Source organism: Mauremys reevesii, linkage group 19 (assembly GCF_016161935.1).
Source record: "Mauremys reevesii isolate NIE-2019 linkage group 19, ASM1616193v1, whole genome shotgun sequence".
Classification (NCBI taxonomy): Eukaryota; Metazoa; Chordata; order Testudines; family Geoemydidae; genus Mauremys; species Mauremys reevesii.
The window spans coordinates 21,134,349-21,192,312 of NC_052641.1; the positions used below are offsets into that span (position 1 = coordinate 21,134,349).

Here is a 57,964-nt window from a genome sequence, read left to right on the forward strand (position 1 = left end):
TGGTCATTTGTCCTGTCTGCTCTTGTCAGCTCGATCAACCCGGACAAATGTCCCTTTGTCACGAAAGTGGAGTGCGGAGGAACAGGGGGTGGGGGTGGCAGCCCCGCTGAGTGGGGGAGGCAGAGCTCGGGTGGGGGGCAGACAGGGAGCGGGGCCCCTCAGCCTAGCCCCACACAGCGTCCGGTTTTCCCGGGGGGGGGGGGGCACTGTGATGCATTCTGCAGAGTGAGGAACCGGCTGGGCAGCACATGATCCTTTCCTGCAAGGGAGCAAATCCCAGCGCTAACTTCGGGCTGCCTGAGAGCGGCTCCTGCTCCGTGCCCTCGCCTGGCCCCGCTGGGCGGCCGGTAGCCACAGCCGGGTCCCAGCCCCTCCCGGCAGCGGCGGCAGCAGCAGCAGCAGCAGGAGGCGTTTCCGTGTCCACTGCAAACCCCCCTCCCAGCCGGCCCCGCCGCCGCCGGCCCCAGCAGCTCTGGGCTGAGGCTGGACAGGTGGAGGGACGGGCTGGCGGCCCCGGCCGTGGCCCTGGACCAGGAGGGGCCTGCGGGATGAAGATGGACTGGCTACCCCAGCGCTGCCAGCTGCCGGCTGCCCAGGGCTGCTCCCGTCCGGGATGCTTCACTTTGCTGCTGGTAAGACTGAGCCCTTCGTTGCACCAGGCTGTGACCCCTGCAGGGTGCAGATCCTGTGCGGGACAGTGCCCGGGGCAAAGCGATTCCCCCTTGAATGGTCGTTTCCGCTGGTCCCTGGGGCACGCAGCTGCCCCGCATGGCAGGCAAGGAGAGCGGGGGAGCTGCTTCGGGGAAGGTGAATGTGTGGGCAAAAGCGGCATCTCATCTGAACACCCTCCCCACCCCCGTTCAACTCCCCGCCTGCTGCAGAGCAGAGAGTAAAGGAGGCAGTGTATTCCTTCCCGTTTTGTTGGGTAACTTCACAACAGGTTCACTTTTCCGGGACACTACTTGCACACCGCTGAGTGCATTTCCCAGCAAACTTCTCCCTGTCTGTTGGAAAGCTGCAAAGATGCACTTAGCAGAATACAAAATTCTCTGTCTTGGGACAATGCAGATCCCAAGACAACTTAGGCTTTCAGCGTTTAGAAAAAAGACCCATGCACATGCCAGTCTTTATATAGACCAATTCCTGATGCCCAGACATCTAATCCGGTGGGTGATTACGGAGATGCAGATGTAAAGATTGGAGGGCGGGGAAGAGGGACTTTCAAAAAATTGATCTGAGAGAAGAAACACACATATGAAAAATATTCCCCTGTGGACATTTTCAGACTTCGCGTTTGATCGGAAGGCAATTTAAAAAAGTTTCTTTCACTAGTATTGAGGAAACCTTGCTCAACTCAAGGCTGCCAGGATGGTTTCGTTTAGTGATGCATCAGCACTAGAGTTGTTTATCAAAAACATTGAATATGGGGATTTCAAACCCGGATCCAAAACCAGTCCTAGATTTTGTTTTGCAACACCTAAGTGGTGAGATTTTGCAAAATTGCAAATGTCCTGGATTTGACCATCACTTTCCAGCCTCACATTTTTCAGTGATTGTATGGCATGTTGGTGTAGCCCCATTGGTCCCAGGATATTAGAGAGATAAGGTGGGGGAGGTAATATTTATTGGACCAACTTGAGAGGGACAAGTTTTTGAGCTACACAAACCTGAAGAAGAGCTCTGTGTAGCCCAAAAGCTGGTCTCTCACCAACAGAAGTTGATCCAATAATAGATATTGCCTCACCCCCTTGTCTCTTTAATATCCTGGGACCAACCCAGCACCACAAAATTGCATATTTTTCAGTGATCTCACAGAAGTTAGGATCCCACAATGGTGATTTTTGAATCTAAGTCACTTTAAATATTGACAGCTCTGGGTGTATCCAGATTAACAACCCAGAAATCCAAAATTTTCAATCCAATTTGGCCTTCACTTCTTGGACAAATCTGAGGAAACAACAATTGCATTGTTGCATCAGATTTCTCACTTCTTGTCAGGGAAGAAACAGGAGGGTTGTAAATATTGTATTACTCTTTATTTACAAATGTTGCTTGCTGGTACAGCCTCAAGGGATGCACATATAACTTTCATGAAGGTTCATGATTGCCATGCTGAACAGAAGGGAGCGTATATATCTCCCCTAATAAGGAGAATAGAAGCACTGCTCTACTCTGGCAAATACCCATGCCAGAATTGTCTCTGTTTTGAGTTAAATGTAAATTGTCAATGTTCCTTTAACCTTAGCGTGCACACAACCAAATTCACCCATGGAGTAGCTCTATAATCAGATGTAGTTATTCCAGGGATGAATTTGACCCACAAAATTAAATACACAGCTGAGATAACAGTGGAGACTGTTAGGTTTCAGTTTTGGTGCTTTTAAATCAGTTCCTATAACAAACAGAGTATGCAAATATTGTGTGAGTGATTTATGATTTCCTTCTGTAAATATGTTTTTGCTGTACTTGTCCATAGTGGAGACAGAAAAGCAGAAATTCCTTTATCAATAAATTGGATACCAGGCTTGCATAAAAATCTGATTATCTTCAATCTCTACTGTGCAATTTCTCATAAAAACAAACTGTCTGATCAGCCAACCAAACTATACATTTTTATCTTATTTGTATATTAAGGGCCCACTCTTACAGCTTTACTTCCCTTCAGTATCAAGTCTGAAATAATAGTTTATACTGACAGTCAGTTCAGCTTGTTCATGGTTTTGTTTAACAGATGGAATGCCATTTATCCCACCAATGAAGTACTTTACGATTCTAGTTTTTTAAAAAAAAATAAATGTTTTTTATGGTTGTACAGTGGTTGTTTTTGTACATGCACGTTTTTAGCATGATGCTTGCTGAAGCAGGTGGCCCCAGACTCCTAGGTTCTGTTCCAGACTCTGAAACTGACCTATTTATGCACTAAACCCTCTGCTCTAATGTTGGATTGAACCCACTACTGGGGAATGGTTATTTGTTTTAAACATTGTTTCTCTGAACTAAAATAATAAGCTTGATTGTAATAATGGCAACACAAAGAATGGAGACTTTCTTCTTGGCTCGTACATACTGTAAACACTTGGGGTTTCTTTAAAATACAACCTAAATTTGAAGGACACACTTGACCTTGACTCACTGTTGTATTTTGCATTCTATAGGTAATAACTCTGTCTTTACTGATGTACCCAGTGCTGAAGAGTCTAGGTCTTCAGCTGCACTCTGCAGTCACTGGCACCTATATCTCGGGAACCCATTCCATTGCTTTCATTAACTGTCCCAATGAACAAGTTGCAAAGGATATTGCAAGGTACGGTGTCACTTTCATTGCTGTTGTGCATGAATAATTCAAAGCCTGGCTGCCATGAAGTAATGGGTTGTTTGTTTCATTTACAGTAGTCATTTCTAAGGAGGAGGGTTTCTCCCATTCTCTTCACATGACACACACTTTCTCTCCTACTCATGTATTAACTCTCTCCCGCAAACAGCTCCGTAGTGTAGGAACTCAACCTTCTAAAGGAAAATTGTACCAAAAATAAAAATCTATCTAGCTGGTGCAGAATGCAGCTCCCTGCCTCCTTCGAGGCCTAGGCTAATGTGAGCACATCAAGCCTCTTCTCAAATTCCTGCACTGGCTCCCAGTCTGTTTCAGATGCCAGTTTAAGGCCTTAGTCTTAATTCTCAAGGCAATTCCTGGATCAAGCAACCACCATGACAGCTGAACTTCTTGGAGACAGTGCAGGTCACAAACCTCAGCAGCAGTGCATGAGGGTGGAGGGCAAATCATTCTGGGTCAAGGGGATCTGGCTATGAACAAACTTTCAGGGGAGATTAGGTGAATCCAGAGCATGACCACGCTGAGGAAATGTTGCCAAACTTTTCTCTTTCAAAAAGCCTTATCACCATAGCAAGAATGACACTTACAACGCTGACCCCAACTATCCAAACACTCCTCCAGAAAAAAAACTCCTGTAACAATCAACCAACCAACCAACCCACCCAAAACAGAAACCAACCAAAAATAGCCCAAGCAGAGATTCTACCCTAGAAAGGGTAAAGTGTCAGAGGCTCCGATGAAGTCCACTGGGGACTTTGCTATTGCTCTTGACTTTATGTAGAAAGTGCCCAGATGCCACAATGAGAGGTGGGAGTATAAAAGCCTAAAATAGATAAAATAAAGAAAAGAAAACCAGGCCAAAAAAGGGGAGGGCGGGGGGAGAGACAAAATCTGCCACTCAATATCCCTCCCTACTCTAATGCATTTTGCAAGGGCTTCAAATACATCTAGATCTTTTTTTATTTTTAATGTACCATAGATTTGTATGATGAACACTTCACAGATTCCTAGCTACATGGCTAAATAGCTGCTCTGTTCAGAATACTGGAAATGTTTATAGTGGACCGTTAAGTTTCCTGCAACACCTCTTATGAGCTCTGTTCCCTGCTAACTCTCTGCTTGCCAAAACTCTGCCTCTCTTCGGTAATAACAGAGTGTTCCCAAACAGCTATTCAGGAAACAATGGGCTACTAAAGCATTTTCTGTCACCCTTAATACTGCAACTGTATCATGTGTGTTACCACTTGATGTGTATGAAAAAAAGAATAACTGCATTACTGGGGAGAAGACAATTAAGTCTCTGAAAATGCTTCACATTAGCAGCTCCGCAAACATTTTCTGTCTTTTGTTCTCTCTCTTCCAGGGAAGGGAGAGGAAATAAATAATTCCCTGCAGTTCATGCCCATTGCTGAGATTTACATGTATTTTGCTAACATTTTTCTTGGTATTAATGAATTAAAGTTGAGCTCAGAGGAATTTGGATTAAGTGATAATGGATTGTAGCAACTGGCTCTGTGGATGAAAGCTGATTTTCCCAAACCCATTAGCTGCTAGTATGGATGTCTTTATCATTCTAGATTGCTCACTGAGGTACTTATTCCCAGACTCCACTTGCAAGTATTTTCTTTGGTGTTTGTAAAGGCAGAAAACGGTTTCGGATTTCGAGGACTGCTCAGCTGTAAACAAATACAGTTTGGAGGCACACCAGTTAGAGCAAGTTATAACCTGAGTGACCTGCATTGCTATTAATATTGATACTTAGCAGAAGTCTCCCAGTCTTTACAAAATGGAGATTTTGCAGGTGCCTGATTTGGGAAGTTGAGTTTTGGGAGTCCAGAGGGCATGATCAGGCCCTGAAGCATTCTGGAGGTGACCTCACAAATAATCTAAACTAAAAATATTTCAGGCTAATCATTATCTTTTATGAAGATAAGACTGGGTTACACCTGAATATTCCCTCAGCCCCCAGTTTTGCCTTGTATCAGTGCAGTCTTTTTCTTTACTTTTCTGTTTATTTCATATTTCATCTGTCTAGAGTATGAAGACAAATGTGCGTTAATGCTGGGACATAGAAATACACATGAAATATCCAGCCCAAAGCCATCATGAAGTATACAGCCATTTTCAGCCATCCATCTTCATCTTGTTAATATTTGCATTTCCCTGAGGGTCCATGTGTTTCATAGATCTCAGTTCATTGGAAGGGGGGAGGGAATGGCACCAAACAATATCCCAGGAATTGTACTTTACACTTCTATGGTGCTTTAAAAACGTGAAGTCTCACAACACCTCAGAATTAAGTAATTATTATAAGCTCTGCACAGCACTGACCTCCTGCTCATTGGTAAAAATGCATAGGACACTGTTGCTACTCTTTAGAGAACAGTTCCCTTCACAGAGGAATTGCTTTACTGGATCAGACCCAGGATCCATACAGCCCAGCACTCTCTCTCCCACAGTGGCCAATACCGGCTGCTTCGGAGGAAGGTAGAAGGATTCCCATAACCTGCTCATAGGTGATGTTCCTTCTTTGCTTCCAATCAGTCAGTGGTCATGGTAGCCTGAAAGTTTATGTCCCTTTTATTTGTTATCCTGCTCCTTTGCCTGTTGTGAGGATTAACAGAGGGCTGCAGTCTCCAGGGCTCTCAATCTGGCATGCTTCACCTGCATCAATTTGATAACTTTTTTCATGTAATATATCAACCACATTCTTGATGTGGTTCTGATCGTGTCTCATGTCTGCAATCCCTGTTGACCTTAATCTCAGACCCAAGACTTTTAGAAAAAAATTAAGTATGATTTTCCTCCTAAACTCTCACACCTCTAGTAGATCATTAGGACTGGTTGAAAATTTCCTGTCAAAACATTTCTTGATGACCAATTGGGTTTGAAAAGTGAAAATTTCCCCAGGAAATATCTCAAAAAAATATTTTTTGTCAAAAAAACAAAACCCTGAACATTTTTGGTTTAGTTGATGGCTGTTTTGGGTCATAAATGTTCAGGTTTTCAATAAAAAGTTGAGATCTTCCATGGGAAAAACCTGCATTTTCTCAGCAGCTGTATAGATTATGTTACAAGTACTAGGGGTTTACAGTTGAAATTAAGAGCGTGTATGTACATCACTGAATCTGAAGACAGTGGTTTCCCCTAATATCCCTTCTTTCTCCATCCCCTGCATGCTGAGGTGGCGTGCATGCTTTATACAGTTTTCCTCTCAATTTAATTCCAATTAAAAGTATATTTTCCTAGTTATCTGGTAGTAATCTGAAATGAAAATATCTGAGTGATTATTGTCATTTGCCTTTCAGTAAGGGGCCTCTTTCAATAATTACGGAACCAGCCACTCACTCATCTCTCTTTTAAAGTAGAAACAGAGGACTTGGAATGTCTGGACATGTCACAGCCGTCAAACTGGGAACTGCTTCCTATCAGTTGCAAGGGGCTAGTTGGCTTGGCTTTCCACCATTAAAATCCTCAGCTCAGAATCTGTTCCTGCTGAAGTGTTAATGTCACCATGTCCTCATGCTTCTGTGCTGTATTTTTCCCTCTTCCAGGCAAGCTGCCAAACAAGTTTGCTCCAGAAACTGCTCCTCTCCAGGGATTGCCGTCACGGTCAGCTTTTGCCATTAAGCTGTGTTCTATGTCCCTCAGGGTGTCAGACACATGGGGCAGTGCTAATGTAATAGTAGTGCTACCAACATTCAAGTTAGAGTTTAATATAATACCTGTAGGAGACAAAAATAACATCTAGATCAGTGTAAATGTAGCATTTTTACTGCTATAAAATACACCAGCTAGAAGGCCTGAACCAAAGCCCATTGAAGTTAATGAAAGACCCCTGGGGCTTGGATCAGGCCCATAATTCAGATACAAAATCTTTGTTTGTTTTCGAACCTTAATCTGGTTTAACGGCAAAGAAATATAGATTCAAAGAGCTTGCGCTGTGCCCGGCTCTTCCCAATGGCAGCACATGTGCACAGCTTAGTTTATGTGTAGGGTCTACACAAAGTGTAACGTGTTTTCTTTTAAGCAGTAATCAGATTTTCAAGTAACTACACTTGACCAAGCAACACATTTGCAACTAGAATGAGCCACTTTAAAGCTGGAACCGAAACCTTTCGATAGCTTCTTTTTTTGGGGGGGGGGAGGCGGGGGTAGGGGTGTTGGTAAAGAAGCAAATCATTTTGCTACGTAACATGCATTTTTAAATGTCCTTTGTCTTTTGATATGTTTCCATCTCCAAGTGTTCTTGGTTTGTGCCAGTCACCAACACTTAAACATTCACCAGCAATTGCGAAAATCAAGCATGAAAAATTGTGTCATGCTGTCTGGAGACAGGTTATCACCTAGAAAAGCTTTTTGTGGCTACTTATGGATGCATAAGTACTGAACATTAAACATTTGATGTGCATGAGCCACAGTTTAAATGGCTCCCTAATGGATACTGTTTCACAAGAAGTTATATTGCATTCCCTGTCCTAGTCCGTGCTCCTCAGGGACCAATTTCTGACCTGCTAAGTTGTAGCAAAAATTCTGGATCAAATCTCTGCAGGAGGGACATAAATAGTTTCCTTAAAGGGACAGCATCAGAAGTTTCTTCTTATGCTTTCTCTGATATTTGCAATTTTCTGTTAGAAGGCTGGTGCAGACCTTGCCTTCCTGTTTTTCCTTTTTCATATGACAAAAATGGATTTTCTCTTTCCTGCTCCAGTTTATTTTGCCACATAAGTCAATATACCTTTGCTTTGTTTACATCCTTCCTTGTGTCAGGGATATTATTTATTAATTGTGCTCCCTCTGCTGGCCAACTGATTGATGCAACAAAGTGAAATATAAAATCTTGCACAAAGATTGCCTCTCTCTTTTGTCTTAAGAGATTTTTTGCAATCCAGGGGCCATTCCTCATTAGAGGAAAGCTAACATTAGCCTTCAGCATTATTGCAGAGGACTCCACAAAAGCAATATAGCTTACTGGGAGATGGTCACCCATTTCAGAGGTGTCACCTGAATACAGGAGTAGTTCCCAGGAACTCCTCGGTTCTAATCCCAGCTCTAATAGTGTCTGCCTGTGTGGTTTGGGGTATGTCATGTAATCTTTCAGGGCCAGCTTCCTCCTCTGTAAATTTGAGATGGGGAAGATAAATTCTTACCTACTTTAACTGGTTAAGAGGATTAATTAGTGTTTTTAAAGCACCTTGAGGAGAAGAGGGCTAAGCATTATTATAGCAATCAGCTGCATCTTTTGAAAACTGTCCCCTGTTCTGTAGTATGTTACTGCTTCTTCAAATCACTTAGTAAGATAAGACAGTATGACTTTGACCTAAATAGTAAAACTGAGTCAGTTTCAGCCATTCACTGGATCGCGTCATTTCTCCCCTTCTGAGATACTCTATGTTGTGTGAGATTCAGGCACTGCATGGCTAAAAACTCAGCTCCTTGGGCCACCTGCTCATAGTCTCCCCCATATTGTTCCACTGGGGAAAGAGGTCAGGTTATTTGACTATCCCGTGGGGCGTGGCTCCACTCCCATCATTGCCCATGGCTCCCTCAGAAGCTGTGCTGCCGTACTCGCTTTGGCAGTGGCTGCACCCAACCCGTTCCTCCAGGAGCTGGGAACCAGCCTAGACCCAAGAGAAGCATGGCTTGGAGAGTGACTGCACTCTGGCGTCTCGCCTCCCTGGTGCCCGTTGCTGTGCCATGGAGGGGATTTCCCAGTATCCATGGGAAGAAGGCAATGGAGCTGCTTTTCTCCCCCTCCATGGGACTGTCCCTTTTCCTTCCTGCTACTAGAGGAGAGGCCAGTGTGTGGTCCTGCATTGTGGCAGGGCGAATAGTAACAAGCCGCCTCCATTGTCTCATGGATCTGGCTGCGGAATGTGTAGACAGACAAAGCAGGTCTAATAATAAAGATGTGAAAGGAAGCTTATGAGAATCCAAATGAGAACCCAGCCTATCTAAATTGCTTTGCTTTATGGGTTAGGTGCCAGATTTGAACCTGTTACATAATTGCATACTGGTACCGTGCCTGGATGTCGACAGCTGACATGGGTTAGTTACCGTCTGTGCTGATTTAGGTTGCATCTGGGGCAGGTCACCCTGTGATGTTAAACAGTCCTCAATCTACATGTGGTATTTTCACAGCTTGTGACATGAAATCCTCTTTTAAGGATAAAAGATTCACTAGATGATATAGGTTGTTTCATAATCCCACCTAGGATATATTATCATCTGGATGTAAGGGCGGTAATTTTAATTTGCTCAGAGCCAAAGCAGGTTTGTTTTATTTTGTTTGAAGTAGCTAATAGTGTACAAACATCAGGGTTGATTTAACCATCAAACCCACTGAGGGTTAATTCCTACAGCTGGGTGGATTTATTCTTTCATTCTCTATTCACTCCTGACTCTTTGTCTGGAATTTCGAGGTCATATTTTTAACCCAAGTGTAATTGCTAGGAGCTTAAAGTTTTCATTGCCATAGCGCTCAGTACAAAACACAGGCCAGAGTTAAAGAAAAACAAATTACAAGCCTAACAGGGCCAGCCTTCAAAGAACGTTTAACACCATTTTGGGGGCAGAGGGTGCAAAAGAAACAAGCTCGACGGGCTCTCCAAAAGTGTCAAGACACTGGTGAGGTTGGTAGGCACAACCTTTGACCTAGTACTCCTAGCCATCTTCCTACCCTGGCCCACAATTGCTTCCGTGCTCACTTCTGCCGGCAGCCCAGATGTAACGCACCGGCAGCCCTGCAGTAACGAACTAGTCCTCAACCAAAGGAGGAAGATTTCAGGAAGGGACGGATTTGGGTTTCAGGTTTTGAATAACTTTCTGGTATGAAAAGGCCGATGTTGTTAAACCTTTAGTACATTCGATGATTTTTAGTCTGCTGTGCATGCAAGAAGTGGAGTCTCATGATGTGAGTTTATGACTGGGAGTCAGGGACTCCTTTGATCTAATCCCAGCTCCAATTCTTAATCTCAGCCTCAGTTTCCCCACTTGTAAAATGGGGATAAGACTGATACATCATGGGGATGGTGCAAGGTTTCATTAGCTAACATTTGAGACGTCCATCCATTCCTATGAGTCCTGCATATTACACCAGGCCAGCACTGATGCTGGGACCTTCAGGGTCTATCAGCAGCAACCTGGAGGGACCGTCCCCCTGGCTGAGCCAGTAGGAGACGCTGAGCTAATCTCAGCTGGAAACTGATTAATCGTGTCTCAGATGTCAAGGCTTGTCACTGGAGGAAACAGCTCAAGGTTAACTTCACAGCACAAGGTGGAGGAGGGTGCTGGGAGTGGAGGAAGTACAGTTTATTTACAAACTCACCTTGTCTGTTCTGTTTAGGGCCATTATGGATAAAAAGCTGGCTGCCTGCGTGAATATCCTGCCGAAGGCCTCGTCTATGTGAGTTGCACTGAACGTTCCTTGAAAGGACATACAAATGCTTGTCTGCAAATGGAAGCCTAAGCCAGGAATAGCAAACCCAAGAGGTGCCGGAGCACCCACAACTGGCTCAGCACCTCTCAGGATTAGGCCAATGAAACCATGCAATCAGGAGACCAATTTATTTGTAGAAGGCTGCACTGCTTTCCGATTGCTAGACAGGGAGATAAGAGTGACCCCTGTACTGCCACAGTGCATTAAGCATATTAATAATAGGGGGTGGATGGTAGACATGCCTGCCTGTGGCCATTTGTTTATTGGTTACTTAGGAATAGAAATCTTCGCAAAGAGGATTTTAGCCTCTTTCACCATGATTTAATGTGGGTTATTTCTTTCATGAGACCTAAACTTATAATATTAATTGATGTCTTCATACGGTAGGAAGGGGCAGCCTTTTGGCCCTGGAATATGAAAACAGCAATAATACTTATGGGCATCCTGGGCCTTACACCCACAGATCAGAAACCTTGTCATTAATGAATGACGCTCAGGACATATTAATAACCTCATTGCACAGCTGGAGAACCAAGGCATGGAAAGGTGTTGTGACTAGCGCCTGGTCCCCCCCACCCCACACCCACACCCACACACCCAGGACTAGCACAAAGATCTTCCCTTTCCAGTGCCTGAGCCACTGGACCATCCTTCCTCTCCGAGGGCCGGCCCCAAAGCCCAGTGAAGCCATCCACTCCAAGGCAGACTTCTGTGGGCTCTGGATCAGGCCCCGCATGCACCACACAGCTCCCCACCAGCCACAAATCTATCTGGGACCCTACCCACCCTTTCCTAACCTGGCAGGTAGAGCCGAACAACAGCACCCCAAGCAGAGCTGGTCCAAGCAGTGCAATTCTCTAACTTTTCTCCCACTCCACTGATCCCTCAGTAGCCCTGGGCTCACCTGCCCCATCTCAGGAGGAGTCTCTGTTCCTACTTGGATCTCTCTCTGGGCAGTCTCAATCGGGGTGATGCCATTGAACTCAACTCCTGCAGAACCATCCTACAAAGGAGATCAGTTCTGGGTCCAGTTCTGTTCAATATCTTCATCAGTGATTTAGATAATGGCATAGAGAATACACTTATAAAGTTTGTGGACGATACCAAGTTGGGAGGGGTTGCAAGTGCTTTGGAGGAGAGGATTAAAATTCAAAATGATCTGGACAAACTGGAGAAATGGTCTGAAGTAAATAGGATAAAATTCAATAGGGACAAATGCAAAGTACTCCACTTAGGAAGGAACAATCAGATGCATGCATAGAAAATGGGCAATGACTGCCTAGGAAGGAGCACTGTGGAAAGGGATCTGGGGTCATAGTGGATCACAAGCTAAATATGAGTCAACAGTGTAAGGTTGTTGCAGAAAAAGCAAACATCCTTCTGGGATCTATTAGCAGGAGTGTTGTAAGCAAGACACTAGAAGTAATTTTTCCGTTTTACTCTACGCTGACTGGGCCTCAGCTGGAGTATTGTGTCCAGTTCTGGGTGCCACATTTCAGGAAAGATGTGAACAAATTGGAGAAAGTCCAGAGAAGAGCAACAAAAATGATTAAAGGTCTAGAAAACATGACCTATGAGGGAAGATTGAAAAACCTAGGTTTGTTTAGTTTGGAGACGAGCAGACTGAGAGGGAACATGAGAACAGTTTTCAAGTATGCAGAAGGTTGTTACAATGAGGAAGGAGAAAAATTCTTCTTCTTAATCTCTGAGGATAGGACAAGAAGCAATGAGCAAGGGAGGTTTAGGTTGGACATTAGGAAAAATTTCCAAACTGTCAGAGTGGTTAAGCACTGGAATAAATTGCCTAGGGAGGTTGTGGAATTTCCATCATTGGGGATTTTTAAGAGCAGATTGGACAAATACCTGTCAGGGATGGTCTAGATAATGCTTAGTCCTGCCATGAGTGCAGGGGACTGGATTAGATGACCTCTCGAGATCCCTTCCAGTCCTATGATTCTACAAATGGCTCCTCTCTGTTTTTGGAGCGGTGTGTGCTAATCCGTGTTAAGTCTGGATCCTGGTTACACTTATGCACACACAGCTGTTTTAGCCTCCTCCTTCCCAGGCCAACTGAGCCCTAGCTGCTGCTCACTAGCCACTCTGATGCCTCCAGATGACTTCTGGCCTCCGGCTCCGGGCACATGGGTGGCATGATGGAGGCATTCTGCCAAGAGAATTGTTCTAAAAGGGCACGAGTGTGATCAAGGGGATTTGCTCATTGTGAGTCAATGAGAAAGAAGCGGGGCTGGGATCAGTTACATGGTTCCAGGTGAAAGCCATTTCTGCAGGGAGTTATTCCCCAGCTGCCAGTGTGTAGGGTTCTGCCAGCTATCAAGCAATCATTTTACTTCCTTTCTAGATTTCCTGAAAGAAACACTGATACAGCCCTGGTTAGCATGGGCAGGTGCCATGCAATCTGCAGTACACAGAGCTGCTGACCTGTAGCATCCCCTGTTATTTCCAGTCCTGGGCCCCCAAACAGCCCTGGCAACACACTTTGCTGTTCCCTTGCTGGTCCACACCTCAGCATAGCTCTGCCAACTCATTCAGACTCCTCTCCTAATCTTGCCCCCACCCAGTTCTGCTGAGGCACCTCAATCCTGACCCATGGTAGCTCCAGCCGCTCCAACACTACAGACGCTCCCTCATCTACTCTGTGTAGACCTAGCACCAGGCAAGCAGCTGGACATTTTCTAGGGCGATAAATGTTCATTTTTCATAAATGCAGTGATTGCCCTCAAGACTGTCACATCCCATGGGGGTTCTGACATGGAAGTAATTTAAAATGCTGACAGTTGCCTGGTACCTCAGTGACTCTCCCCACGCTCGGCTTTTCCAGCTCGGATCAGCAACCGGCTGCCAGATTTACCCTCGCTCTGCAGACACGTGGCTCAGGCAGACAATCTACCCCTGAACACTCTACCCTTCGTACATGCTTATAAAGCCCCTTAGTGTGCTTGGGAAGTGAGCCGCTTTGCCCGTAAATGTCATCCAAGGCGTTCATTCCCTCCTGTGTCCAAACAGCCAGACTTAGTTCCCAAACTTGCAATGCGCTCTGCTTGGGCAGACCTCATGGAGGCAAGGGTCCACCTGTGCTGGACCTGGGCCTTACTGAGCACGGGAGAAAGCGTTTAGCCAGCAATCTGTCAGGTTTGTGACTCCACCTGCTCAGTCAAATCCACCGCAAGTGATTAGAAAACGTGACATTTCTAGAACGACACAGAACAAAATAAGGAAATGTGACCTTGTAGCATGCACTGACCAGGCAAAATTCAAACAGTAATAATACCTAGCTCTTACAGAGTACTTTCCTTCAGCAGATCTCAAAGCACTTCAATGTCTTTAATGGATTTTTTATGCTGAGCCGTATAAATGGGGCTGCAGGCATTTACTGTATTTATTTATTTCTTCTTCTTTTAAATCTAGGTATTTTTGGAAAGGGGAAATAGAAGAAGCCACTGAAATACTTCTAGTAAGTGTCTGGTCCTGTGTATGTAGTAGAGAGACACGTTTCTAAGAGGAGCCCCGTTTCTGACACTCACGTATGATTAATTCAATTATGAGGATTTGCGAGGACGGCTCCAGCTCAGCGCAGTAGTGGCCAAGAGCTGATACCATCTGAGGCCTGCGTGAAATGGATTCGGAGGTTCTCTCTCCAGTTCCTTGAGCACAGGGGTCCACATCACAGAAAGCCCCAGCAGAGAGACGCTGGCCTCAATGAGCCACAGTAGGCTGGACTCTCACTTTGGGAAGATTCATTCACAGCAGCAGGCAAGGAAGGGGAAACATTTACTTTACTCAGCAGGGCTGTCAGTTCAGCATTTTTCCTGCATGTACGGGGCTAGAAGCACCAGCCCCATTGTGCGGGGCACTTTCCAGACACATAGAATGATCGAGTCCCTCCTCTGAAGAGTTTACAGTCTAAGCAGACAAGGCAGGGAAATTATTCCTCTCCCTGTTCTACACACAACACCGAGCTCTTTTATAATTCATCAGTAGATCTCAAAGCACTCTACAAAAAGGAAGTAATTGTCATTATCCCCATTTTACAGATGGGAAATGGAGGCACAGAGCAGTGAAGTGACTTTTTCAAGGTCACCCAGCTAGCCAGTGGAAAAAAGCTGGGAACAGAACCAAGGTCTCCAGTCCAGTTTTCTACCCACTAGGCCACACTGTCTCTCAGATGGGAAACTGAAGCACAAAGAGATTAAATGATTTGCCAGACATTCTGCTGCAGACGGTGCTAGTGTATTTCAGACATCTCCCATGGGACTCTAGCTCAGAGTTACTTGAATAATTTGCATATGCCATAATATTGCCATGAGACTTCCTAAGTGACTTTAATTCCCTCGAGAGAACTAAAGTAGATCTTGTCAGCACTAGTGAGCAAGAATCATGTAAGAACAATTCCGCTGTCCCAGATAATATTTCTCTTTATATCGTCTCTTTTTCTTTTACAGTTAGTGAAAACCAGGACGTCAAAAATAAGTGAATTATCGGACTACATCAGGTGAGGCTCCTGCCTGTTGCAAATGATATTTTCCCCCTAAACTAAATTTGCCACCTCTAACTCAACCAGTCAGAGGGCACAGTTACTTCCTCCCAACACCCATGGGTAGTCGTTCAGCGACTTGACTGCTTCTGCAGGTGCCAGATATCACAGATATCAGATCAACTCAAACCTTACACTAACATGAAAAACTAGGTAAAGCCCAGCTGGTTTCTGGTTGAAATTGTGTCCACATACCTCAAAAAAGTCTCTAAGGTTCACCAACCTGGACGGAGCTTCAGCTTTTGTGTTGTAGCCACAGGGAATTCCCGGAATCAGTGCAAAGCTAGGTGAAACAGAGTGGTTTGGTCTTAGCCGTACCTTTGAAGGAAATATTTTTCTCACAACATGAACAATTAGCCTGTGGAACTCACTGTCACAAGAGATCATTAAATTATCAAGATCCAATTATATTGATCCACTGATATGGATAACAAGAATATCTAGAGTCATCATAGTCAATACATAAGAGCTTTGGAGAGGATATCAACCCTGATACTTCAGGGCTTAAGTCAACCTCTAACAATGGGGAGTAAGAAGGAAACTTGCCCTTAAAACAGGTGATCCTATGATTGCCTACTTCAGGGTTTCTTGCCTCTTTCTCTGAAGCATCTGGTACTGGCCATGGTTGGAGACAGGCTGCCAGGCTAGATGGGCCACTGGTCTGATCCAGTCTAGCAATTCCTGTGTGTGAGAATGATTCCCGCTCACCCCTGAGCAGCCCCGTGTGGCTGGGTGCCCAAACACAAGGGTAGGATCTCACTTCCCTTTTGGGGGCTCTACAGCAGACTCTCTTACCCCAATAATACCCCTCCTCGGGGCTGGTTTGTTACAAAGCATAGTGCAAATAATCCCTCCCAAAACACATCCATTTATCACACCCACTGCATATAGTCCCTAGAATCCCCCAACATATGGCTCATCAGTGTAACACATACCACAGTCTAGCATCTTCCACCACACCAGGCTCTTCTTCAGGCCTGTCCTGTCCTGCCAGCGTGATTTCCTGCCTTCAGCCTTCTCTGGCCCTTGGCTTCAGTTTAGAAGCTAGCAAGCAATTCCCTCTGCTGCTCTCCTGCCTTCAGTCCTTCCAGCCCTCTGGCCTTTCTTCTGGTTTGGAGAGACCCTTTGGGAAGCCTCTCTGCAGGCAGCCCACCTGCTACCCGCCTCCCATAGCTTCCATCAGGGACCTCCCATAGATGCTGCCCCATTCACTTAATTGGTCAAACTGGCAACAGCTGTACTGGCATAAAGGAGCTGGACCATCTTCATTTAAAGGGGCCAGACACCCTGTGATGCTGTGTTCACTTAAACCCCAAACTCACAGCAAAAAGCTCATGGATTTGAAGAGAAGGGCCACAGAACTGCTTTGAAGTCAGAGGCAGAGCTCTGGAGGCCTTTCTTGAAAGGTGCTCCTGTGAACTGAAAGCTCCTAATTTCTTGGGGCTGTAAATAAGATTGAGCTTGTTCCTACAGCAGAAATGATCCGCTCCCATTGGGGGTTGTGTGTGTTTTCCATTTTAGATCCATGCATCCCTTTGAGATTCCTGAATTTATCAGCCTGCCTATAGACCAAGGAAACCCCCTCTATTTAAAATGGATTGAAGAAGGTGTCCCCGATGACTAGCTGGACTGCACCATTCTGTCCTCCAGACATACCCAGCATGTCCTTCCTGCCAGGAGTAGAGGACCTTTGCTTTGGCGCTCTAGTCTTCTCTCACTGTCTAGTCTTCCCTGCACCAGGTGGGACTGGTGCATACATACGAAAGGACAATAAAACCCCAAGGGAATGTAGGTAGCACAAGCGCCTGGGATTTGGAATTTGACTCCTACTTGAAATACAGTTTAATGGACACGCCTCGTTTGTGTCAATCTACATTCTACTGAGCATTTAGCAACACATTGTAAGTGGAGCCTGAAGGAGAGAAAGGGCACAAGTTGTCCACGAATAGTTCCAAAGTTGTGAACAGCAGGGTTTGCAAAGGTGTGTGCGATGGGATGTGAGCTCCTAGGGAGACGCTATGGCTATTTTTAGGACCACAGGGTGAAAATGCACAGGATAGACCCCAGCAATACAGTCCATGGAGAACGACCAGAGTTCCAGTCCACTGGCTTTCAGGGGTTGGCTGCACTGCAGAGGAAGCATGTGCAGCCCCAGTGACCGCTGGTCTGTCTGCCTCCTGAAGAAGGGTTGCTGCAAAGTGGAGGAACCAAAGATGGGGAAGGTCCTGCCCAGCCCTCTGTCCCACCTGCCCAAATGAACGTAAATCAGGATGCAGCAAAACGTCCCATGATGCACCAGATCATGTCATCTCCTGCTGTGCGGCACTGTTTGCAGCAACATGCTGCTTTGCGTCCTGACAAGGCAGCAGAGCCAGCCATTCAGAGTGCTGCCTACTGAGCATTTGTGACAGGATCCCAGGCAGCGCAAACAAGAACCCACTGGGGTGGGGAAAAAGCTGGACTGGGGGCCGCAGCTGACAATAGCCCACTGCTTCTGGGACGAGCACAAACGGTTAATGCTCCCCAGAGCATACAGCAATGCCTAAAGGCAGCAGGGAGCCAGTGAGGGCCTGTGCCATGCTGCACAACAGTGCCAGGCTAAGGAGACATTGGTCCCAACAAAAACTTCCCTCTGGCTGAAGCAAACACTTTCTCCCTTGGCAGCATGTAACACTGCAGACTGAGGCACGGGCTTTTAATAGATTTATTTTATTATCACGTAAATTATGGACCACTATGTAGTAACTGATGTGTCCAAGACGTTAATAAACAGAAGTATTTCTTACTCCTGATGCCTGGTTTGCTCTTAGACTTTTGTGGTTATGAAAAGGCCAGTTGGGCTGAGAAGGGCAGTCCTGCTCTGGCATTGATCTTCCTGGGAATGTGGGCTGGGGAGTGGATTCTTCAGCACGCTCTGCCCTCGCGTATGCGGGCCAATGTTTGTGGTGAAGCCACCAGGAAAGAGGGTTCCCTTTGAGAAGGACTAGGCCTTTCGGCCACTGTACTGCCAAAATGTTGGGCGTAGGTTATAACTCCAGCCTGGACCTGTTCTTGCTCCCATTGGTCAGTTCTGCCAGTGGTTTATTCAGTTAATTCACGCAGGGCCTGATCTAAAGCGGAGTGAAGCCAATGAGAGTCTCTCCCTTGGCATCAGGGGGCTTTGGCTCAGGCCCATAGTGCTGCGGGTGGGTGACGCTTTGCATGTGTCAGTTGATGTCCCTGCGCTGAATGTAAAGTATACAGCTAGCACCCAGAGACGTCGCCATGCTGTGGGGTGGGATGATAAAACCGAGGGAGCAAGGGGCCAATAGGAAGGGGAAGGGGTCTGCAATGGGAGCAGAACTGGGTCACTTGAAGCTGCGTTTAAAATCAGATTAACCCTAAGGGAGCCGGACCAGGGCTGGCCTTGCTGGAACTGCTTGGCAGATGCTGTCAGGGCTGAGGCAAAGGATGCAGCGCTGGAGAATGCCTGACCACTTGAACCACCGCTGCGTGCATCTGCTAGTCAAAGAGCACTTGACATGAAGCCAGGCCCTAGACACTGGAGGCGAACCATCCCCTGCTCAGAGCCGGAGTAAAGGGGGTTTCACTCCCTTGAAGCCAAAAACATATGAGAACAAGTCGGGGAGGAAACTTGCACCGTCTGAAATTCAATGAGAGATGTGCGCAGGAGGGGTGACATCACTCTCCCTGTGCTCGTTATCACCTGCAGCCGTTCCTACCTACTGGCGTCACTCGTGATTTCTCTGGCAATTTGCTGTGGTTTTAAATGGGCCCTGGATGTGCTAGACTGTGGAATTAAAGCTAATTTGCAGAAAAAGGGTCAGCAACCAGCAAATGGGAAAGAGATTTATTAGTGGGGCTGAAGGGCAGATTGGCCAGGTCCCTTCCTTTTCTAGTATCAACTTATTTGTTAGGTGCCATGAATGTTCCAGTGCTAAACGTAATTAGTGGGATACTGGCAGAACACGTGGAGAACATCCCTGCGCCTGCAGAAAAGGAGCCATTAGCTCTTTAATGAGCACATGTGGACAAGATCGCTGTTTGACATCACAGCCAAAGGAAAAAAAGTCTGTCTATACCTGGTCAGATTTGTACCGTGAACCCTGAAAATTGCCTCAGAATTTGAAGGTGAAATGAAATGTCCTAGGGCAGGGAGATTTTAACGGGTGAGTCATTTAATAACCTGACTGTGAGAAAACACTCTGGGGCACTTAGCTGACCTAGGAGCTTTGCAGCAACTTGTGAAAGAGCTCATGGCACATTCAGGCAGCTGCCCGCCCTAGGATCCTGCACATGCCTAGGGGAGCACTGGCCTGGCCTGAGAAAGCTGAAAGGTGAGCGTGAGCCTGGCATGCCAGCCTCACAGCGTGTCAAGGAGATTGAGCAGTTCAGGATCATGGCACCAGCAGAACAAGAGGCCCTGATTGCTGCTACCTCTGCTGCCCCTGTTCTAAAGCCAGTGAGGATGTCAGACTCCAGGGCTGTCAAGCCAGCGGCCCAGAACAGAACTACTTCCCTGCTCTGTGAAGAGTCACCCTCTGCCCCGGGCTCTAGGTACATGTTAAAGAAAAGCACAGAACTGTCTGAAATAAACTGGAGTAATTCTGTCTCCCCAGCTCCTGGGTGCGAGCCTACTTTGATTTACACTCTTTACTTTCCTCCTACTCTTTAAACTCAGAGTGAAATGCTAGCGCTTTAATGGTTAAAATACCTCAGCTCCGTACAGTTCAGTGCTCCCTTGAAGCTCCTCTTGCCTAATGGTCCAGTTTAAAGGATTTTTCACATTTCTTAGCCTCTTGGACCAGAGCTATGCAGGCTAATCCTGTTACAGTACAAAGCGCATAAGTGCTGCTGTAAATCAGAGGCCTCATCTCCACAATGCTGCCAACATAAAGTATGCATGATACTGTATGATAAGCCAGGATAGGAAAAAATGCATCACTAATCTGCTCCTTTTCATCAGCTGACAGAGTTCTAGCTCACACACCGCAAGGAAACAGGGCTTTTATTTCCTTTAACAGGATATGTGATGTCACTGTTGAGTATAAACATAGAATTTCCCCAAGCTGAGAACCAGGTCTTTCCACCCTGCCCTTTGTTTTGCAGCTAGAAATTACATGAACAGCAAATTAAAACACCAGATTTAGTAATTCTGGTGACAGCCCCTTGTGTGACTGGAATCCTGTCAGATTTCACCCGGCTAAGCAGGGTCAGGCTGGGCCACAGAACTACCAAGAACCCCTTGGCGCTCCGGGGACCAGTGCTGGGAACTCAGCGAGTGGCACTCCATCTCCTGAGTCAATGCGCCATCATAGTGATAGTGAGACAGCAGGGCTGCTGCTATTCCGATGAATCGTAAAACCAAGGTCCTGACCACTTGTAATTAAAGAGCCCACAACCCTTTTTGTTCTAGCCCTAGTGTCCTAGCCAAATTCCAGTCCAAATTCCATCAGGTTTCCTAATCCCTCCGGCTGCTTCTGTTGGACTCCAGTATACTATTTTTATTTCAAAAGTCTGTATTCATGAGCGGTGGGCTGCAAATACAGGGAGACTTTTAAAAATGCCATATGGAAAAAAAATTCTAGCTACTTTTATCTCCACAATAGGATTAACACTAAGTTAATCACCTGTTTATTGCTAGAATAAACTGGTTGTTACATTCTGTCTCCCTCAATACCGCCTGTAGAATAAATTGGATATTAGTATTCTTTATATCCTAGCCTGAACAGTTGTGCAATTTATGCATTTCACCCAGAGATGGCGGCATGTCACCGTTGGGGAAGTAATTCCTCTAAGCAGTATACATAGCTTGCAGATATGCTCCCTTCACACACCTGCTTAGCTCCAAAATAAAAGTTTCCTGGGTGGGAATATAGAGAAAATTCATGAACCAGCCAACTAAATACCCCAAAAAAGCAAAGGAGGGTCTTAGCTCCATAGGTAAGTGCATTTCAATGGAGCCATGGTGCCAGGGGAGCAGTAAAAGGACCCTTCCCCCTAAGAAACAGAGGACGTCTGTGTGGTTGGCTCGGTGCCTCCAATGGATCCCTGAGAGCTGCAGGGTTTTGGGGAGGGGCTCCTTGCTTCTCCTGCAGGACTGACCCCACTCCCCAGACAGAATTAGAGGAAAGGTTTCCTCCCTCTCCCCCCCGCCCCCCAGGTCACCTCCTAAAGGTTTCTGTGGGAGAGGGTATCCGGCCTAAATTAAACCACATTGACCCGGTAACAGGCTCTGTAAGGGCAGCCCATTCTGCATTGCTACACAGAACCAGGGAGCGAGCACCAGTACCATGTGATGATCCTTCGAGGAGGGGAACGATACTGATGGACTTCAGAGGGCGCGTTCTCTGGAACAGGGCTGATCCACACACGGGCATGCAAGGCAGGGAGGGCTCAAAAGGCTCAGAGGAACGTGCAGGATCTCCAGCAGGGAGAGGTCCGGGGAGGTACCTTCTGGCCTTGTCCCATATTCAGCAGCTCTGCATCTTCTCAGAACTAGGCACGTCAGCCTTCAAATGCTACATGCCCCTGGAGGAAAGCGAGCGGACACCTGCTGAAAAGTGCCAGTCTGCACCTCAACTCCATGGTTGCCTTTCACGGTGGGTTACACTGGTGGCCGGCCTTAGAATCCCAGAGACATACAAGCTGCCACTCCTCATAAGCCAGACAGCAGAACCCATCAAGTTATGCTCGGTATGGCCCAGTTTCTAGGTTTCACAACTACATGATTAATTATGGACACGATAAAGAGCCGGTGACGTTAAAAAAGACTTTTTAATTGTACATCAGACATATTAATTACAACTTGAATATAACAAAAGTTGGTTATTAAAAGCAGCAACTTGACATCATAAATCTTTAGAAGGTGCACAGAATCGTTATAAGATCTATTAGAACTAATGCAACACATCCTCTGGAACAAAGCATTTTTAAAGGCTCCACATTCCCCTCTCTGGAACGGATGCGGGGGTGAGGAAGATTGGTTGGTTGGTTTGCAGGGCCTAAAATAAAAAGCTTACACCTGCAGCACACTGGGGCACAGACATTCCTGAAATGTGCAATGGCTTTCTGAGGACTTGGTGTCACTGCGCTGCCTATTCTGCCCATTCTGCGGCTTCCAAAGGGCGGAAACACAATTGAGAGATGAACAGAAAGGCCCCACCTGGCAAGATCAGGATTCATTCATTGTGCATCAGCCGATCACTCCACCAACACCCAGAGCAGAACAGGGAGCTGTGTCCCTCACACTGCTCTAAGCCAAGCCTGAGCCCCTGGACTCCAGCTCTGCAAACCTCTCTCAGGGACACTCACTGAAGTCAGTGGGAGTTTCAGGTCTTGGCAGGTAAGTAAAGGAGGAACTGACTTTCTGCTACTGTCTTTTCAAGGGGAGTTGCATATAATTTCAGCATGCACATCTATTCTGTTACTGATTTAAGATCTTAAATGCTAATTCCCTGATCACTTATAAGCTCCATGCAGGCAGAACCTACTGAAGTTGACAAGTGAGGCAGAGCTCATGGCAGAGTCAGGGTCTTGTCTCTTTCATTTCACCTCTGAAAGGCGATGGGTATTGACCCAACTCTAATGCCCACATTTAAAATACAGAAGGAATGGGGTGTCCCCCCTCTTCCACCCCATTCATTTCTAAGCCAAAAGCCTCAAAATCTCTTTGTTATCCTGGGGCTCCTGAATATGTGCTGAAAACAAGGAGTAGATTCAATAAAGGGTCTTTTTCATATTGCTTCGTTGGCTATAAATATGCATTCAAAGCACTTATGTATTTCCCAGAACATGTAATAGCTACAGTACTTCGAATAATTAAAAAAAAAAAAAAAGCCTAGCTTTTGGAAACAGCAAAAAAAAAAAAAACCCACTAGCTTTTGTGCTCAAAAGACGTAAAATGATATAGGGCCTGATCTGAACTCTGTTGAAGTCAATAGAAAAACTCATATTGATTCCAATGGGGTTTGGATCAGGTCCCAAGAGACCAAATCAAAAAACGTATTACCGTGCATAGAAAGACCCCAATCCTACAATTGGATCCACACAAGCAGACCCTTGGGCACATGCCCACACAGATCTGATGCAGGTTCAGGAGCCAAAGTCAGTTTCTTTTCACTCACAACCTGCGTAGTTAGGAGAGTCTTTTAATACTTTCTGTGCACGTGACTAAGGGCTTGTCTACACTGACAGTGCTGTAGAAGTGAAGCGACGCCACTGTACTCCACCTTCCTGAGAGGCACTGGCTATGTTGACAGGAGAGGCTCTCCCGGAGACACAGCCCTATCTACAGTGGGGGTTAGATCCATATAACTGCGTCGCTCCTCGGGGTGGATTTTCCACCCCCCCTGAGCGATGGGGCTATACCAACACAAGATGGTAGTAGAGACCAAGCCTCAGTGGTGAGAGGTTACTTTAACAGTAGAGATGTACTACAGATTGACTTTTAAAAGTCACGGTTTCCATTCACTGGATTCAAATCCAGTCCCAACAACAGACTCCACATTTTACAAGCAGGCGGCAGCTTTTCCATCCAGGTGTTCCTAGATCATTTCTGACAGATTAATTGAAAGGCTTCTTTTTTTAACCCCCCCCCCCAAACCTGAAAACCTGCTACAATGGATGTTCAGACTAATCTGCTTCTGCTACAGCAGCTGATAACAGGCCAGCTTCTGATCCTAGTTACTCTGGGATAATCTTGAAGAACTCAACTGAAGGCAATATAAATACTTCAAATTTACACCGGTGCATCCAGTCAGAATCTGTCCCAAAACTCTAACACTCAAAGGACAGCAAGGAGCTGTATGCATCATTCTGGGTCTCAGCCATATAATCAACTCAGGCTACAGAAATACAGAGACCTTAATTCAGATGGGGGGGGGGGGAGAAGAGGTTTAAATTAAAAACAACCCCCCACACACACCTGGATTATCCACAATGTTATGTGAAGAGTGACATCAATGGGAGTTTTACTTTGTTAAGGAATATATAATTTGGCCTTTGGTTTGTAACTTTAACCTGTTCTGTTAAGGCGATGTTGTGCCATTCATTTAGATGTCAGTGGAGAAGTGCTGCTTTTATTATGGGAGTTCTGCTTAACAATGGGAGTTTCCTCTCTCACCCGTTTTTACTCTTGCTTTACACCCATGTCAGTTAGGGGAGAATCACATGCTGAATGATTCAGGATCTTACATAAAATTTTTTCAATAAAATGAGCTTTTCAGTTCATCTTGCAACAGCTAGGTCATAAAAGCATATACACTGTTAAAACCATGTCCTTTAGGGATTATTAAAAGTGAAAGAATTTGCAAACTCTAGTTTGCTTTTTTTGCCTTTAAGAGGTTTAAATTTTTGCACTTCTCTCAGTTTGGACAATGAAAGGAGACTTGTCAGTTTCACTGTTGTTTATCCACAGTGTTGTCGTAGCCATGTTGGTCCCAGGGTATTACAGAGACAAGTGGGGTGAAGTTGTATCTTGTATCAGACCAACTTCAGGTCATCTGAAGAAGAGCTCTATGCAGCTCAAAAAAGCTTGTGTCTCACCCCCAGAAGTTGGTCCAATAAAAAGATATTACCTCCCGCACCTTGTCACTTGCTTATTGTCAGTTTCACTCTGGGTTCTCAATGACCAGGCTAGAAAGTGTGGATAACTTTTCACTGAATGTTCAAAAGAAAAACCTAACAAACATTTCTACTGATATTAGAGTTTGTAAAAGTATAGCTCTGTTTTCAAATAACCCAGATTGTGTCTTAGCTACCTGACAATATCACTTTATATTAGACAAGAGTGGCAATTTTTTATTATTAGGTAGGCAAACTGAATCCCAGAATTCAGCTTAGCAAGTCACTTTCTGAATCCCAATAATGGAAAACATGGCTCTTCCAATAATTTATTACATTCATTCTTCTGAGTCTTAAGTTACTGCATTTCCTCTCCCTTCCTTGCCCTGCAAGGCAACATCCTCTTCTTCCACTATATACGCAAGAGCAACAAAGACAGAGATCATGCAGCTAAGTAGAAAGATTTGGTTCAGCTGGTATACGTCAGGTAATACAAATAGCGATATGTATTGTTATGTATCCAAAAGCAGCAGCAACAGAAATTCCCTCCCCCTACACAAACATTTCTCTTTCATTCACAGAAATACAGTCACTTTTCCTTTGTTTTGCTGGGTTTTTTTTGGCTTGTCTACTCATTTGGCAGCATTCAACACCATGATCTTTACAAAAATAAATGCCCATGGCTCCATTTCATTTAAGATGCCATCAATGCAGAACAAGGCCCTCCTTGGTTTTAAGGCAAGCTCATGTCATTTGTCTGATTCATTCCAAGACTGTGATTGTCAAAAGAATAAGCAAATGGAGCCGCTGCATCATTTTACATCTTAATGTCATGGGACAATAGCAACCATAATGTAAATCTGTCCTGTGGCTGGAAAGGCTGGAAGTGAATGGCCTAAAAGAAAGAAAGAAAGAGAGTGTGTGTGAGTGTGAGTGTGAGTGTGAGTCATTAATGAATGAGTTTATTATGAGGAGGTAAATACACCTCTACCCCAATATAATGCCACCCAATACAACACGAATTCAGATATAACGCGGTAAAGCAGTCCTCCAGGGGGCAGGGCTACACACTCAGGCAGATCAAAGCAAGTTCAATATAACGCAGTTTCACCTATAACGCGGTAAGATTTTTTGGCTCCCGAGAACAGCGTTATATTGGGGTAGAGGTATACTATATAATTGCTTTGGCAAGAATCAGCCTGCCCAGCATTTTCTTATCAGCACAAGAATGTGATACTTGGGTGCTTACGCATTATAGAACTGGTTATGTAGGTGCTTTCTGCTTTAGTAACAAGACCAGTTGGGTCTGTTATTTAAGGCTTGTATGTGATCATAAGACACTGGTGAACTTAGATGTGGTTCTTCTGCATAACAGCATTTTTATTGTTACTAGAGGGGATGATGGTTTGAGCTCTATACAGATTGGTTTTCCTTTCTCCACTCAACCTTCCCTCTTTGCTTTCCCCTCACCACAAGAGCTGCTCCATCAGACGTGTGTGCACTATCAGCCAGATGCTGGGTGGTTCGGATGGGCCTACCATGCCTCTATGGTGCAGCAGAGTATCACAATGAAAAGCCGTATCACTAATTGCTCACTTCCACAAAGATGGCTCCCTTGGCTTAGCCAAGGGGTCCCTTGGGGAAGCCAGTTGTATATACATGACCAATAAAATAATCATCATTAAAAACAAGAACTCTATCAGTTTTAGCCACCCGATGCTGCGGCTCACAGTAAGTTTGGATGTAATCGCCGTGTCCAACTGCCTCTGCTATACCCTGTCCTAAGTCCTTCACAGCTCCCTAGAGATCCCCTGCTCCCGACGGTTAAGTGTTCCTTTCAAACCTCGCCTGCACAACTCACTGTAAGCGTAAGGAGAGCTGTCAAAGTTCTCCTGCATCGGTGTGCGGCCAGCGCAGGAGCCCTGCTCATCCACATCCCTTGCCTCCTTTGGTTTAGGTCATGGGTTTTGTATGATTGATCTATTTAATTCTAGGAGAGGTTTCCCAGGCTGGTCCAAGCCAGAGGGATCAATATGGGGTGGTGCCTTCCCATTCTACCAGATATTGGACTTTCCCCTCCGGAGTCACCCTGCGGGCTAGCACCTGGTACTTCTCCCCACACACCAGCCTGCCGGCTGCTCCAAAGTAGTTGGTGATGGAGGACTTGAGGTGGGAGAGGGAGGAGTCGTCCTCGCTGATGCTCTCCAAGGTGTGGCTGTCGATCCCGTCATCCTGGCGCTCCGGGGCACAGGCCGCCTCACTGCTCTCCGAGGCGCAGCTGTTCAGGTGCCCACCTTGTTCGATGCCTTTTCTCTTCCCCCCCACTGGGGCATAGGCTTTAGCCGCCAGCTTTCGTTTCCGGCTGCCCACGTTCCTTCTGCTAGAGGAGAGAGAGAGAGAAGGGGATGGGGATAAGAGAAATGCTGGCAAAAGGAAACTACAATGCAGCAGTGCTGGCCCTTAGACAAGACATGTGCCTGGTGATATCAAGGGCTCCTGACCCACAGGGCTCTGCACTGAGCCAGCCAAGCAGAGAGCTGGAGGATGTTTCCTAATGAAAGCAAGTTTTGGTTTTGAGTTTCCCGTCCCGTGAGACTTTACGTGCACCAGGAAGTGAAGCGCCAGGTTTCGGGCCACTAGCCACCGTCCAGGAGCTAATAATCCGAGGCTCAAATTAGTAGGAAGAGAGGCAGCTCCCCTTGTTAGGATAACTCTTGGTGAGTTACAGGACAGGAAGGTGTGGTCTAGTGGATAGACCCTGGGCTGGTTATCGGGACTCCTGGGTTCTAGTCTTGCCTCTGCCACTGACTGTTTATCGTATCAGACTCATCTCTGAATTGGGCTCACAACTTCTGTAACTCAGGCACTGGAAGAAGGTTGAAGTTACATTGTCTTAGAGTCCCAAAGGTTGGTTAAGGTTATGGCTACGTGGCACGAAAAACACCACAGCAGGAAGTCTCAGAGCCCAGGTCAACTGGCTCAGGCTCGCAGGGCTAAAAACAGCAGTATGGGTGCTCAGACTCTGGCTAGAGTCTGGAGACCCAATGAGAGGGGAGGGTCTCGGAGCCTGGGCTCCAGCCCGTGTCCGAACAGCTACACTATTTTTAGCCCTGTAGTGCGAGACTTGTGAGCCTGTTGACACAGGCTGAGAGTCACTGCCGCGGGTCTCTTTTGCTGTGTAGACATATCCTAGTACCCCTCTCGGAACATGGCCAGCTGCGCCTAGATGGACCCATTTCTGCGATGACGCTAATGCCAGCTTCCCAGGGGCTTGTGAGCTTTAATCCATTGAGCTGTGTGAGGTGCTTCAGCAGGGCTCTGCACAGCACTGACTGCAGGGCAGGAGACATCCCATGGAGATGGCTAGGCAGAGTGGATGTGTTCAGTAAAGCTGCCAGTTCATGAATAACGAGTCTTTCTGTCCCTACGAATGTAAAAGCTCCCACCAGCTCCAGGCAAGCCAAGGGTAGTTTTGCTTACCGAGGAATGCAGGGCCAGTCCTTCTGCATTAACCACAGCGCTTCCCTCGCCCCGCCAAGGAGATGGCAGGAAAATAGGCAGTTTTATTTAATGATCTCAAATAGGCACTGAACAAACTGGCCGCCAGCTGTGGGCATCAGCTGTACAGTGGGCGGAGTCCCCAAGACAAGGACACAGGCATCCTTATTGGCAGGTGCCCAAGGACCACCTGGGACCAGCTTCTTCGCAGCATATCCTTGTGAAGAGATTTAAAAAACAGAAGCTGGGTTTTCCTGCAGCCAGGCACGTATGTCTGGTGACGGTCTCCAGTTAATCAGTGTCAGGGCAGAGACAGAGAAAGATGAGCAATACTTGGAAATACTCTGGGTGCAGAGCAGTTGGGAGGCAGCATGCCCAGCCCTGAGAGAGACTGCAGGGAAGAGAGAAGTCCAGGGTAACTTCCAGAGACCAATCATTATCAAGAGCTAACTCTACCTAAGCCAAAGCTTGGAAGGACAGGGTGAATGGAGAGTTAATGAGGATCACGTCAGGGGTTGGAAAAACAAAGGGGTTTCAAAGAAAGCAGTCAAGTGCAGTCAAGATCAATGCAAAAATCAAAGGGCAAGAACCTAGTCTCAGCCCAGCCCAGCCCAGCCTCTCCCCTTACCTCGATTCATAAGACAAGCTCGTTATCGCAGAGCCAGATGTGCTGGCAGCATCTGTGGAATCCAGGTCAGAAAGAAAAGTCTGCCCTGAGCTGGCACTGAAAGGGAGAGAGACCGAAGTCAATCCTGACCAGACCTCAGCCACTGTGCGAGCCCAGCATTTCCTGCTGTGTACGTACAGGACCCAGCTCCAAACAGAATGTCAGCTAAAACATGCAGCCTGTTCGGTGACAGTCAGGAGAGCAGCAGCGTGCGTCCCTATCAGGACAGCTGGACGGCCTGCACTGCGTTAGTTAAAAGCCCAGAATTCAGACAAGAACATAGTAACCAGCACAGACCCCTAGGACTTCCAGAGCTGCCAATACGGGGCTTTCACTAGCAACCAGCAAGGGCTCCCCACCCTCCAGCTTCCATTTCCCAACAGGGCACAAGTAGATTAGCTGGTGCCCACTGAAAATCTTGATTCCTCATATAAATCTGGGACTGGAGATTTGTCCAATTAAGCTCCTCAAACATCTTTCACCTTTGGGCATCTCTCCTCTCCCCAGCACACGAGGGAGTGAAGAGGGCAACCCCCGAACCACGGTGATGGCTACCCCCGGCATGGCAAAGAGCGGAGACGCATGCACAGAAACCCGGCGTGGTTTCTTCTTACCATCAGGCATTACTGCCCCCCGGGACAGATGCGCCGTTTACCTTTTTAAGCTCTGAATTTCATCCAGTGTAAAGTCAAATATGCTGGCCAGGTGGTGGTTTGTGCTCCAAGCCGAGGTGAAGTCACTCTGCATTACAAAAAGGAGTATATTCATGAGCTGACAGCATGACTCGGTGTGAGCAATCACAGCCAGCGTTTCCTACCCCGGTTGGTCTCCTGCTTCCATCTACTGCACGCTCGGAGATGACCTGTGCTTTGGACGGTCCCTTACCCCTCTGCAAAGCAGCCATGCAGAAGGCTGCCGTTTGGAGCTGGGCGCAGCTGGAGGGTTGTGGGGAATCCCATCCATTCTTTTTCTAAAGGCACCTTTTTAATTAAAAATAATAAAATGTCCCATGCCAGCTGAGGTTCCGTTTTCCCTGGTTCTCGTCTGTAACTGAGAAGCTGTGAGGGCGTTTGGAAGGATGGGGGACAATTATACTTGATGCATCTGAGGATGTCAAAGTCCAGTTTACAATGGTTTCATCAATTTTTACACCTCATGCTGGCAGAGACCAAGTCTCACAGCAAGTCAGTGGCAAATCCTGTAACAGAACCCGAGACACCCAACTTTCATCCCAGTGCTCTAGCCACCAGAAGACACTTAAAGAGACATATTTGGAACTCCCTGCGCTGAGCCTCTTGTTACTGGCATCAGAAGGCTGGTTTGTGGCCAGCAGGGCAAACTTTCAAATTGGCACTTTGATCCTGCCTTTATTAGTCATCTCTGCCTGGGGAGTGCGCGGCCTATGCTGGATGGAAAAACAGCGAATTGAGGAAAGCATTCAAGCCTCCTAAATGTCTGTTGGTAGCAGCAGCACAGGGATCTTGCCCAGGTCCATGTTTGAAAAACAAAAAGCAAATAACTTCAATAATTCACCCCTGAAAAACACCACCACGGATAGTAACAAAAGAAAGAGTAGCGAGAAACTAACACTGGGAATAGCATCCTCCAACAAAAATTTTGATCTTTTTCTTCTAGCAACTCGCCTTTTCTGCTGTTGAAATTCATGCGGCAGCAAACTGTGAAAGCAAAGAACAAACACAAACAAAGAACAGTGAGAGTCAGACTTGCTGGGAGACTGCAAATCACGTAACAGGCCTGAGGGGGGCGTACAGAGAATGTCTGTTCTGGTTCCAAGCAGCCAGGGAGAATCCTAGGGTGGGGAGTGTGGTCTTTGGAAAACTCTAAAATTTACGAGCTGCCGTTTGAAATCCTAGTCCTGCTTGCAGCCTAAGGGGCTCTGGAGAGAAGTGAGAGACCAGGGCTTAGTAGTCAGTTTGCAAAGAGACAGTTACAATAAGGTGGTGTGAGTTGTGGCCTCTCTGTTTTATGGAGCAGCCTGGTTTGTTTCTCTCCGTTTTGGGGTTCTTGTGTGTTCTGAATTCTAAGGAATAAAATAATATTACACTGCAACTGTCCAGAAACAGTGTCTATGTTTTTAATCTAATTTCTCTGTTTGTTTGCTGTGAAACAGAGATAATTATCAAGAGCGCCTAGGAAAGCTGTTTTACTGTAGTGGCTGGGAAAGAACTGGGGAATGCTGCATAACCCAGGGGACCCCATGACTTATCATTTCTGTGTCAGAGTTTAAGACAGAAGTGGACATTCTATGGAGGGAAAGCTCAAAGGGTTTATGGGGAAGCCAGTTTTCTTAAGAGGACAGACGCGGAGGAGGAGAGGACAGTGTGAAGTGAAAGTGTGGACACAGACCCGTTTTTATGGGCGTATTTGCTTTTTCCTCTCTTCTTCAGCTCAGAAGCTCCACTCTCACCCAAACCTGGTACTTTCTCTGGCAGGAGCTTGCTTGGGGGGTTTGGCGGGACACGAATTCGCAGGCGAAAGATGCATTTCTTCTTCTTGATTTCCTTACCGCACAAAAATCTAGAGGGCAGAAGATAAAAATCAATAGATCACGAGGGGATTTGTAAGCTCTGAATGGGAGTCTTCATAGCCAACTCTTCCCCTCTCCCACCCATCCTACCTCAACACCTAAACCCTGCAAACCCAGTCATTTCAGCCCCTCCAGCTTCCCCACACCTGCTGAAGCTGAAATGTTGCATCGAACAGTCCCCTCGCCCGGGCTCACCTGCTTTTGTAGCTGTTGAGTGCATTGAGCAGGTGTGGAGCACGTTCTGAGGCCGGAGTGCTGGTCAGCTGGGATAAAGCATTGGCCAAAAGGTCATTTCAGTAACTGGAACATGTGATCAGCAAAGCACAGAGCACACGCTGGCTAGAGAGCTCGTTAGCGTCACCATGGTTATTCCGAACTTCAACAAATGGGGGAGCCCACGCTACAGTTTTCTGCTCTGGTCTGAGCAGGTTTGATCATAAAGCTCAGAAACGCTCAGCCAACAGAACCCCACAGGCCTCCGGGATGCAAACGCTCAGGCTGCGTTTATTGTTTGGACATCAGCACGCTGGGTTCCTAAGACAGTTAAAATCCCTCCTCTTGCTTTGCTCTATTTATTTATTCTTTTAAACTAATGATTGTTGCATTTACTTCCTGCACGTCACTGGGCCTGGACAGCAAAACTAGCCTTGTCCGTTTCCCTCTGGTTCTCACACACTGGTACAAGGCTGACACCGGTAGGTCAGGACTGGGGTTCTCAAACTTGTTCTTCCTGAGGCCCCCGCAACATGCTATAAAATCTCCGTGGCCCACCTGTGCCACAACATCTGGTTTTCTGCTTATAAAAGCCAGGGCCGGCGTTAAGGGGTCGCAACCAGGGCAATTGCCCAGGGCCTCATGCCACAGGGGGCACAGTGAAGCTAAGTTGCTCAGGGCCCCAGACTGAGCGTTGCAGTGGTTAAGCAGCCCTTCCCCAGCCTCTTTGGAAAGCTACCAGCAGCCCTGCCCAACAAATCAGCTGCCATGGGGACTACAGCAGGTCTACAGTCAACACCGTCCACCCATAAAACCCAGCTCCTCTGCCAGCCAGAGAGCTGCCGGATGGAATCCAGGCCAGGGAGCTGGCCAAGTGGGTGGTTACAGGGAGTGCGCCGTGGGCGGGCAGAATGAGAGTCAATCTTGCAAGCCCTGGTAATGCACCAGTCAGGTGCCCTCTGTCTCCCCGATTGCCCTGCACACAGTCATTGACTGAATGATTATCACAAACCCCGCAGTGCCCGGGCACCTTGTACCATCACTTGCTAACAATTGGCTTCTAAGCTGGCAACAAGCCAAGTCCATCCAGAGCCACAGAATCCACCCCACTGTGGCCAACCCCCCTGGGCCCCCAAGGAAGAGTCAGGCAAAGGCGGTTTTATACCTCCTACACCGAGCCCCTCAAGGAAGCGCACAGAAAGGCGACCATCCCGACCCCCTGCTCCAAGCCTTTGCAAACAAGTGCCATTAAAATGCATCCTGCGGTTTATGGGTCCTTCCCACTAATAGAGACACCCAGAGTGCAGAGACACAGCTTATCACCACGGGATTTCGCTATTAAACACACCTGAATTCACCTCCCTCTCTGAGAGACACTTGGGAGCTTCCCCTTTTGCTGTCTGAGCAGACAGGAACAGAGGCTCCCAAAGCAACCCTGGGTTTATTCTCTTTGGAGTCAGCCCGGCCTCATTCCTGGCTTTAAGGGGTGGATGGTCCATGCATCATTTCCCCTGCAGCCGCCTATCGTTCCCTCCGAGCTGCCTTCCCCCACCCCATCCCAGGCCCCAGGTCTGTACCTTTCCGAGCTGGAAAGGATCCCAGTGGTGATTTACAAAGGCGAGGATTTCCTCAAAGTCGAAGTACTTCTTTTTGCTCTGGACACCCAGATTATAGAGGGCCAGGTGGACAACGTCGACCCTGCGGGAGCAAAGGTGCAAACGCAGCTGAGACTCTGCAGGCCCCGCTTAGGCCAGGAGCTGCTTTCAGATGCACTTGCATTTACTTCAGGTTTGCAACCCTGAGCTTCCTGCTCTGGCTTTGCCATCTCCATGGCAGCTGCCTTCTCCCCACTCCCGCCATTCTCCCCTGATCCTACTCCAAGTAACCCCTTGGCTGCTCAGGGCGTCTGATGGATGGAGTCTACATGGCTGATGGCAGAGCAGGGGAAGAAAGTCACCTGTCCCTTCCCCGGAGCTGCCGTTCTTCAGGCAGTAGCAGACATGTCCTCTCAGCGAAACCCAGTGGTGCATCCTGCACTGTGGAGAGGGCTTGAGACCAGACTGTGTTAATCTGCAGCGTGGGATGCTGGCTAGGACGTGGACAATGTAGCTGCTGTGCAGGTCTGGAGGTTCCATTGTATTTGCACGTGCACAAAAGTGGATTAGAGGAATAACTAAAGGGCTGGTTTAAATCCGTCAAAGGGGAGCCAGGAAAAGGAGGATTAAGTGGCTGTTAGGTTGACCTGTTTGGCAAAATCCTGCCAGGGGCTCTGCATGCGGGGAGATTTGCCACATGCTGAAATACCTGAGCCCCACCAGGCTGGCTAACCTGCGGAGTGCCAGGATTCATGCCTAATTTCCTGGCTTTTTGTCAGTTTCAGCCATATGCTCAGTGCTACAGTGAAAGTAGTGGGGAGGGGGGATTCCTGGCTGATCTAATATTAGCTGAAAAACAAAAGTGCAGGAGGCTGGCAGCTGGCCACAGAGGCTCCTAGTCACATAAAAATAGATCCTGGCTGCATTACATCCTGCCTCCCTGGATACATATCCCCCGTTATATACGGTATCCCTCTATTCCCTGTTCTAAACCAGCTGCACAGCATGGGCATACCCTGTTAAACAGCTACTGTACTTCACCCCAGAGGTGGCTGCATTTCAGTGGCTGGTTAAACAATGTCTGTATATCCCTGATACACTTCACCGTGGGGGATTGTGGGAATTCATTAATATAAACATGTAAAGCATTCTGAGAGCCTCAGATAAGAAGCACTAGAGAAGGGGAAAGTGTTATTTATCCTCTGACCTATAATGTCTCTGCTATATAAACTTGCACTTAATTCCTTAACTAAAGAGAGAGACATGTGGCCAGATCACCTGGGTGACTTATCTGCTGGCAAATATGTACTTTGGCTCACATACAATAGGGCAAGCATGCAGCATGGATCCAGCCTCCTTAGAAATCAGTGCCACACAGCTCGACTCCCGGAGCAGGGTGGGCTCAGGAGAAGCCCCGGGCTGGCTTGCAGGTCAGAAAAAAGGCTCAGAACAGAACTAGCCAGGGCCAGTTCAGATGATGCCTCCAAAGCTGCAAAGATCCTGGCAACCTCCCTGCACCAGGGAGAGGGTGAAATGCCAGTGTGAGGCTCCTGTACTATGCAGGGAGCATAGACAAGCTGATTCCCTTTGACCTCCAGGAGCTCCATGGTTCTGGAGCACAAAGGAAGGTCAGAAGCCTCCCCATTTAGGGCACAAAACAAATCACCCTCTTTCTGCTTATCAGGAAACTTCCATCCACTAGTCCCTAACCGACTCCACAGACACATGCACCAGTTTTAGGGGCAAGGCCTGTTCCCCTATGGGACTGAACCATGCTCCAGCTTGCCTGGAACAGGCTGATCACTGAAGCTCACACATTGGATCCCTGATTAGCGTGACCTAGCCATGGAAATAAGGGGTGCTGAAGGTCAGAGTGAACTGCATCAGAGGATTGTAAGTGAGGAGCCTGGGATTGGAACAACCCGGGTAGCAGTTCTGCAGGTTGGGATTAAGGGGCGTCAGCAAAGCTGTGTGTGGAGCCCTGGGCTGGAAGAGCAGGTCAGGACAGAAGGGGCAGAAACATTTTCATGCACCCAAACTATAAAATAAATCCTGGGCCCACCAATAAAATGCAAATGGCCTCTCCACACAGATCCCCAAAGCTTGGGGGGGGGGGAAGGGGCCCTCACTCAGGGATGCTCACTAGGCTGGAACTCAGGACATGGTGAGTTGGACGTTCGGCAGGGCTGCGGCCACTCACATGGGATGGGATTGCGGCTGCTCGGCAACTTTAAGAGCCAGGCCCGTTGATTTTTAAAAACGCGTGTGAGATTGGGCTGCTGGGCCAAATAACTGCATGAAGATGCAGCTTCAGTTCAGTGTGCAGCTTAGGCGGGCATGGGGACGCCATTAACAGGGGAACCCTGGAGACTCCCACATTCAGCACTCAGCCTCCTCCACTATAAGTCCAGGCCCTGCTGCATGCAGGACTGAGGGGGAGAGCCATGAGGCCCAGGAAGGATAAATGGTTCCTGATTATCAAACTGCTGATCAGGGAGCCAGACGGGCTGAGCGGGGTTCTGTTCCCACCCCCGAACTGCACAGAAAGTTCCCAGAGGAAAGCGACAGCTGAAGACACTTCACTCTGCACTCGAAGGGGCACCAAGGGGAAAGGAATCCATTAGACACTGGCTTCTCTCTGGCCTTCTCCCCTGTGCTGAGCAGTGGCTCCCAGCCCTGTTGCTGTGTATTACACTCCATAAAGTAAAGAACCTCTCAGAGAAGCCGTCCCTCTGTCCCTCTCCATGCTGATCCGACCATTCCTGCAGCAGCCATAAATAGCGCCCCGGTATAGGAGAAAATATCAAGGCAATGACCTCGCTCTGCTGCAGCATATGCATCTGCTTGGCTACGTCTCTTCCAAGGGACAGTTACAACCCTGGGCCATGTGGAGGCGCTTCGTAGACCCTGCAGTTCCAGGAACGACTCTGAAAGTCCCTGACCGAGCGAGAGAGAAGCTCAGGGGGAGGCTGGCAGCCCAGGAGTCCGGGCTTTGCCCCGCCAGTTGGGAGCCCCAGCTTCCAGCCCTCAACTCTTGGTCCCAAAGTGACGCCAACTCTTACCATCTCAAGGGCAGGCGCTTGATGTATTCTGGCCCCTGGTTACACACCGCACAGAAAAACACATAAAACCTGGAAAAAAAAAAAAAAAAGAGAGAGAGAGAAACGCATGGTAAGGTGGGGGGCAGCTCAGAAGGAGGATGGATTTGGGCTCATCGCTCCAACAGGACAGCCCAAGGCTCAGCCCATCCTCCCCAAAGGGCAGCGGGTCTCAGCATTACAGTAGGATCCTCTGTGCCCATGTGGGGTAATGACTGCGGTAGAATCCATCCCCCTGCACGTGCCAGGCTGTGTTCTCCTCTGGCCCAGACTGGGGCCAAAGTCACTCTGCTCCCCCGGGCAATGCTTGCAGGCTTCACTCCCTCCTCCAGCCCCTGCCCCACTCCCGTCCTCAGCTGCAGAGAAGGTCACTGCAGAGCCCTTTGGGTCAGCCAGAGGGGGTTGCTAGAGAGGAACCGAAGCACCCCTCTGCCTGCTGGGCTGGGCAGGCAGAATCCAACCCCAGCATGGCACTCTCCTCTGCCTACCACCTGTGGCTGGGAGATGTGCCACCAATGCCCGGGGAGGGGACGAGAGGCTCGTGCCCCTGCCTCTGCACTGGTGTGGCGTGGCCCATGCCAGTTGCTTCAGATCAGCAGAGCAAAGCCATTCTCTCTGCTGTGCCTGGCAGCCTCCTGGCTGCAGGCTGCCTGCCAGAACGCTCCCTGACTGCACCGGGTTGGGGGTTAGAAATGAGTGAGGAGCGATCTCCCAGCTACAGACCCTCCCTGCCCACAAAGGGGCAAGGACTCCCCTCCTCCACACAGCCAGATATGCACCACCTGGGGCTTGTCCACACATGCACAGTTAGTGCGCAGCAAGCGGGGTGCAGATCTGCTCCATATTAGCCGTTCATGCTGCACACAAACAGTTCCTTGGGGTGCTTCCAAATCCCACTCGGGAACTGTTAGTGCGTGGTACCAGGGTCCCCGGGCCCGGCAGGCTAGAGCAGGGCAGACTTGCACCCCGGCTTGCCATGCTCTGAGTGTCCACGTAGACAAGACGGGGGGAGAGACTCGCTCAGTCAGTGAACTCAAACCAGCAGCTCTCTCTGGACCGCTGCTTGCTGGAATCCAGCAGCTCTCAGCCAAGCAACCAGCCAGGATTTCAGCTGAGCAGCAATTCCCAGGACACCTGAAGGAAGCCGTTAGCCTGGGATGAAGAGACCCAACCCCACTGATTCCAGCTGCTCCCAACGCAGCTGTGAGCGTGTTAACAGTCAGCTGGGGGAGGACATACAGACTGACCAATTCACAACTCGGGCTCAACCCTCAGGGATGCACGGAACAAACCGGGGTGAGCTGGGGAAGGACGTACCGGTCTCCAAACATCATGGGGTCGCTAAGGCACTGCGTGCAGGCCTCGTGGAACCACTGCCGGCAACTGTAACACTGCAGCATCTTCAGGTACCATCTGGGAAGAGAGACCAGATTTCAACACTCTCGGAGGTGGCCCGAGGCGCATTATGACCAGAATCCCTTTGCTATACATGGTGCCCTACAGGTGAATGGAGAAAATTCTCGACTGCGCAGCATGTTGGGCAGGCGTTGACACTGGGGCAAAGTAAGTGTGCAAAATGGGCGTGCAACGCTCCCCAAATGGGAATGGCAGAATTCCATACCCCCTCCACACTGGTGGAAATGAAGGCGCAAGGCGCAGGACAGTGGAGAATCAGGCCTCCTGGGTCTGGGTTTGTAATGTTGCGGGGGAAGGGCTGTCTTTGGGAAAAAAAACGCCACTGACATTTACATTAAAAAGGAGGAGCAAGGGGGGGGTCCAGATGGAGTTTTCGGAGGAGGCAAAGAAGTCAGCCAGCCCCACTGAACTGCCATGGGCGCTGGGCACTTAACCAGGGGCTCCTTGGAAGAGCCCAGGGTCTACCCAGACCTGGATTCCCCAACAATATTTTTTAATCAAATGTAAGTTCAGTAACTAAAGCTACTTGGTCGCAGCCTTTCCCGCTGGATTAGGTATGTTGGTCACACAGGTAACCTCACCCCTCAGCAGCTCGCAGGAACAGCTGGCTTTCTCAGCAGCCTCTCCCAGCTAAGCACACAGGAAGCTCACTGCAAATGCACCGTGCAGCAGCTCTCTAGATGGTTATTTTGGTTGTCCGTGACTTTCCCCAACTGGGTTATTTTTGGATGGGGGCTTCCTGCCTGCAGCTTGTTGTTACAGCAGGGGAAGCAGCTCTTGCATCCCAGAGCTGCTGAGTGAACTGCAACCCATCGCCTTCCTCCCAGGGACAGGGCACCCTGCTCAGACACATTCAGGGGGAATGGGAAATGCTGCAAAATCAAAACCTGACACATGCATGTTGGGTGAGAACCGCACCCTCAAAAAAGCCTTTCCCAGGAACTGACCTTCTATCTCACACTTGCCCTAGGGAGGAAGGATGGCCTAGTGGTTAAGGTAATGGACTGGGACACCAGTCCCAGGCTTTGTAACAGTCTTCCTCTGCATTGGTGGGCAAGCCTTCAGCTCTGTGCCCCAGTGCCCCACCTATACAGCGGGGATAATGACACGTCCTTTGCCCGTCTTGTCTATTTAGATTGGAAGCTTCACTGTGCCAGGCTCTGTCTCTCCCTATGTTTTTGTACCATGCCTGGCACAAACAGGGCCCTGATCTCAGCTGCTGCCATGATACAAAGATCAAAAACAGCCCAGGGAGTCAGTCTGTGCCAGCCAGCTCTGTCCGTCTCCCTCACCGAGCTGAGGTGGTGTTAGAGTAACACTCAACAGCCCGGCTCGTGTGGACTAAAGTGCAGTTTGAGTCTGAACAGTGACTGAAATCGAAGCGGCCCTGGTTTGCTTCCTGGGCGTATTCTGTCCCCCACACTCTGTCTCGCTCTCCCTGGCCCGGCTCAGCAAACAGTTATGGGAGAGGGAGCTGCGTTCTAGTCTGGATCATGCATCAGCCACGGAGTTGGTAAGTAAGGGCCGGATGCTGCCATCAGAGTCGCTCACATAGATCCCTGCCCACGGGGACACGGCTGTCTCGGGTATACTGGAGGAGGGGGCACGTCACACCATTAAAAGTCTGATCTTTGATCGCCACATTCAAACCCAAGTGCAGTGTAATAAGTTTGGGGCCTTACTCTCCAGGGCCGCCGCAGTAACAGTAACACTGCTGCGGATTGGTCCTGTGCAGAGAATCCCATTCCAGCTGCTCCGGGTTGTAGGACAGCACCATCTTGACGGCTTGCAGCGTCTTGGCAATGGCTCCCTTCTTCAGGGCGCCCCCTTTCTGCAGGACCAACCAGAACACAGGGTCAGCACAGCCGGGCACGAGGAAGCTTGTCACTAGAGGCGTGAGCCTGGCTCCATTGAAGGCAATGGGCATTTTGCCATCAGCCGCAAGGATGCAGGCTCAGGTCCCAGGTTTGAAAGGAGCTCGTGGTCAGAGCAGGAGGCTGAGAGTCAGGGTGCTCTGGCACTTGACTAGCCTAAAGCTGCCCAGCAGTTATGTCCCCTCTCTGTGCCTCAGTTTTCCCACCTGCAAAATGGGTGTCATACCCAGTGGAAAGCGTGGAAACAAATCCATGAGGGTAAAGCCGAATGAGCCTCTTCTAACAAAGGTGCTGAAGGAGCACTGGGCTGCTCAACTGCAACTCCTGCCAGACACTCATGCTGCTGCTCCCATAGTGTCAGTTCAGCCTTAGCTGAAAACATGTCCTCTTTCCCCAATGCTCTACTTCCAGTATGTGCAATCCCCTAGTGTTACATCAGCCTGGGGTTCATGTCGGCTGACGGTCACCAGAGTGACAACTGCAGCGGTCTCCACCTCTGGGTTCCCTAGCAAGAGATTCCTTAAAAGGGCCCGATCTGCACAGGGCAGAGGGTCAGCACTCTCTGAAAAGCAGGCCCCTTTAAAGGGCAGCAGCTGGGTGGGGCCCCCAGATCACTAGTCACTTTTGAAAATTTAGGTCTTCTCATCCAGGACCTCAGTCCCCGTGAAAGGTACTGTGTAAATCAATCCATCATGGAATACAGCCTACTGGGGCAAAGAGAAGCGAGTGCCAGGGAAAGCCTGGGAGTTGAATTTCTCTCTACACTGATACAGGCCTGGCGATGCTCCCCCAGAAGTTGGAGGGTGCAGGGCTGGGCTCTGTGGCTTAAGCCCATCTCTGCTCCATAAGCCTGACATGGGCACTAGTAGCAAGGACCTCTCAGGAGGGCTTTCTGGCCACTGACGCCCACTGGCAGGAGCTGGGGGCTGGAGTGAAAGGGAACAAAGCTGGTGTACAGGAGGCAGGGAACAAGGGGTTAAGTCCCTTTCCCCTGTTAAAATGGGCAGGTCCCAGGAGTAACAGTCACTTTTTAATGTTTTCCAGGATTTTCCCCGGTTATTTCAGCTGAGGCCTTGACCGAGCTGTGACTTCCCCCCTGCAGCACGGCTTCCTTCTGCCAGCGGGGCTGGTGCAAAGGGGCTGCCCTGCCCCCCGCCGGTAAATTCCCTCCCTGCAGCAGGGCCCCCCCGACGCACTGAGACAGCTAGGCCAGCACTGTAGGAGCTCTCTCTGCCCCATGTGGGGGGCACAGCCAAGGTGAATCCTTATGATTCTGTGCCCCGCCACGGGGCACAAGTTAGGGTGGGCTTCCAGAGGCAGCAGCGGGTGCTGAACCGGCAGCCCCCGAGCAGAGGCAATGCAAACTGGCTCCCTTCCATCCCTGCACAGAGGGGGGGATCCTGCCCCCTTGCCATCAGCTACAAAAGATTTCACCCCTCCATAGGTCCCCCTAAGCTGACCCCTGCACCAAGAGCCAGGGTAAGCCCAGCGCAGTCAGCCACTCACTGCAGAGAGTTTGCCCAGCAAACATCACCTGGCAGGGCAGGTTCCTGTTGGGGTTTGCAGCCCCCGGAAGGGAAGGAGTTAACTTGTAACTGCCACACCCCAGAACCAAAACGGACCAGAGACCTGGCGAGCAGGACGGCGAGCCTCACTCACCCGTACGGCCAGGGCAAATATACATCTCCGACAAAACCAGGGCGTCAGCACGGGGCCGTCGCTGCTGTCCACCACCGGGATGTGGCACTGCTGGTGGTAACCTAGAGGAGGGTCGGGACAATCAGTGTACAGCGAGCCAAGAGCCTCCTGGGAGCACACAGATTAGCTGGCCAATGAGAAGGCAGTGGCTGTGTGTGCACAGGTGCGGCACAGCCGCAAACACACCCAATAACCGCAGCCACTAATGGTCGTGGAAGGGGATTAAACCGTGTCCCGTAGCCCCGACTGGATAACGCCAGGTTCTCCCTGCCAGAGACAGGCCAGCCTGGAGCTCAGCACGCATCCAGCATTAACGACAGCTCCCCTGCAGCCGGCATATTAGAGCCATGGGAAACCTGGCGGGGTTTCAATGAACCAAGAGGAAACATGAGCTGCATCCCATCCCCCATAAACTTACACTCCCCACGGACACCCATTCACAGCCCCACTCATCCTGCCAATACATACACACCACACACGCCCTCCATTCATCCCCCGCAAACACCCCTGCCTGTTACCCGCCCCATGCACACTCATTCATCCTCCCCAAATGTACACGCAGCCCCATGCAGCCCACCCCGCGATCATTCCCCCAAACGTACACACACTCTGCTCACAACCACACACGAAACATCACCAAACTCCTCGGCTGCTTTCTGGGGTTCTAACCCGTCTCACAGCAGTGCTGGGACCCTGAAGCCAACGGGGATTCTGCCTTTGAGTGGCCAAGCTGGGCACCTGGCTTTCAGCGACTGCCACCCGTTTTCACTGTATGTCAGAGGGACACATGGCACCGTACTGGGGAAAGAGCTGGCTCTGCTCATCGGGTACCCCGTATTAATCAACGCTAAGTATCAGCTTAGTGTAAAAGGGGACAAGCGGATCCCCTGCCTCTCCCTCTTGATCTGCTACTCTGTGAGAAAAGTTCATTTTCTCCTTCCCTCCCGAACAATGACATTGTGGCCCTTCAGGGCCAGAAAACACAGAAAAACGAAAGCCACCGTCACTGCCAGGGTCAGCCAGAAATGTCGAAGGAAGGGAGCCGTGCTCCCTCGCAGCACAGAGCCTGCAGGAGGGGGAACCAGGCATGCTGGGCCCCTCTCCACTTTGAGAAGAGCACTGGAATCTGAAGCAGTTCCACCATCCAGGGGACATCACACTCCACCTGGAGCAGCGCTCGTTCTTACCTAGACCACATTTTCCACAGATGAGGATTTCGTTCAGGGGCCCTGATGTCTTTCCCAGGCAGATGTTACACTTTGGCTCTTCTCCGGGGACACCAGCTAAAAAGAGAGCAAGAGAGCAGCGGCTTCAGAGATGCATGATGGAAATACCAGGGAGGGGGTGGGGAAGAGGGTCCACTGGCAAAATTCTATTTCTACCCTCAAACACACACGCTCCACATTAAATGGTTAAAGGAAAGAACCTGGGCAGCTCCTAAGTTCTTCTCCTGGCTCGACCACGGGCTCACCAGCAGTTATACCCCTATGTGCAGACACGTATGCAGGCTAGAGCCTACCCCAGAACATTCTACACGGGGAACCCAACCCAGAATCCCCTTGGACACCTGCACATGCTTCTGTTCAGACACCACTTTGGGTCCTAGAGGAGAATAGTTCCCCCCAAGAAGGATGATATTTGCTTTTCAGCTAACATACGTTCCCAGGTCTGTCTGGGAGGGACATCCGTAACAAAGCGAGGCTTGCCGGCATCTGCAGAAACTCCAGCTAAGAACTGACCTGCTGGATCAGAACCAGCAGATTTTGTCTTGGCCCCTACACCCGCCAGACTTGGCAAAACTCTGAAGTGTGCATAGAGCTGAGCCAGAAAACTGGGGTGAAAAAAAACCACATCATTCCCATGACATGCACTTGTGAAGATACATCCAAGGGCAGGATAATTTATAGCTTTTTTTTGGCCTGTAGCAAAATCAAGACTTCTGTACCAAGGCAGCCCATAAATTGGCTCTTTGGGCCGGACTCTCATCTCACTCGCACCAGGGCAAATCCAAAGTACATCCATTGGGTCAATGGAATTGTACCGATGTGAGAAGAGACACAGGCTCTAGCAGCATTTATATATTCCGAGTGCAATTCCCATTCACTAAAATAGAGTCACGATTTCCCCCTTTGTCTTTGGATCAGAAATAAAGTGAAAGGTTTAAAGACTTGCTCTTGTCTCTGGGAAGTTTCAAAGTCCTCCTATTTCAAGATAATGCTGCTAAGCCACATTTCTTTCCCTCAGTTTCTTCTTGCTATGAACAGGTGCATGGAACTAGGATCTCTGTTGCACCCTTCATCCAAATGGATGGCCAAGTGCTTACCTTACTGAGCGAAAACAAACCAGAGGCTTGATTTCAGTGGAAGCTCATCCCAACCTTTACTCCTATGCGCATTCACAGCCCACCCCTCATGAGCACACAGTCCCCTGAGGGCAGATTCCATCACTTGCACACAGAGGTGAGGGACTGCTCCAGAGCAAAGGACACGTGGCCATAGTCCCAGCAGGGCACGGTCTCCTCCTTCACTCCCTATCCTAAAACTGAGGTGTACGTATTGCCAGAGGCATATCAAACACCTGCTCCATCCCCGTTTCAGTGAAGATGAAGCTATTCCTGCACATTTTGTTTAAAAAGAAAAATGGAAATGGCATTCTATGGGATGAGCAGCGCTTTATAAATGCCGCTTCTTATCCCAGAATAAGTATCCTATTATTTAACCCTCCCCAAAGGATACACTGGATCCTTTTCAGCATTTCTACTGAAGAGGGTAAACAGAGCTGCTATGAAAGGGTTGGTCTTCTGCACAGGGCAGGGGGGAAATGTCGCCCTAGGTGAACAAAGGCACCAGCTGAGGCATCTGCTTTTTCTAGACTAGAACTATTCAGCTTCATCGTCCAGGTGACACAGACGCGTGAGGCCAGTCTGATGGGATTGGGAGTGTGGCTACCCGCTGAGCTCTGCATTGCCACACACGAGACCTAGGCTTGTTTCCTAGTTCCAGTCTCTCATTCCTTGGTCCACCAGTGGCTAAGGGTTCTCCAGGTACCAGACACACAACCCCCCCCCCCCCTCCCGAGAGCAGCAGGAGATGTGCCTCACTGAAGAGCACACCTAGCCCTTGGGAAAATGCATTGGTGGCCTCTGTTAGGACTCCTGACCCAGCCTCGACCATTAGGATGAGGAATATCCCCCTTGGGAAAAACCCAGGCACATCGGCAAAATTCACAGCTCCAAACAAATGGAGCTAAATGATCCCACAGACAGGACATAAGCCAGAGATAAGAGTCCTGCCACTGGGCATGACGCAAGCACCAGCCAGAGACAAACACAGCCCAGCGAACCACCATTAGTCTAGCCAGAACATCCAAACAGTTCTTCCTCCTCCTAACATTTTCCAGATCGCCAGTCACACAAATGGCCCCAAGGGGTTAAAGGAATGTCCACTCAGACAAACAGCTCATTTTCTGGACAGACCTGCTGCTCTGGGCAGCACTGAAAGGGTTAAAATGCCTTCTTTTTTTTTTTTTTTTTTTTTACATGCAGCGATGCAAATACATCCCACAGATCCCAGCAAGGTACATTTGGAGCCTTTATCCAGACCTGGCACATGGCACATCAGAAATATCAGCGCGTGAACAGAATGACTTTAGTGGCATTTGCACTGACCCCGTCCTCATGCAGTGCAGAGTGGGGCAGAAATCCTACAGAAAGGGAATAGGGTGCTGCAAGAAGGGGACCAGTGCCTAGGCAGTAGGTTTCCATGGGGCATTCACTAGATGAGTCTGGGTGGGGGAGGCAGAGTCAGGCTGCATCACACGTATGTTATACCAAAACCTACCATCTAACTTGGCACCCAGACCCACAGGGTAAAGATCCCAGCTCCTGCCAAATGAAGAGCCAGTGTAGGGCAGCAAAGGAGTCAGCTGGGAGCAATGGAAGAAGATGCCCCAGAGCTACCTTTGAATAAACAGCATCTAGATCTCACACAAGACAAGAGAAAATGGGAAGTTTGGGAGGCCTTCAGGTCCATCCTTAGGAGCAGAAGCTGCTGAGCCCCTGTTGGGAATTGTCCCTGCCTGTTTAAAAAACCCCAGGGCAGGAGAAGAGACCAAAGCATCACTCACCATGCTGAATATCCTTCCAAAGGACCCAGTACTTGGAGTTATCTTCAAAGGTCACAAGACAGCTCTGTTTGGAGCCACTTATCTGTGCAAACAAGAGAGACGTCAGGTGCAATTTTATCCCGTTCACTTTAAACATGTTTTTAAACTCACAACATTCTGACAGCTCTGCTGCGGGAACTCGCTGCAGCACGTAGATTTTAAAGGAACATCTAGTTGCGTTTTGCTTTGGTGAGGGATGCTAGACTAACAGCCCTGAAAACCAAAGCTGGCTGTGTTGCCACCTATCAGTCGCACAGGCAGCACCAGTGCCCACCCCTGCTGTGGAGTACCATCGAGAGATGAGAGAGTATTTGTTCCCACACTCATCCAGCCCTTGGCATCTCTGCTGAGGAGCCCACTAACATGATGATCTGCTTACCCTCTAGAAACTGGACTGAAGCTCAACTCATTTCACCAAACAGCCATCAAATGAAACGATTTCTGGTCACCACTGACATGGGCTGGATGGAAACCAGCCGCCTGAGTCCCCAAATCTGCACCCACCTGCAGAATTGGTCTTAACCCCACTAGTTGGGCTGTTTAGCATCTCAGCACAATCACTGGATGTGTCCCACTGACCCTGGATTGCTGTCACAAGCCTATTCTTCCTGTTAACACTTAGCCAGCATCTTCCACGGAGGGCTCTCAAATTACTTTACAAAAGTTGGGTGTGTGTTAAGGTTTCCCCTCATTTTACAGGTAAGTAAACTGAGGCACGGAGAGGTTATGTGTCTTCCAACATTACACAGGAAGTTGGTGGCAGAGTCAAGACTAGAACTTGTGGGAAATAAAAAGTACAAATGTTGCCATAAAATTGCACATGTAATACGTTGCTGGGATTTTTTGTTTCAGGTAGTTTGATAAAAGGCCAACTTCCAACAAAAATATACAGATGCATGGAGTGAAAGTTCCAGATGCAGGTATTATACTGTCTGTATACTAATGCCTGCATCAGTAATTTTCACTCCCTGCATCTGAAGAAGTGGGGTTTTTACCCCCAAAAGCTTATGCCCAAATAAATCTGTTAGTCTTTCACCGGACTCCTCGTTGTTTTTGTGGATACAGACCAACACGGCTGCCCCTCTGATACTTCACTGTGTAAAGTTACTCAGGGATCCCCTTCGCTTGCCTCCTCACTCCCCGCCCCCTTGCCCCAGGCAGCAGCAAGCCCTGGGAGCCTCGGGGAAGGTCAGAGCAGGTAGGGGAAGAGGCCAGAGGGGGGCGGCACCAAGGCCCAGGTGTCAGGCGGCAGGGACGGCCATGCTAGGGGAGACAACGCCTCCCCATGACTATTCTGCCTGCCGCCCATGCCCAACATATGCGAAAGAAGCTGTTCTCGGGGCTCTGGAGAGAAGGAGATAGGACTGGGGACTTGTGCGGGTGGAGGAGGAACTGCTCTTGGAGTCTGACAAACCTCCAAACAGATTTGCAGGGGTCAGTCCCCTGGGAAGCCCTTAGGAAATGAGCCCAGGAAGGTTTGCACAGGTCTAGTGTTATCAGAGAACAGGGGCTTCTGTTTAGCTCTTTGGGCGAATGCATCTGTCTCTTTTTAAACTGGGACCTGAATCCAGATTTCAAAACACCCAAAGTTTGAGGGTACTTGAAGGCAGAATTTGGGTAACTCCCGTTATTGAGATATTGGGATTAGGATCTGCTGGGAGGTTCAGATCAGGATCCAGGTTCAGATTCCAGGGCCGCCCCCGCCCCCACCCAATAAAACTTGGATCTAGGTTCTGATTCAAACACATCTCTGGTGTATAAGTAAGAAAGAGAGAACCGTGTTAGACTGCACAGAGCTTTGAATGCCTATTTTACCCTCTTGATCTTTCCAATGTAATAGAGTCCATCAGTCCACCTGCAGAGCACATACTGCCCCTCCGTCAGTTTGACCATCAGATCTCTGCAGCCACTCCCATTCGCAGAAGAGCTGACCGCTGCTTGTTGCAGGTGGCTGGCAGCTGCATAGACATCTCGGATGATTGGGTTGTGTGTGCCGTTCTCCATGAGCCTCAGCAGACACTGCCAATAAAATACACACTCAGTGACTTTTCCATCACACCATAGGGAAAAGCTAGTTTTGATCATGCAAACTCTCCAGTCCTGGGAGCCATTGGCACCAGTCTCACCATCCTTAATCAGGCAAAGCTCTCACCCACTTTTCTGGAAGTTTTGTCTCTATACGGGGGCTGATGTTGCAGACCTTATGCATATCTCAGGATTATTGCTAGTGTAACCCACTCAGTGGGGCATTCTGTTCCCCTCTAGCAGTGTCAGGGCCACAAACAGAGGTTGATGAACCTGTGTCAGCCTTGGCTAATAGCCACTCTTTTAGCTCCAGCTGTAGGGGCGTATGCCCTTAGAACCAGAGGGCTCAGTCTATAGTTGAGAAAACATAAGTTATATTAGCCTTCAGTTAACAAAACCAAGGGAAAGGGCATACAGCTAAGATCATAATGAACAAAGAGAAGAGTTCCTCTGGTACCACTCATTTCAAAGGGCTCCGTCAGGTCTGAAACACTTCGGCCAAAAGGCATGCATTTGAAGGGTTGACAGAATTTACTTTTTATTTCTGTGAATTTTAATTCAAACATTTGTCTGCACTTCTTAATAAACCCCCAAATCCAGCAGCACCGGACCAAGGCACCAGCATGAAAATTAAACTGACTATAAACAGAAAGTGATACTGACCAGCCAAGTTTCACTCCCCTAGAGAAGTGAAGAGCAAAAAGTAAACAAATGGCATCAAGTACATTTGATTTTTAAAATACTTTTCGTTTTAATCACCATCGATATCATTAGTAAACACAGCTAAGACAACATCATTGAGTGATGTACGATTTTTATCTTGATACTGTCCCTTTAATTGCAAAACATACTCCTGCCTTAGTTTATGCCCTGGAATTGATTTAAAATATAAACAACTCACTGTGTTTTACCCTGGGGACTTTCACGCAACCATGAATACACCCTGCAAACTACCAATAAGATTTACAGCTTCGATGAGACAAATTTTAGTGGTTAGTGAGTCTCTCAACTAAAGTTCAGGCAAGCCTGTCCAAATGTAGCCAAGCAAAGCAAACCCAGCAAAGATCTCTGGGCAATCACACCAGCGAGCTGCTACATGCCACTGAAAAATGCAAGTCACCCTCTGATCGGTTTTCATATTAAACCAGACTATGACATTAAGACCTCTTTCAGTTTCCCCTTAAGACAATGGGAGACACCCACTGACTTCAGTGGGAATTTGGTTTGGCCTTCAGTTTAGTAAAACAAGTACTATTCGTGTTGTTATTCTGAGACAGACGGCAGGTACTAGAGTTACAGAGACAGAAAGGCTAAAGCAGGGGAGGTCGGGGCTTTTGGAAACTCCCATCCACGAGTAGTGGGCAAGCTTCATTTTGAAGGTTTCTCTTCCCAACTATCTTAACCTCTTGAGTCCACAGAACCAGGCTGGAAATTCCTAGAAAGCAGCCTCACTCGCTCTTGGTGTCTGTGCTCTGGGACAGAACCCGGAAGTGCAGAAAACATGCAAAAAATAACATTTGAATGGGAAATAAAAGAAACTCCTTTCCCCATCCCTCACACAGAAATGTCCAGTTTCAGGGCAAAGGTTCAAGTCATGTATCCGTACCGGTTCTCCCAGCTCTAGTCTCACTGGGCCATTTGTGAAGTAAGATGCTACCCAACAGGGAGAGGATGAGAATCCCTATTATTACCAGCTAACAATCAAAGGCAGCCTTCACTCGGGACAGGATCCCTTTGACATCAGTGGGAATTTTGCCAGAACAGGGATTGGAACCCCTAATTCAGTGTAATTCTCAGGATGATCTTTTCTCACACAGGCCCCTGGCGTAGCCTGATACGCCCACGCAATGCAAGTCTTTCCTGCGGAGTCACAGGTGAGTCTAAATGGGTCTGACTTGCACACCAAGTGGGCTAGAAGAGGAGGCGACAAACACCAGTTTAGATTCCCCCCTGGATCTGGCCCTATTCAAGCAAAGCTGGGCTACTCCTGGGGAATGACATTCCCAGCTTGTTAAATATTTGCTAGAGAACAAGGCGCCTTTCCAGGCAAGAGCAAGGCAGTCAGTCCCAGACTGAAAATACCCCCCCTTGTTTTCCAGAATAATGGGTGGAATCATGTTCATTTTCTTTGCATCTCAGAGAGACTAGAACTAGGACAGGAAGAGCAGCCAGCCCAGGAACACCCGGCCTCTCCTGTCACTGACGTTAAAAAGGAGTGTTTGCATTTGGGCCCCCATCCCCAGCAGAAATAAAAGCAGAGCCTCCGCCGCTCGCGCCAGGAAGTGAATATTTGAAGATGAAAAATCGCTGCCAGCCCGAGGAACGTCAGAGACTCTCCTACATTCCAGAGACATTAATCCCCTTTTCGGGAAGGACCCTGTGGCCTCTCCAAGGAAAAGCTTCCTACGCTAATTACTCAGCCCTGCAAAGGGCAGCCTCTGCCAGTGCTCAGATGGGAATCAGACGTGCACACAACGGGGCTGTGCCCAAAGCCCAGGCTAGGGAGCAGCCCGTGCGGTGACACAAGCCAGGCCCGGGTAACCCCTTTCCCTCGCGGCTCTGCGGTGCTTTGGGAAGTGAAGTTGGCAGATCGCCAGCTCCCCGGGCTTCAGCAAGGGCAGGTTCATTCATGGGCATGGCTTGCCCCCAGCCCTCCCTCGATGGGTGGAAAAGAGCATCAGGTGGGGGTGGGTGCCACATGTCCCAGCGCTGGGGGAGAAGGGGGCAGCCCTGTGAATTGGGGAGGAGGGGGGTACACCCAGCTACACTCACACCCTCCCCACTTTCCCTTTCTCCACCAGCCAGGACCTCCCTCCCCCCCTTCTTACTCTGCAACAAAACTCCCTGCTGCATGCACTTACCTAGGAGCCGGTCGCCCACAGAGCTGTGATTGGTTGATTCAAAAACATTCAAAATTAAATCCATTTTTTTGGGGGGGGGGAGGGAAGACACACACGGTCCCGGCCAGCCGGAGTCAAGCGGCAAACGGGTCCCCAGGCAGGGCAAGGGGCGGATGCGGCACATACAAAGTGCCAGACACGCGGGGCCAAAACTCCCGTGGAATAAGGCACCGCCGCTGGGGAGGGTCCGGTTTTCTCCTCTCTCGCTAACTTTCCTGCTGCAGCCAGCAGCCGCCGAGCTGCCAACGTGCCTGAACTAACAATCGCTCTGGGGAGAGGGGGTTGCTCTAACTGGGGCTGGGTTTTTTTAATTAATGGAACACCCCCCACCCCGGAGGAAGCAGGTTCAGCCCCTGGCGAAGCCCGGCAGGGGGGGCATGTCAGGATCCGCCAAAGGACCCCCCCCCTGAAAAAAATCCAGCTAAACCTACAAAATACAAGAAGTCTGGGAGGGGGGAGCTTCCTTCTCGCCTGGATCTCCAAGCGCAGACACCCCCTCCCCGAGCCAGCGGCGGCGGGTCGGTGCAGCCCCCCCACGCACCCACCCGCGGTCACCTTGCAAACTTTGCGCGAGCCATCGCCGGGGGTCCGCGCCCCCCCGCCCCGGGCCCCCCCCTTACCGCTCCGCCGAGTCCTCGGGGCTCAGCGCCGGGCGGAGAGCGCTGCCCGCGGGCGGCTCAGTGCCTGGGGCGCGGGGTCCCCCCCATGCCGCCCCCGGCTGCTCCCCGGCTAGCAGCGCTGCAGGCGGGTGAGGCGGGGCGCCATCTTTTTCACTTTTTCCCGCGAATTATTTACGTTTTGCTTATGTAATTAGCACGGGCCCCCTCCGCCTCCTCCGCCCGCCCGGCCGGCTCCCTCCTGCAGGAAGCCAGGCAGCGCCCGGAGCCCTGACAGCTCCCGCCGGCTGCATTTAAAGGGAACGTGCCCGGCAGGGCCGCGTGTGCCACCCGCAAAGACCCGCACGGACACGCGTGCACACACCCGCCGCTGTCCCCTCGGAGGGACACCGCCTCGTGCCTCCAGAACCAGCCAGTCCACACACACACACCCCTTGCCAGCTGTGCAGGCAGCAACACACACTCAGATACACCTGTCCACATCTACCCAGAGCCGCACACAGAAACTCATGTGCACACACACACACACCTCTGAATGCTGCAAACACAGAGCAGATATTTTACACACACACAGCCAAGCAACCCAACCAAATGCACCATCTCCTCCACTCAGACCTGTTTCTCCACCTGCCCCACACTAACCCTGTGGTGTAGGATGGAGTCATGCAAACACTGGTGTTTTTTTCTTTTGGGAGAATTTCTAGACTTTCGCTTTTTTTTCTTTTCACCTTCCCTACATGTTAAAATTTAAGCTGGCCAGTCCACTGAGGATTTGAGTTCCCATCTCCTTGCACCCCCTCTTCAATACACACACGGCCTGTGAGTGGCAAGGATGTAGATAATCATAGAATCATAGGACTGGAAGGGATCTCGAGAGGTCATCTAATCCAGTCCCCTGCACTCATGGCAGGACTAAGCATTATCTAGACCATCCCTGACAGGGGTTTGTCCAACCTGCTCTTAAAAATCCCCAGTGATGGAGATTCCACAACCTCCCTGGGCAATTTAGTCCAGTGCTTAACCACTCTGACAGTTTGGAAGTTTTTCCTAATGTCCAACCTAAACTTCCCTTGCTGCAATTTAAGCCAATTGCTTTTTGTCCTATTATCAGAGGTAAAGAAAAAACAATTTATCTTCTTCCTCCTTTTACATACTTGAAAACTGTTCTCATGTCCCCTCTCAGTCTTCTCGTCTCCAGACTAAACAAACCCAATTTTTTTCAATCTTCCCTCATAGGTCACGCTTTCTAGACCTTTAATCATTTTTGTTGCTCTTCTCTGGACTCGCTCTAATTTGTCCACATCTTTCCTGAAATGTGGAACCCAGAGCTGGACACAATACTCCAGCCGAGGCCTAGTCAGCGTGGAGTAGAGCAGAAGAATTACTTCTTGTGTCCTGCTTACAACACTCCTGCTAATACATCCCAGAAGGATGTTTGCTTTTTTTGCAACAGTGTTACACTGTTGACTCATATTTAGCTTGTGAGCCACTATGACCCCAGATCCCTTTCCACAGTGCTCCTTCCTAGGCAGCCATTTCCCATTTTGTATGTGTGTAACTGATTGTTCCTTCCTCAATGGAGTACTTTGCATTTGTCCTTATTGAATTTTATCCTGTTTACTTCAGACCATTTCTCTAGTTTGTCCAGATCATTTTGAATTTTAATCCTCTCCTCCAAAGCACTTGCAAGCTCTCCCAGCTTGGTATCGTCCACAAACTTTATAAGTGTATTCTCTACGCCATTATCTAAATCACTGATGAAGATCTTGAACAGAACCAGACCCAGAAGTGAGCCCTACGGGACCGCACTCATTATGTTCTTCCAGCATGACTGTGAACCACTGATAACTACTTTCTGGGAAATGGTTTTCCAACCAGTTTTGCACCCACCTTATAAGGTTGCATTTGCCTAGTTTGTTTATGAGAAGGTCATGCGAGACAGTATCAAAAGCTTTACTAAAGTCAAACTGTACCACATCTACCACTTCCCCCCTATCCACAAGGCTTGTTACCCTGGTAAAGAAAGCTATCAGGTTGGTTTGACAGGATTTGTTCTTGACAAATCCATGCTGACTGTTACTTATCACCTTATTATCGTCTAGATGTTTGCAAATCGATTGCTTAATTATTTGCTCCATTATCTTTCTGAGTACAGAAGTTAAGCTGACTGGTCTATAATTCCCTGGGTTGTCCTTATTTCCCTTTTTATAGATGGGCACTGTATTTGCCCTTTTCCAGTCTTCTGGAATCTCTCCCGTCTTCCATGACCTGTCAAAGATAATTGCTAATGGCTCAGATATCTCCTCAGTCAGCTTCTTGAATATTCTAGCATGCATTTCATCAGGCCCTGGTGACTTGAAGAGATCTAATTTGTCCAAGTATTTTTAATTTGTTCTTTCCCTATTTTAGGCTTTTCTGATCCTACCTCATTTTCACTGGCATTCGCTACATTAGACGTCCAATCGCCACCAACCTTCTTGGTGAAAACTGAAACAAAGAAGTCATTGAGCACCTCTGCCATTTCCCCGTTTTCTGTTATTATTCCCCCCACCATGAAATAATGGGCCTACCCTGTCCTTGGACTTCCTCTTGCTTTTGCTGTATTTGTAGAATGTTTTCTTGTTACCCGTTATGTCTCTAGCTGGTTTGATCTCATTTTGTGCCGTAGCCTTTCTAATTTTGTCCCTACATACTTGTGTTATTTGTTTATATTAATCCTTTGTAATTTGACCTAGTTTCTACTTTTTGTAGGACTCTTTTTTGAGTTTTAGATCTTTGAAGATCTCCTGGTTAAGCCAGGGTGGTCTCTTGCCAGACTTCCTATCTTTCCTATGCAGTGGGATAGTTTCCTCTTGTGCCCTTAATAAGGTCTCTCTGAAAAACTGCCTTCTATTGGTTTTCCCCTTAGACAACATCAGGTAGAGGCTTGATGAGGGTGTGGGCAGCCCCCTACCTCCCCTTAGGGAGAGTAAGCGAGCAGTTGCTTTCGACAGGAAGATTACAGTGCAGGGGGCTTTGGAGATGGTCCACAAGAACTTTCCTGGAGTTGAAGGCAGGTTAAACTGCTGCCCCTTTGGGAGGTTCAGTGTAGATACACTCAGCACAGGCAGTGCAGATCACCTGCCCATTTGATTAACATCCACCCCTTTCCCCACCCCCCTCATGGTTTCATTTAACGGGTTGCTGATCTTGTTATCTAAGTCCAGTCTTGAGCACAGATTGCAGGGACATCTCAGTGCATTTCACCTACCACTAAACCAGCCTCTTCTGCACAGCTCTGTTCCCACGGTCCTAATGCAGCTGTCCACTTAGGGGACATTCCCCCCCCACCCCGTGTGTTCTGGAGGTGACTGGAACTCGTCCAATCACTTTATGGCAGGACGGGTCCGAGGATTCAGTGCGATAGATGGGCTGGGAATTCACACCTAGGTTTACAAGACCCAAAGTATCTTTAAGCTACAGGAAAGATGGCATCAGCTATAACCTAAGGCCAAACGTGCATTGATCTCACTGAAATGAGACTTCTTCCAGTTCTGTTGATTTTAAAGTATGTTAAATAAAATAATGGTTGGTTTAAGAAGTAAAGGTGCAGCAGAAGAGTGCACTGTTTCACCCGTCCCCTGCTGCGGCACCCTGTGTGGTGTTTCAATTTGTGTTTATCAGAATTCCTGGAAATAGGTTCAGCTTCCATATGAATACACAGCCCCAGACTGCTATAAATGCTATTGTTGTCAATACCGCAATGAAGTAATAAGGATTTGCTATTTAATGGAAATGGCTGCAAAAAGCAAATATTTTCAGAGACACCCAGACAGTGGCATAACACTGACCTGAGGATATGAACTTTTTGTTATTGTTACAACATTTGCTTCATGATCAGTTAACATGCAGGTATATTAAAAACTCGATTTAACACTGTGTGCAATGGATGTGAAATGCCTTCCAGCAGAAGGCTGATTCCTAACCTATGACTTGACCCAAAGCCCACTGAGGTCAGTAAGTGACTCTATTGACTTCAGTCAATGGGCGTTAGATCAGAACACATTAAGTATGTTTTTCTCCAATATTATGTATACCTTATCACATTAGCACAAACGTGTGCATTTAAAACAAAATAGTTCCTCCAGCCATGATTAAAATGACACAGGGGGAAAATGACATTTCCCCCCGCCGCCGCATTTCTGTGATCTGAGAACTAATTTATAAAAAGTCAGTTTTTCTACAAAATATTGGACTGCAAATATTACTCAATGCAGGTGTTGCCCTTTTTTACAGGTGAGTATTGAATAGTGCGTATGCAGGAAAATAACAGAACAAGCTTTGTTTAAAGTTTCATAGAACTAAGTTACAAAGCTTTACAAATATTTATGATTTCAGAAGTTATAATAAAGACTCTAACACAAAGTACAGTAATATTACAGGCCATTAAACATCTTGGCAAAGAAAGATATCAAAGGAAGAAGGGGAAAATTAAACCCAACCTTCTTAATGATTAATCACATTTTAAACATAAGGGATGTAAAAACACTAAAGTCAACAGTACAAGGGATCAAAAAGAGTAAGCATGTTATCCACCGAACTTAAACACTGCACAATAGAATTTTAAATCTAATTCAGAGACACTTCTAAGACCTCACAAACAGCCTCTTTATTGCTCTTTTGAGAGACAAAAAATTCCTTGCAGTCATTCTAATCAAAAGATAAATATTTTTATTGTCCTCAGATAGCCTAGATTTGTAGGATATAGAGACACAGAATAACCTAATGCAATAAACTCTGTCCTAAGTGTTATTAATGTCCTTCTCTAGCCAAAGTGGCCTTGGAAAGATGAGGAAAAATATGGATCCCACAATCAATTGTGTATATAAAATAATCCCGTGCTTGTTGTATAATTCTTTCCCTGTCTAACGCTGAGGCAAATAGTAAAATTACAGTGGAAGGATCACTCGTTATAGGTGGTAATGACAGCTTGTTGGGTAGCATGAGTACCACAGTGTCCAGAGAAGTGGGTAAAAATATATATGGGTTTTTACAAATAGAAATATTAATTCAGAAATGTCTTCCCCTCCAGATAGTTCAGGGAAGTGCCACTGCCCTAACAGTGATTGCTTTAAAGTCATTTTCAGAAATCCACATTCCTACATACCTAAAGGAAGTCTCTGATCTCACTAGAATTGTACATTTGTATTTTAAGTTGTTCAGATTCCAATTCTCACTTTGAATTAAGTTTTCTCCCAGCTTCTTCTGTCCTGTTTTGTCTCGTGAAAAGTTCTGTCAGAAAATGCCTCCAGCTTAGAATCAAACGCAGCTGATTCTCCCCTACGAAGTCCCTTAAGCAAAGTGAGTGCAGAGCAGGGGTGCAGTCATAGACCCTACTGCCAGAAGGACCCACCAGTGTATCTAGTTTGACCTCCTGGGTAACACAGGCCCCCAACCCCTACCAAGGGTAGGATACTACTGCTCTGACTCATTAGTGCTTCACGCTCACTTTGCAGGGGGTACATGACTGCTCACACACGGCTAAACGGTACATCCTGGCAACTGGGCAACTGCATGGAGGGAGGACTGCAGAAGGAGGAAATTCTGCCCTTCCCTACTCCAGATTGCAAACTTGTTGAGGACTCACAACATGGAGTAGCCTCCATGCTCCCTTATGCACCTATTTCATAAAGGTTGGACACTGGCCAATCTGCAAAGCAGCTCACCCAGGCCTGGCCCCCTCTTATCTCCTGTGTGCTGCCACACCAGGAGTCCCCTGGGAGCTGAACTCTGCATGACACTGTGGGGATGGTGTAGATGGGCCAACTCACCCCTGCGGCACCTCCTGCTGGTGACTCTGGGAATTAGCTCTGTCCAGCGCTGGAGCACCCTCTGCAGGCCGGTGATCCGCCTGTCTTCAGGCCCCCCATGTCCCTCCCTGGACCCGGTGCCCTCTTACATGGGGTGCTGCCCCCTGGCAGTAACCCCTTTCTCTTAGGGTCTCCCCTCCTCAGGGAACCCCCACCCTCTAGCCCCACCTTGCCTCAGTGCACGGCTACTGCCAGTCATTGTCTAGCCGAACGTCCTGGGGCAGACTGCAGTATCAGCCACTCATCATCATCACTGGCAAGGAGGGTTTGGACCTGCTGCCTTGGCCTACCCCTGGGCTGCCCTCTGCAACCCCCAGTACCTGTTAGCCCAATGCTAGGCCGCAGCCTGGGGCTTTCCTAGGCCAGAGCTCCCCAGCTCCTCTGCCTTTCCCCAGCCCTGCTCCACTCAGGTACCCGGTCTCTAGCTCCCTGCAGCTAGGCCCTTCTCTCTCTGAAGGCAGAGAGAGACTGTCTTGCTTCTGGCTTCCCTGGCCTTTTCTAGGGGCCAGCTGTGGCCCTGTTGCTCGGTTTGGGGCGTGGCCCCAGCTGCAGCCACTTCCCCAATCAGCCCAGCATAAAGGCTGCTTTCTTGAGCCTTGGCCCCTTCCCAGGGCTGTTTTAACCCCTTCAGGGAAGGAGCAGGGGTTCACCCTGCTACAGATGGCATTGCCCCATGTGCCTGCTCCCAGAATCACGCCCCACCTTTATGCCATGGTGGCAGGGCCAGGATTAACCCCTAAATGCACAGCCTCAAAATGTTCAGCCGATGATTTTGCCAGTGAAACAATAGTAAAGTCGAGGGTAAATGGAGTTTACCCACTTCTTATTTGGGGAATATGGTGTTTACCTACTTCTCATTAAGGAATAAAGCATTTACTCACACCAGCTCTCCTGTGATACGCAAATCATGGCTCCAT

General features: G+C 48.5%; 2 protein-coding genes across 5 annotated transcripts; one reads left to right on the forward strand and one right to left on the reverse strand.

Annotated features, from left to right (window-relative positions):
* Positions 1–261: 261 nt before the first annotated feature.
* On the forward strand, positions 262–18,113 carry LOC120386562 (protein CutA homolog). Its single transcript, XM_039505942.1, has 6 exons — positions 262–632; positions 3,156–3,304; positions 10,677–10,736; positions 14,196–14,241; positions 15,230–15,279; positions 16,843–18,113. Exons 1-6 carry the CDS (start codon positions 549–551, stop codon positions 16,943–16,945), a joined length of 492 nt encoding a protein of 163 aa, XP_039361876.1. The 5' UTR covers positions 262–548; the 3' UTR covers positions 16,946–18,113.
* Positions 18,114–26,464: 8,351 nt separating this feature from the next.
* On the reverse strand, positions 26,465–51,434 carry PHF19 (PHD finger protein 19). Of its 4 annotated transcripts, none has more exons than XM_039506883.1 (15): positions 51,202–51,434; positions 47,472–47,675; positions 45,618–45,699; positions 42,680–42,775; positions 41,454–41,554; positions 39,603–39,751; positions 37,822–37,917; positions 36,469–36,537; positions 33,389–33,509; positions 31,794–31,861; positions 31,418–31,588; positions 30,639–30,726; positions 29,706–29,791; positions 29,012–29,107; positions 26,465–27,262 (listed from the first exon to the last, which is right to left on the reverse strand). In XM_039506883.1, exons 2-15 carry the CDS (start codon positions 47,658–47,660, stop codon positions 26,914–26,916), a joined length of 1,761 nt encoding a protein of 586 aa, XP_039362817.1. In that variant the 5' UTR covers positions 47,661–47,675; positions 51,202–51,434; the 3' UTR covers positions 26,465–26,913. The 4 variants fall into 4 exon arrangements, with proteins under 4 accessions (XP_039362817.1, XP_039362816.1, XP_039362819.1 ...); XM_039506882.1 differs by having other exon boundaries at positions 26,465–27,265; XM_039506885.1 differs by lacking the exon at positions 26,465–27,262 and adding an exon at positions 27,559–28,309.
* Positions 51,435–57,964: the final 6,530 nt, after the last annotated feature.

Coding starts and splice junctions, on each gene's coding strand:
- LOC120386562 (XM_039505942.1), top strand. CDS start 549: ATGAAGATGGACTGGCTACCCCAGCGCTGCCAGCTGCCGGCTGCCCAG. Junction 3,305..10,676: donor GTTGCAAAGGATATTGCAAG/GTACGGTGTCAC, acceptor TGTTCTGTTTAG/GGCCATTATGGATAAAAAGC. Junction 10,737..14,195: donor CTGCCGAAGGCCTCGTCTAT/GTGAGTTGCACT, acceptor TTTTAAATCTAG/GTATTTTTGGAAAGGGGAAA.
- PHF19 (XM_039506882.1), bottom strand. CDS start 47,660: ATGGAGAACGGCACACACAACCCAATCATCCGAGATGTCTATGCAGCT. Junction 33,510..36,468: donor AAGCGCCTGCCCTTGAGATG/GTAAGAGTTGGC, acceptor TTGCTCCCGCAG/GGTCGACGTTGTCCACCTGG. Junction 30,727..31,417: donor AAATACGCCCATAAAAACGG/GTCTGTGTCCAC, acceptor TTGCTTTCACAG/TTTGCTGCCGCATGAATTTC.